This window comes from Triturus cristatus, chromosome 10 (genome assembly GCF_964204655.1).
Source record: "Triturus cristatus chromosome 10, aTriCri1.1, whole genome shotgun sequence".
Classification (NCBI taxonomy): Eukaryota; Metazoa; Chordata; class Amphibia; order Caudata; family Salamandridae; genus Triturus; species Triturus cristatus.
This window is the reverse complement of record NC_140593.1, coordinates 924,692,212-924,764,300: the sequence shown is the minus strand read 5'-3', so window position 1 is coordinate 924,764,300 and position 72,089 is coordinate 924,692,212.

Genomic DNA, 72,089 nt, shown 5'->3' with positions numbered 1-72,089 from the left:
ACTTAGTGCAAAAATAAAAGCAAAAACAAAAAGAAAATTGGGGACACCATGCATATGTATGGGGAAGGAAATGCTAAAAACAGAGGATATCACTGCAAGTTACCAGCTCAGGCAAAAGTGGGGAGGTTAAAAAACTATTTCATCATGAACTTCCAATGAATCTTCTGACTGGAGATGTCATGTAGCTCCTAAAAATACAGAGGATCTGCGTGTTTAGACATAAGGGATTGGTGTCTAGATTGAATCCAGACACCCCCAAAGGATATTTTAGCCTTTAGACCATAGCTTACAGTGCCATCTTAAATCCCCTTACCTTACCAAGAAGCGAACAGTTTCTGGCAACTATCGAACATGACAACCCTTGATCCGTCAGGGTTCATGGAACCAGTACAGAACTTTTCGTTTAGTTGATCATGCTCACTTAGGGGGTCATTAGGATGGCGGGTGGATTGCCACCGCTAGCTCGGCGGTGGTGATCCGCCCGCCATCCCAACTTGATTTACCCCCCGCCATATTATTATGGTGGGGGGTATCGCGGCGGACGCAAAGTACGTCCGCTGCTTTTCCACCAGTAGGCAATCGTTGTGATTGCCGTCCGGGCGGACTTGGCCACTAATATGGTAGCGGTGCCTACCAGGCACCACCATCCATATTAGGATGGGTGTGGTAACTGGCCTTTCCATGGCAGCGAAGTCCGCCCCCCATCCTAATGGGCCCCTCAGCAATATACACAGAATAAATGATCGGGATGCTTTCAAAGAGCATTTATTGAACCAGCGGCATTCTAGTATAAAACATGTTTGCTGTGACAATCATTGGACAGAAACAGATTAAAAGATTACAAGCACCAACAGAGTAAATACAAGGTAGAATTCTACCAGGGTGCTAAAACAGTGAAGATATGCAGGTATATAGACATGCCAGTAATCAAGCTACGATGCAAATCCTGCCTAAGTGTACCTAGCATGTATGTGGGTGCAGAGCCAAGAATCCCCTAGGAAAGAGCCAACCCCACTACCAGATGGGAGAGAACATACGTTATGGAAACAGTGCATGTACAGCTGATTTTTTAATAGGTAAGTTGTTAGCGTGTACTGTGCTCCAGGGTATTGCCCTCTTTGGGGATGCTACTAAGAGAACAAGGGACCCCATCTTGGTCTCAAGTTGGACACCCCGCACGGGATGTCAGACCACTGTGTGCTGGAGCTTCTGTATGCAGGGACCTCAGCGTCTTGTGTCAGCGTGCAAGCTTCTCCTCCCCTTATCTAGGGTAGGTATGGTTCTTTTATACCATAAAGATAGCCTCTAGGTTCCTCACATAATCGATAAGATGTGAGTACGATTATGCAAATGAGCCTAGAACAATACCTGCAATTATGCAAAGTAGTTCATTTGCCCTAGGATGAAGATGGCCCTGACTATTATACAGAGTATGTTCATGCTGTTATGTACGTCATGTGCAGGGACTTTTTTAAGAATCCTCATTCATATTAAATGAGGATAGTTTCAAGGAAACCGATTGACATTTATTCAGCACATAACTGGGTAAAAGGTCAGTGCTCTATAAGCCCATTAAAAAGTCAATATATGATCAGACTGAGTGAGCATGCCAAAAACTATGGTGGTCAGTGACGGCAGAAAAAAACGAACAATGTTTTCGCATTCCAATTTTGCTTGTTTTGAAAAAAGGGCTGAATTGCTCCCATCACACAGAGAGCCAAATGTTTATGTCTCCTCTGTGGGAGACACAACATCAATGTTGCTCGCATTCGCAGACGATAGTCCCTGTAACACGTCTTGTATCAGGTCAATGGAGCAAAGGCGATTCTCTTCAGTCCCCACAGCAGCCGCTGAGGAAAAACGTAATACCTGTGTGCTTGTTGTAGAGCCACTGTCCCTTCCAACAGGATCTGAAGCATCCCATGGAGGCTCTAAGAATGCTGAGATCAACAATGGAATACGCTGAGGACAATGTAACACATGGGCCTTTAAGGGGTCCAGTAGTATGTCTATGTCTGGCAGCGCAGCCGATGGAAGAGTCAGACACATGTCCAACATGCATTCTTATCCACAGAAGAGGCAGTGGAGCACAGGCAAGATGCAGTCAACCCAGACTGGTGTGAACAATCGGAACTAATGCTCGCTTAGCTCTCGAAGATGAGGTGTGCCCAGATGAAGCACCATGCGTTCACGACAAAGTCACACTAGCACTGCCTTTTCTATAACTCGAGGAACTGGGATGCCAATTGTGAAGCAGGAACATTAAAACCAGGATGCCCACTACGAGTAGTAGGGCCAGCGGAAGCCCTCCAAAAACACTTCCTAATACAGAGTGCATAAATGCTGGAATAACTCCAAAGATTGTCTGAAAGGTGCTCGATAGTCAAGAAACTATGCTCTTAAATAGGTGTAAGATCCGCCTCGTATCAGACATGTTAAAGATACAATGAACCATTTCCCCGAAATGGAGTGGGATGTAAGTTCAGACTAGTGCTTTTATCTCAGCGGAAGACCTTGGAACCTGAAGATCAAAAGTCTCTGGGCATAGGTTAAGGCCACATTCTTCTGTAAAAGCATAGTTTTGAGTCTGCTAAGAGAATCAAACTGTATAAAGAAAAAATTAAATTAAGGCCATAGCACAGCCTTCCTAACTGTGTGGGTCAGTGGGAAACAATACTTGCATACAACAAGTAACCTAGGAACTTACTGTGACTAGATATGCGATGCCTGGTACCCTCCCACAACAGCTTTGATCTTTCAACATCAAATAGCTCCCATTCCAGAGTAGTTCGACACTGGATGAATCAAGGCAGCTTGGGAACCCTTCAAGTGACAGGATAAGTTAGCAACCAAAACATTACAGTCTCTGTGAAGCGATACTTCTTAGAGACCCACTTAAGAACTTTCACAGCTTGAACCACTGAGAAAAACTTTGGTGTCCCCATTCCTGTATCTAAATCTGTACAGTAAATCAAAGTACTCATGTATGTATCTGTGCTCCCAACGCTTCAAATCTGCCTACCTGGTGATAGTGGAGACAGTATTGAAATTGGAAAGTCATGACTAGCAGTGTAATATGTCCATGGATTAACCATTCTGTGGAAGGTGTCTAAGCCAAGGTAATAAGTAATTGGTCCAATTTTACAATGTGCAACATGGTATGCTTTGCATCTCTTCGTGCCATTACCATCTATCTTTCCATTAGATTGTATGCAGAAAACAGTTGTGCTGTTGATGTAGCGCCAGGGCACGTGGCCAGAACGCAATGATTGCAACGTCCAGCTTAATAATAGAATGAATCGTAATTGCGATTGTCCATGTTGAAGAATAGACAAATACTGTTCCACTATATCTATAGTAGAAGACACAATGTTGCCTAGTGAATAAATTCTAGATGAAAGAGTGGTCATACCATTGTCGACCACTGCCAAAGCCTTTTCTAGGTTAACCATGTCAATCTCAACCAATCTCTCAGCAGCCTGCTGCTGGGAGACTTTTCATACCTTATTGTACATAGCATACAAAAAGCGCTTTTTACGTGGCTTCTGGGGACATAATAAAAAATCCTTAAGATCCTTGTCATCAAAGAGTAAGGACAAGTGTTGTTTCACCTGGGACAGTGTTGAGGTTTTTAGCCACTCTAGGCATAACTTTCCAACACTGTAAGATGTCACAACCCTGTGTGTTCTTATTGTACATAGAGCTGTTCAGGCTTGTGGAAATGAAACCTTTGAATGGTACCCCTGAATCTTGACTGACACCTATTTGTGTCAGTAGGCCAAACCAACCATCCCTTTCAATTGGGGTCTGAAGACTTGTACAAACCATTTCACAGTATGGTATCTAATGTATCCTCACAGTGTTTGTGTGCAATTTTGCCAACCCTAAAGGTGTGGGAGTCCGAGGTGTGTTCAAGCCCTTGATTTTGGCTAGCCCAAGACAGGAAGTCTGTTGCACTGTGTCATTCTGGAAAACTGTCTGATGTGGTATGAGGCATGCACTAAATAAGGCCTCAGTTCCCTGAACTTGCTATTCTTTAGTCCCCCAGACAAAGTTTGTGTCTATAGAGTCCCTCCAAAAGTCAAAACCCTGTAAAGACAGTTGAGAAATAAAGGGAGCAGAGGATATCAGCTCAGTATTAGTGAGCATACTTTTCTTTGCAGGTATAGGTACAACCTTAAAGTAGTAAGAGGGCGGGTCTCAAATGTTAATCCCAGAAAAATAAGAAAACTTTTGTGCAAATGTTGTTGAACTACCTTTCAGCAGTATTGGGCAATATTCACATTGGTGGCAAGTGAAAACACTACGTTGGATACTTGCTTTGAGCAAGAAATGATGACCATAGTGTTGGTAGCAAAACACGCTGTCAAAATTGGATGTATCATCAAACAATTCATCATTTGAAAATTCAGCGGATTGTTCTAAACCTGACAGCATAGTATTTACAGTTTCAAAGTCCCAATCATCATAGAAAGTACTGGAGGTGATAATATCACTTAAAGAAATTTTAAATAAGTATGGTATTTTTAAAAGTTCAGTAGGACCATATACATCATTGAAAACTCTGTCCCAAGCTATTCTTTCAGGAACCGGAACTGCTGTAATGTTCAGTAAGGACAGGTCTCTCTGTTCACGGTGTGATGATGCATGCAATTTCAGGACCAAGCTCACATGTTTTACTGCAGAGCGTTCTGGGAGGTAATGTCCATTTAGAAGCAAGAAAAAGACAGTCACTACACCTATCCAGAGGACTAGGGACAGTATACCAATTGCAATCCAGAGTTGTAGCCAGGGAAAAACAAGGTAGGTCTTTTTCAGCCAAAAGCAGAAATCATGAATCTTGTGTTTGTGGGAAACAGGCGGTGGCGGTAACTCAGGTTCACTTGGATCCAATGAGAAAGTATCAAAATCAAGGAAGTAGCCAGATGCAGTTTGATCTATCTTTGGAAGCTCAGCAGGTTTTGTAGAACTGGCAGATGTCTTCTGTCGAGACATATTCACATAGATGTCGGTTTTAGGCCAAATTGAAATCTGTGTTTCATTTGTACTTTGTTGCTGTTCAGTTTCAACAGGTACGAGTTCTATTCCATTGTTGGTAACTCCTTTATTTCGTAGAGTAGAATCCTCAAAGGTTAATAATAGTTTTATGTGAACTTTCTGTATGATAGCGAGAAGAGATCGGAGGCTGCCCAGGAGCCCACATGGTCTACTATTAAGCATCGGCCACATAGTGTGGCTTGATCAGATCAATTGAGACAAATCTCTTTTGTTTCTTGCCGGCAAGGGGCGGTAGAAGTACTTTTCTTGTTCCTTCGACAGGCAGGACAGGTACAGGTGCTCTGTAAAATGGCCCAAACTCTTTTTGGTCCACAATCTTTTCTCTTCAGGACCCAGGCAGATCTTTCTGTAACAGCTTTAACTTCCCAAGTGGTAGTGCATTTTACTTGGATGTTGGTTTGTAATGCCCGTAATTCATTGAGTTCCTGTAAAACAGCCAAACGATCATTGATGCCAAATGTGTTTTAATCCGCTACTGTGCTGCCACAGCCGAGGTCAGCTATCCACATTCTAATCCTGAACAGGACTTCTTGGCATGTTGTTAAGTGCCCTCTGGACTCCATAGAGGGGATTGACCCAACTGCCACCGAGCCTAGTACCACTGCTTTTAAGGATTGCTTTAAGTCCTGGTGTTTTCTCTCCACAATTGAATTTCCCTTGGGATGATACGGGGAGGAGAAATGCAAGACCACACCCAAACTCCCCATGGCTTCTTCCTAAGCCTGTGAGCTAAACGCAGGGCTACGGTCAAAATATAATGTGCCAATTGTGTATGTCCCTATGAAGACTTGCAAATCCTTTATAATAGTTTGGGTGTCAGCCGAGCATTGACGCCAAACCCACAGGAATCCAGAACATGAATCTTATGCCACCAGGATGTACCTGTAAGCCCCGTCTGATTCTAAGGGGCTGCAGTGGACCAAAAAGACACAAACAAGAGGTCTGCCTAATAACAGTAATGGTACTTGTGGTGGACATGCAATGGTGGAACCTTTCATCTGCTGACAGAAGTTGAACCTAAGGACATAACCCTTGGTCTGTTTAGTGAGACCTGCCCACCAATAACGCTGCTTTAGTAGTGAAACAGTCATAGCGATACCTGGTGTGCTGAACGCAGACCTTCGTGTGCAGCTGGAATTAATCCTAATCTGTGATCCATGTTTGGTATTACTCTATCCCCCCACTCCTGGAATTTGAGCATACAGAATGTTTTGTGCATCTAACTTGTAGGAGTACTTGAGTGAAAAACCTTTTGGCAAGGCTGAGTTGTTGTTGGTTGTAGCGATCACAGCTATTATCATCTGTCCCTCTAGCCTCAAGTGATTGCAGCAATGGCAGAAGTTTGCACCGTCGCCTTGGCGGCTTCATTAGCCAGTGAATTTCCTTCTATGTGCTCGCCAGCACGCTGATGACTCAATGTGTAAACTACATGAGCCGGTGGCAAGCCTTTTTTCAGCTCTGCCACTTGTTCCCAAAGCAGCTTGTGCTTTATTGTCCAACCTTTGGAATCCCTAAAACCTTCTAGCCCCAATAGTGAAGATATTCATTGTATGACTGGACACAGTCAAATAAATTGCACCCAATGAGTGTGGGGAATTCCTGATCTATATATTTTAGTGCCAGTATCAGGGCTTTTAGCTCTGCCAGCTGTGCCGTGCAATCTCCTAGAGACTTCATCTGTTAATTGCTAGGACTGAACTTGCCGTCCAGCATACGTCCGTTCACAATCGCACATGCTGCGCTGTATTGCTGGTTACTTCCGATAGCAGGTTGAGCAGATACTCCATACTTAAAAAAACTATTAAAAACAGCATTCATTAAAAAGTTCATAGCATTCACAGTTATTAAACGGGTGGTAAAAACCCAGGTGATAAAAACTAGAGTTAACAATTCATTCTTACGTATTGTGCAATCATATGATCTTCCATGTCTGAATTGAAAAGGATGCCACAGAAAAGCAGACCATGTTATGTTATGTTATATTAAAAGTATTTGTTAAGCGCTCGTACACCAACGGTTTCATGGCGCTGAGAAATAAGGGCGAGGAGGCATCGACAGGACAGTTAGCTTACTTGTATACCTGGGAGAAAAGCATGGTCTTGAGTTGTCTTCTGAACTGGGTATAGGAAGTCGCAGACCTCAGTCCTGCAGGAAGCGAGTTCCAGAATTGTGGGGCCAAGACTGAGAATCTGAGCCCTCCATGTTTTTTGTGTGTAAAAGCGGGAGTAGTAAGCAGGTTCAGGTGAGAAGAGCGCAATTCTCAAAGATGGATATAGCGCTGAATCCTTGAGGAGATGAAAGCTGGGCTGTTTCCGGCCAAGGCTTTAAGGATGGTACAACCCAGCTTGAAGGCACAGCGTTTGGCCACCAGGAGCCAGTGGAGACTCTTCATCAGAGGAATGACATGATGGTGTCTGGGTTGGCGAAAGATTAGCCTGGCCGCTTGGTTTTGTACCAACTGTAAGTGGTGAAGTTGATATGCAGGAATGCCGACAGATAGGGAGTTGGCATAATTAGTTCGGGAGATTACCAAAGCTAAGGTGACTAGAGTCAAGGCCTCAGTGGTCAAGAAAGATCAAGAAAGATCTACTGATCTTGCGGATTCTACATAGGTGTAAAAAACAAGTAGAGACCACTGAGCCGATTTGGGCTTTCATGGGCTGATCGTTGCTAATTATAACCCCTAAACCTTTTACAGAGCCTGCTGGGCGAGAAGGGTTGCCCAGCAGTGGAGGCCAGAAATGAGAGTTCCACGGATTGGCAGTTCCACCTGTGCAAATCAGCTCAGTTTTGTTGGGGTTTAATTTAAAATGATTGGCGTACATCCATTCACTGATAAAGCTCAAGGGAGATTGAAAGTTGGATATTGAAGAGGTGGAAGCGTCAATATCAAACACCAGCTGAAGGTCGTCAGCGTAATTGAAGATTTCGACCCTTCTTTTGCACAGAGACCGAATCAATGGTAGCAGATACAGGTTGAAAAGAAGGGGCGAGAGGGAAGAGCCCTGGGAAATTCCACAAGACAGTTTCATTTTCTTGGAAGTGAAATTGGCGAGGCGGACTGCTTGGAATCTGTTACATAGGAAAGAGGAGATCCACTTCAGCGCCAGACCCTGGATTCTGGCATTGCTGATTCGGTCGATCAGGATACCATGATCGACCGTGTCAAACGCAGCTGACAGGTCCAGGAGTACCAGGGCCTGGGTGAGGCCTTTGTCGGCCCCTCTCCTAAGCTCGTCCATGACTGCTAGGATAACTGACTCCATGGAGTGTGCTGGTCTAAATCCTGCCTGGTGGGGGTCAAGAAAGTGGGAATGTTCAATAAATGAGCTAAGACAGTTTGCTACGTGGGCCTCTAGAACTTTGCCTAAGTAGGGGAGTAAGGAGATGAGATGAAAGTTACTAAGGACCAAAGGGTCAGAGTTGCGTTTCTTCAAGATCGGGACAATTTCTGCGCTTCTGAAAGTGTTGGGAACAATGCCTAGTTTAAGAGAAATATTCAGAAGTGAAAGGGGCGGATCAGGACAGGTAATGAACGCTTCCTGTTGAAAATGAGGAGGTCAGCAGTCAGCGGAGGAACCAGATCCAACATTTTAAAGTAAGACAAGGAATTCTTCCCTTGAGATAAGGGAAATTTGTTCAATAGGAGTACGTTTTTAAATGTGATAGGAAGAGTTGGAGAAGTGGTGGGGGTAGGGATACTAGATATAATGGTGGCGATTTTCCTGATGAAGTAGGAGAATCGCATAGTGATTGTGAGGGGGCAGGTTTCGCCATCACTCTATCCGGTTCTGCAGGCTCATCGACTGTAGAAAAGATGTCCTCGGACTTATTAGCCAAGTTCATAATCTTTGAGGAGAAATAAGCAGCTTTGGTCTGAAGAATAGAGTTTTTATATTATTTTAGCTGGGATACATAGATGGACTTTTTTTCTAGAGAATAGTCCCGTTTCCAGCTACGTTCAGCTTGCCTTAAGGCAAGTTTCTTTAGTTTCAGGTCATCGGAGAACCAGCGTTGTGCTTCGTGGTGGCGCTTAAGCTTGATTTTTTTGAAGGGGGCGATGCAGTCGCTGGCAGATTCAAGCCACTGCTTGAGGCTAATTGCCTGGTTACAGAGGGGCTCCTGTTCTGCAGGCATTGTGGCTTTTAATACTGTACAGAATTTGGCAATGTTGGTCAGATTGCAGTTTCTAGCCAGGTGGTTTCCCCCCCTGGGAAGGTTTGGTTAGGGGAGCACAGGCCACGATAAATGTAATAAGGTGATGGTCTGACCATGTACATGGGGAAATTTGTAGTTTTGAGATATTCAGGTTGGATGTCCAGACCTGGTCCAAGATGCGCCTTTTTATATGGGTAGCAGCGTTCACATGCTGGATACAGTTAATTCCCGAGAGGAGATCTGTTAGTTCGATGGAACCAGCACTCTACTGTGTGTCATTCACCCAATAGTTAAAGTCTCCGATTATAATAATTCTGGCATGGTTGATGACTAGCTGGGAGATCATTTCACCTAGCAGTTGGGGAAATGAAGCCATGTGGTAGGGGGGTCAATAGAATAAGGCGCAAATAAAGGAGGACTGAGCGATTCAAATTTCAAAATGAGGCTGTCGACCGAAGGTATGTCTGTAATCCCAAGTGAAGCAAACTCGAGTTTTTGGTGGATGATGGCAGCAGCCCCTCCCCCAGCCCTGCTTGAGGGCCTTTTAGCCTGAAGGATATAGTAGTCATTGGGAACTGCTGCCAGAATATCAGAAACAGACTCTGCTGTAAGCCATGTTTCAGACAGAAGTAGGATATCGGGTTTGTCAGAGTCTATTAGCTGGAAAATCTCTAGCTGATGATTCACCATTAAACAGGTTTTTAGGTAGCTGATTGCGAGTCCCCCCACTTCATGTTGCTCGGAGGTGGTGGAGTCAGACAGGCCCTTTTCCACGGCAGGGGACTACCTGCAAGAAGGTTCATCAGAGAGTTCTGGATAGGAGTCCCTGTGATTAAGGATCCCTGCTTTATCAGCTATAGACCTGGTACCGACGTTAATAGGCCAATTACCTTGCAACTGTTTCATCTCTGATGCTGAGTAGGTTAAAAACGGGGCATAGTGTATGGACCCTAGCCCCGGCCGGCCTCGGACGGGTGCAGATTGGCTTGCCTTTGGCGCGCTGGCGGCGTATCCGCTGCCGAGGAGAAGGGCATGGTAGATATATAGGTTGAGGGCGTTAGAGCGGTAACATTCAGCTCGGCCCCTAAACAGCCTCCAGCTGCCTGACACTGGGACTCCAACATGCCGGCACCCTCCATCACCCCGTGGTGGACCGTGATGCAGGATTCAGGCCCAGAAGAGGAACAAAGTGCAAAGTGCAGGTAGAAGCAACGTTCTATGTTTCAGTTTTAAAAATACAATGCAAAGTACAAGAAATCAATTTTAAAAGTTTGACCATAGCATCAGGCAAAGATTGTAAAAAATACATTCCTACACAGCATTGTTTATAATGATATTTACACAGCAGTGGGAATATAAATCTTTTGCGCGTTTCCATGTAAGATATACAAAAGAAGAAAATTTGCAAATTTGATTGTACAGAAACGCCATCACAAGGACAGAATGGTAAATCATTTATGGAATAAATTCCCCCTGGGTGGGCCAGCATACATGGAATAAAGTTTAATCGAAATCTAATTAAAAGAAATCTATAACATGAATTTGTCAGATTAAATGAATATGAAGATATAGCTTCCAGTGCCATTGGTCCCGCTAAATATAATTTGACCGATATATTTGTAAGGCTTATTTTCAGTCTTTCATTGGCCCTTTGTTTAAGAAAGCGTGATTTAATCTCCTGTTTTAAAATGTTGGAACACATGTTAAGGGAGACAAATAGATGCTCTACACCAAGAGAGGAAATAATGGATTTTGATTTAAGTAATCCACTGAAACTTATGGTCATATTCCAGGGATAGGCAATCTTCAATTAACTTTTGGGTGACATGGATAGATTCCCTTCTCCAAATTGAATGCCACAGGAATTTTGGAGCCAAACTAATTGTATCGGTCAGGTATGGGAAATCTAGTTCTGTGTGGGAAATAAAATGAGAGCAGCTTAGGGGGAGGCCTACAAGTTTTTTCCAAAAGATGTTCTGTATGGTCTGGAGGGCTGAAAAATGTGTATAGCCCTATATGCCTGCCCATAGGTGGCTAGCGAAACCAATTTGGCTGCATAAACTTTTTTGACCATATTAATGGGTTTAGCACCCAATTTTTGATAAATGAATTAAGGGCAATAATACTTTTTTCGAATAATAAGCCCCTTGTGGTAATCATATTAAACTATGTTAGTTTCCTATCAAAAGTTACACCTAGGTAGGAAAAGGTGTCAGTATGGGCTATTTTCCGACCAGATATGTGGAAGCTTGGAACCTCCCTATCTTTTTAACCGGTAATTAAAATAAAGGATTTGGCCTAGTTAGCTTTAAGATCAATTAACACTGCATCATCAGCATATAGGAGAATTGGGGTGTGCATACTATTGATTTTCGGAACACAAAGCAGCAAGGGTAGAGGAGCACAGTTTCTATACTTTAGACCAATATTTATCATAAGCCTTATATCTCATGTGGCATAATACATATTCAGAAAGACAAAATAGAAATTTATTTTATACAAAACACAACACGACAACTATCTTCTTTTGAAAAGTTTTTTTTAGTTTTATTCATGATTCTTCGTAACAGTACATATTAAATGACAAGGTACAGCCTACGCATTTCATCCCAACCTCACAGGACTTCTTCAGGGCTGTTAAAAAACTATAAACATAAGACATAACTTTAGAGAGACAAACACAAACAATACATTAATAATTACTAGAAGTCAAAAGAAATTACATAGCACAAACACAGAAAATACATTAAAAATTCACAAAAAAACAGAAAATCATTACTTCTTTCAAAAGGTTCCTAAACAGGGCATAGACAACAGTACATGTTAAATCAAAACAGGTGTAATTGCTAAACACTTGGGGGCAGATTTACAAGAAAGTGACGCATCTGTACAGATGCGTCACTTTCCCTGCTTCACCCTTAGAAACCCTTGCGCCACCATAGATGTACCATATTTACAATACAGCGCACTATGGCGCAAGGATTGACAGATGCGTCAGAAATTCTGCCGCATCTGTTGGTGGAAAAGTCATGCATTGCTGGAGTCGTGTCGCAAGCACGACACAACTCCAGCAATGCGTGTTGAGGCCTATTTCCACTACACTGTGTCACTACTTACGCCTGCTTGAAGCAGGCGTAAGGTTTTGGCGCAATGGCATCCTAAAAGTGGCTCAGTGAAATCTTGTAGATTTCACTGAGTCACTTTTACGAGGCCTTCCTGCGTGGGAACGCCCACCCTACATACATTGGGGCAGATTTATGAGCCCCTTGCGCCACTTTTGCGTCACTTTTAACATGGAAAAGTGACGCAAAAGTGGCGCAAGGGGCTCATAAATCTGCCCCATTATACCTGACGCAGGTATAATGTGACACAGGACTTCACAACGTGACGCATCTTCCTAGATGCGTCACGTTGTAAATAGGCCGCATTGTTTGCGCTGCTGTTGCGTCAAAAAAGTGACTCAACTGCAGCGCAAAAGTCACGCAAGGGGCTTGTAAATCTGCCCCTTAATTCATTGTAATCAATATTGCACTGGCTCTGATTTATTGTCAAACCTTTCCCATATTCCTGTGTATGTTAACATTTCTGATATGCTAACTTTCGTCTTTTTGTTTTATCCCAGTTTACTTGTCTATAAATATGATGACTATTTTCTGTCATATTTCCATTCCCAATTTCTCAAATAAACGTAACCCCAAAGTTTTAATGTTGCCTCCAATTTTATGAAAGTACACAACAAAAAGATCGCCAGAAAGAAACACATGAGTGCAAACTAGAATGTCATCAGCCATGTGCACTTTAAATGTGCCTCTCTCTAATAGCCTCTTAATTACAGTTTACAGAGAAATTCACCAAGATCTAAAGTGAACAAAACTCCAATGTCTTCAAGATGATGATACATAAACCCTTCAAGTCTGTTTAACTCTATGCGCTTGACATTGAGAGAAAATAAAAAAAGGCAAAAAAAAATACGTTTTATCTTAATTTTGCCACAAGACCCATTATTGATCAAAAAAGACTAGATGTAATCAGACCACCCAAGCGCCCTTGCCTATAATTATTTAGTTCATATTCAACCGACCGCGTCAACAGGAACTGTGTACTCCACAGTGGTTTTGTTTTGTTTTCAGGTTTTAATTCGCAGTAATACTCTATTTTCACATTCCAATTAAATTGCCGCCTCCACAACCTGTGAATCACAGAAGTATGTGGATAGGTGCTTTTTAATGTCCCTTCCAATACATGGAAGAGAATCCCCATATAACATCCGGTTTTATAAACGCCCATTCACAAAGCGCTCCCCCTTTAAAGCCGGTTTTATCCGAGCATGATTACAACATCCATTTTTAAGAGTCGGAAACGTCTGGAGTTGAGTCCGACAGGGGCGCTTTTACCCCATTGGTATAGATGGAAAAAAGAAATGGGATGAGCACACGGCACTGTCAGACACCCCTATTGATTGGGAACGCCCTGGTGCACTCCCCCTGTCCCCAGTAGCTGACATTGGCTGTGGCCGATGAATAAAGCTGCCTAATGAAAAGTATGATATCCTCATCTTTGCCCATTTCTTTCATTATCTTCCATAGGTGTCGGTGTGCAACCCAGTCAAATGCTGCTGACAAATCCATAAACGCCAAGTACAACTTGCCAGGCTTGGCTTGTGTATTCTAGGCGATTAGGAGGCTTAAGATAAGGCACTGATCCTGCGTACTCATTCCCTTTTTGAAGGCATATTCGACGGGGATCAGAACCTTGTTGCCAGCTGCCCGTTCCTCGAGTCTGTTCAGTAAATTCCTACCCATAAGTTTTGCTGTGCTATCCAGCAATGAGATTAGTTTATAGTTTTTGGCCTCAGATTTGTCTCTCTTTTTATGGATTGGGATTAAAATTGAATTCTTCAATGAGTCTGGTGGGCCCACCTTGGTGACTGCATAAAAAATGTTTGTCAGCACGGATCCCCATAAGTCCGGCTGATCAATAAAAAATCTATAAGAGTACCATCCGGACCGGGCGCTTTGTTACTTGAACACTGAAAGAGAGCTTCTCTAATCTCATGATGACAAAAGATCAGGAGGGGTTTAGTGGGAGTAGATATATATACATTCTGTGGTATCACCCCCCCAGCATTTGGATCAAATATTCGGGAGAAATATGTAACCCAATATTCCTCATCCACTCCACATGACAATCCAATGTTGGTACTGTTGTTGGTTTGAGGAAAGGGATATTGATAGTACTCCAAATGTCCATAGAGTTTTTTTAAATTGCTGCTAGATGTAGTTGTTCCCAAGCTTCTTCCTTCAAAGATTTTGTTCTAATCTTCCTGGCCTTTTTATATTGGAGACGAAGGAGCTTAACTAGAACTGTATCTCTAGGGATCATTCTAAGAGCCTGGTGCAAAGCTGCTTGGGACTCGGCACATAATCGATCAAACCATTTGGGACCTGAGGTTTTTGTGGTGAACTTTTTTCTAGTTAAATGATTCCGGAGCTCTGATAATATTGACTCAAATGCCGTTGTTACCTGAAATGGATTAAGGTCTGTATCTAGGCACGTTAAAAGATCACTTTGGCTCTTTGTAACCACGTTCAAAACAAGGGCTGTCTTATCTATTATTACCCATTTTAAAGTTATCCCATTAGTCCTTGTTATCACAGGCTTTACATGCCTTGGCTGCTCTAGATGGATTCATACCCAATCCAGCTTGCCACTTTTGGCAGCATGGTCACTATAATTGAAATACTTAATCTCAATATTAGAGATGGTTTTCTTCAGAGGTGCTGCTATAATTATAAATTTGATTGTGGTTCCCTGAGTGGGTGTGCCAAAAGTATTTTGCAGCTTACCTGAGGAGATATTGATAGGGTTACAGATCTCTAGATAATTGATCACAAGGAGTCTGTTCAAAGCTACTCCATACTGATTATGGTTTAAATGAAGTAAGAGCTAGCATGCGTCATCAATTATGCCACATGCTACAAAATTTGAGAGATGACAGCAGTGTGCATTGAAGTCTCCCATCCATAAGATCTTCAGAACATATTTTAAGGAACTAAGAAGATTATCAATGTATTACTCTAGCTGATCCAAAACCTTTTTTATGTCTCCTGTGAAATTATTATTATAAAAGTTAACTAAGAGGATTTTGTAACCACCTGGGTCTTTTAAAAGTGATAAGTGATAAAAAGATGTAAAGTTATTATGATATGACACAACTTCCAGTCTTAGCGCATTTTTCAACAGAGTTGAAATCCTTCCCCTGGCTCTACCTGATTTGGATGGAAGGGCAGCAGTATAAAAAGAGCGATAACCATCTAAATTAATCGGCCCAGTTTCCCAAGTTTCCTGAAGGCAAATAAAATCATACATGGTAACAATTTTAATCCAATCAGGTTCAGAGATTTTACTACTCAAGCCAGCAATGTCCCAAGGCATAAATGTGGTTGATTCAATACGCTCAGGTATTATGTTTAGGGGCATGTGGGTTTCAGATTCTAAGAGACCTTTCACTTTTCTGGGTATGTCCCCCTCCTTTTGGAGTGTAATTCAGTATAAACGATTTTGGACACTTACCTCTATATCAGGTGTTTCCACCGTAATCTGTTCATTCAATGCTGCTTCACCAGAAATTCCATCAGGTTCTGGATAGCTATTGTTTTTTTGCTGCGCTGTCTGGCGTCGTCAGAGCCCATTCCCCATTCAGAAGTAGAGTCCTCAGTAGCCTGGGCATTTCCTATTTCAAGGCCAGCTACCTTCTTCTTTTTAAATTGAGGTTTACTTTTTGTTTATCATCTTGTTTGATGAAGTAGTCTTAAGTGCGATGTGTGTCTCTTGGCTTGGCTTGCTCTTCTGATCCGTGTTCTGACCGTTCTTCCCTCTTTGAGTTTTTGGATAAACCCTGAAAGGAATGAGAGGAAAGTGTATCACTATCCTGATACCTGTCAGGTTTTTTAATATTGTCACGGTTCATAAGGTTGTATTTTCTATCAGAGGGCTCCTGTTGAGGGGACCCACCCTGGGATCGTGATGAATTCTGCTTATTATTTTTTGATTGTTTGTTATTCCATTTCATTTTAGAAGAATCGGGTGCTTGCTTTGAGTTATCTTTTTAGGATTATCCATTAATTTTGGTTTCACCATTCCAACTCCCAAGTTATTTCTACCCAGCAAAGCTTGGGTTTCTTTGATAATCTTAGGTAGTTCTCGCTCCTGTTGTGAGTGACTTCCCTCAGGAGTTGGCGTATACCCACCACTGCTGTCTCCTCTTTTATGTTAGCTATTATCATTGTTGATACCTAGACAAAATTGCCTATCAATTTGATCCCCAAATCCAGGCCACCTTCTGTCCCACACTCATTCTGTATTTGCTTTAATACTTCTGGTAGCACTGCTATTGAGGGGGTACCATCAGTTCTGGTATGAATGGCAGTGAAAACTGTACCCGAAGTGGTACAATCATCTATTGGGGGTACTATTTCCATTGGCAAGCAAACTGTCAGTATTCTGCGTTTTTCTTACAGGCCCGTATGGAGAAATATAGCTTCAAGCTTGTCTATTTTCTGTGCTATCTAGAACTGCATTCATTCACGTTTAGTGGGCATTCCTCCCATAATCGCTTTCATCGTTTGTGGGCTTGTGGTTGACCAGCTTGAGAAATCCATGAAGGTTGAATTGTAAGTGCTTACATTATAAACTGTGGAAGGTTTCTACACAGTTTTACTATCTCTTTGTCAAGTGTACGTAATTGTGTTGCTGGCAATGTATCATTCTCTGGATGCAGTGTGTAAGCAGCTAAGACCGGCCAAGTCGCACTGTCTCTGCTGATCAGACCGAGTCTTACATTTTCTGTGGTGTGGGAGAGGGCACCTTTAAACCAATTAGTATGTTCTTGGTAGGTTAACGGGACTTCGATGTCCTTGTATGGAGAGTATTCTTCAGGAGTCTCACCTGGACTGTATGCAACTAGTGTGTGTGTGTGCATCCACAGTTGAGAATTTTATCCAAGAATTGAACACCTGTGTCCTTAATGCCTCATGTGCCTGAATTACGAAGGTAACCGTCCCACCTATTGATGATAGGCCTTAATCTACTAATTTCATATTAAGTGCGTGTTTGCAATTTTCTGAAATGTTAAGAGCACTTTCCTGCTCGACTTCCTCTGTACTAGCACCACTCGTACCATTGTTAGACATTATGGGAGGAAGTATTAAGAAAAAGAGATAACGTTTTGCACAATCTAGGAAGTATTAAGAAAAAGAGATAACATTTTGCACAATGTGGGGAACTATAATCCTCCAAGCTTGAACAAACTTACAGTAATACATAGGATATGCCTACTCAGCTGTGGCAGATTTTTCCTTCCCACTCCAGACATCTCAGGTTAAATGTGAGTAGGGATCTCTGAGAAAGCACTACTGACCTACTCATATTTTACCGTTAAATAAGAACCAAGTCAATGTTGGTAGCACCCTGTCATCTAGTTCCTAAAAATACATCGTTTGTGCGCATTTAGACAACATAAACTAAGGGATTGTTGTCCAGACTGATTCCAGACACCCCCAAAAGATATGTTAGCCTTTAGACCAGCTAGATCACAGTGCCACCATAAGCCCCCTAACCTTACCAAGGAGCGAATAGTTTCTGGCAACAATAGACCATGACCACCCTTGATCCTTCAAGGATTATGAAAACAGAACAGTACTTTTCACTCAGTTGATCATGCTCACTTAGTCTCAGAGATGGAGACTTTTTCAATAAGCATTTATTGAACCAGCATCATTCTAGTATAAAACATGTTTGCTGCGACAATCATTAGACATAAACAGATGTGTAATATTACAAGCACCAAAAGAGTAATTTAAAGGTAGAATTCTACCATGGTGCTAAAACAGTGAATATCTGCAGGCATATAGACATGACAGTAATAAAGCGTACTCCTATGAATCAAACCCTACCTAAGTGTACCTAAATGTACCTAACATATATGTAGGTGATAAGCCAAGAATCACCTAGGAAAGAGCCAACCCATTACCTGATAGGAGAGAACGAAGGACCCCGTCTTGGTCTCACGTTGGACACCCCACAAGGAATGTCAGATCATTGTGTGCTGGAGCTTCTGCGTGCAGGGACCTCTGTCTCCTGTGCCAGCGTGGAAGCTTCTCCTCCCCCTATGTATGGTAGGTATGGTTCTTTTACACCATAAAGATAGCCTCGGTTTTCCTTACACAAACGATATGTTGTAAGTACGATTATGCAAATGAGCCTAGAACAATACCTGCAATTATGCAAAGTTGTTCTTCCGTGTTCTAGAATTTAGATGACCATGACTTTTATACAGAGTATGTTTATGCTGGTATGTACATCATGTGCAGGGACTTTTCTAAGAATCCTCATGCATAATAAATTAGGCTAGTTTCAAGGAATCCGATCAACATTTATTCAGCACATAACTGGGTAAAAGGTCAGTCCTGGAACCCTTATGCAGAGCAAGGTAGGACAAACGTAGGTAAAAGGTTGTGTAGCTACCTGGACCTATGTTGGGGTACATAGCAGAGTAACTGTGAAAGGAGATAAATATTCCCAGCCAGAAAACAATAAGGTCAGTAAAACATGGATAATTAGGAAGAACCAGGATCAGAGAGTCAAATATCACATCATAGACTTGTACTCATCCAATATGCACAAACAGTTTTTCATCCTCATTCAAACTCAGTGGAGATTTGCTGTCAAGGAGAATTATATCCTCAGGCTCAAGTATTCTCAACTTCTCCCTGTCACCCCATCTTGGGCTCAGGGCAATCCTGTCAATTCCAAAGAAAGTCAAAGTGTACGGATCTTTTTTATGAACACTAAAACAATGCCTGATGGCCCTCAGATGTTCCAGACAAGAATTCTCTTTTTCACAAGAACAATGGTACTACCCACATATCAGGGACCACAGGCACAAGTTAGAACACACACACACACACAGAAACTGCTGATACATGTAATGACATTCTTGATGTTACCATTTTTATCCATGGGTAATTGGTATATTTTCCTGTTCTTGGTTGTCCTACATGCTTTGCATCACCCAGCTTTGTAGAAGTATTGATGTTCCTGTAACAACCCTCCCTGTTTCTGTTTTCCCATGTAGCTTTTCACAAGCATGTACCTCAAAGATCTTGATTTTCAATGTCACCAAAGGATGAGGGGCCTACTACCAACACATTATCCACATATATCCCATAACCTAAACTTAAATTTTAATACACGACTGAAAAGGTTAATATACAATTAAACATATAATATCAATCAAAATATATAAAATATTCAAAATTGTTATTTACTTAACATTAATCAATAAATTATGAATGCAAGCAAATTCCACATACCCTATGCCCTAATAAAACCAACAGCCTGAAATGAATGTGTAATACATAATTAAGCAAATATTAAATTTTTAAACAAATGAGTAACTGTTTCAACACAGGGGATCATCGAGTGAATCCACTGCCCATTCATTTTGCCTGCTTTACCTGGTGCAACAGCATAGAGACATCAGCCCACTAGTCCTGTGGGGGATGAGCACTTCACCAGGCTGACTCATGGATCATCCATGGAGATTTTTTTGCTCACCATGTATGGATCAGTACTACTCTTTGAGTCACTTGGCATGTGCTCTTGCCCACATCTGCTTACATTGTTTGTCATTAAGGTGGCAAAGTCTGTCATGCGGCAGCTGGGACAGAACAAATGTGACACCACAGCACTTTGAAACCTGAAGTTAAAAGTGTTAGAGATTTTATCGAAGATCCTTGTAGAGCTTAATGTGCAAGAAATAAAGAAAATATTATGAGCTATCAAAACAAAAATCCTACAGACTGAAAAGAAATTAAGAAAACATATGCAAAACATGTTTGTACATGCTAAAAGTCTTCAATAGAGATTTTTAATTTAATTGTGATTAGCTGATCTGATTTAGAACACCAATCAAATCATAAAAAAGATGTCATACTTCAGATTTCATCTGACATAGCTCACACTTGAATTTGTTGAAAATTACTATGTTGGAAGACTCCATTGAATTAATTTAACCCATGATAATTACTGTGCACCCTGTTTGAATCCGTCATTTGCTTGCTCCTGGAGCTGCCACAGACAGGAACTCGTTCATCCAGTCATAGCATTTTTTTCGTGAGCATGAATGTTCTCCTTGATCACTTTGTACTTTTATATCTTTATTTAGACGAACAAACTGACACAGGAGATTTCCCCAGAACGCTATACAATACGTTCCGCTTTCTTAAAACCATCTCATTACTATACAATGCACATATTCCTTATCCAGGTATTTGATTTAAGATAACCCGCATTTCGGATTATCTTTCTATACTCTTCCACAGTATTTACAAACATAGACCTAGATTACTAACGCTTGGCTCTCTGAGCCGACAGCACTAGGGGTGGGTGGAATTTGCGGAATTAACCTTCGCAAATTATCGCGAGAATGTTTAAAATTATCGCAAACAAGCAGAAATATCGCGAAGATGCGGAAGTTTTTTTCCGGCATGTTCGCGCGATTTTCTGCATGGTTGCGGGTCGCCAACTTACCCATGTGGCTGCTTGCGGGCGCGGCCATCTTGTTTTGAGTTGTTCTCGCGGTGCATGATCGCGAGAAGAAAGACGTGATCGCGCGACGCATGACGTCACTGCGGGCGCGAACTGTCGCGAGACAGCGCAAATGGCTAAAAACAATACAACATCTCATGGAGAACGCGACCGGATCAAGAAAACTTGTCGGCGAACGCAGGGAATCAGGTAAGGCGATCGCGCGCGCGCGAGAATGTATCATTTTACAGCGCGAGCAAGAAACAAATTATCGCCAAGCTGCGGAAACCGGAATTTTTGACATCTTCGCGCTCTCCGCGGAACGCAAAAATGTCAAATTATCGCAATTTCCGCGAACGGAACGAAATTTTTGCCCAGGCCTAGACAGCACCCCAGTCCTTTTTTAGTGTTTACTAAACACGTCGTTACGTATAAAATTTTCTCCCAAAAAAAACCAGGAAGTGCATTCTGGATCGAGAGCGCTCGTGGACACACACGCCACCAACTTGAACTTTCGGCTCGGTAAGTTTACCGCACTTCATCTAAACTCTCGTACTCACTGGCACCAGTAGTACCCTGCATCTGAGGTAATTGGTCGTACTATTTCATTTCCAGACTCCTAACGGGCTTCGGTCACAATCAACTCTGTTACCAGTCTTCAAAATGTTACTTGGCTTCGCTCCAATACGTACTACTTAATATAGGTGAGCCACGTCCTTCGGTCATGCGTTCACCAGTTACCGTTTATTATCCTTCATTCAAAACAAATTAGTTAACACTCAGTTTTTATCAGTTTTATAGATTTCGATCTTCAACGTGAAACGAATGCACAGTAGCACATACACAAATCAGGTATGAAGTAGGGTTTCAATGGTTTTAAATAGAACCATGAATAACACGAGGGATCAGTTTTCTTCATCTCATTTTACACTGTTTCTTTAGAGACTGAATACGTGAACCCCAGAAACTTGTACAAATCTCTAAAGGTATCATATACCACAACTGGTCACATCAGTCACTTTGGTGTGGGGAGCACTTTCCACCATAAGCTCTACTGTAATTTAGTAATCTCGCAACACGCAGATTTTGAAATTCTCCTTTTCTTTCCTACAGCTTACCCCTGACGAAGGGACTAAGACGTCCCGAAATGCATTGGGTGCTTTAAAAAGCTTTTTTGTTCTTAATTCTTGTTTAATAAGTGTGTATATCTGAATATATACTCATTGATGATGTTTATTGTATAAAATACGGAAATGCATATTGAAAGAATGTATATGATTTTTAAGAATTGTATATGGAAATTGTATTAAATGATTGAAAGCATTTCACAGCAGTGCACATTGCAGTCCTAGTAATTTCTATACTAGGCCATATTTCTACAGACAGGAACTAACCACATGCAGGCCATTCTTAGCTCCACTGTGACTGCAGCAGTCCGATCCGAACTGCAAATTCTCTACTTACATCTTTGCCTCTGATACTGCACAGTGTTCCACAACATTTTGGCAAGGTTCACAGTGTATAAAATCCACATTGATGTCTGCATACATATAAACTCTAGGCCATGTCTTCTGTGTACTGGAGCACAAGTATCCAGAGACAAGCCACAGCACTGTCGGACATCTTACATGGGGTTCAAATTGAGTCCTGTCACAAAGAGACATATAGGGGCAGATTTACAAGCCCCTTGCGCCACTTTTGCGTCACTTTTCCCATGTTAAAAGTGACGCAAAAGTGGCGCAAGGGGCTTGTAAATCTGCCCCATAGTATGCACGTCTGTAAATACCCATATACTTAGATGGATTCATGGAGAAAAATGAAAGGTTATTTATGAAAGGTTTCAATTAATCTTTGAACCCTGATAACTGCTCTTGGCCTTGCTCTGGCACATTGTTTTACATACAAGGACCAACCAACCACAGGCAGATATATCTTGGCCCAATGACAAAACGGAGAGTAAACTGTGAACTGCATGCCATGTCCCTCTTTACAGCAAGGCAAGCATCCATTTCCCCCATAGAGACTCATCAGTCAGGTGCACCTTCAGTTCTATAGTATAGAATGCTGCAAAAGCCGGATTTGGACACATCCGTTTAACTCACTGAAAATTTTGAAAAGTGAAGGACAGAATAATATGTTCAATCTCAGTCAAAGATAATTACCCTGGGTCACATTCAAATCGTCCTATTTTTAGTGCAGAGTGCCATGAGAGGTAGGGATCAACAATGTACCAACCAGCACTGACCCCTCTACGAAAGAACATTCCAGCTTGAACTTCTACAGCATGTTCCTTGTATATGTGAATACAAGCAATTCCATTATGTTGGGTCTCATCATTGAAGTGCAGCTTGAGTCCTACAGACCAAATGTTTATGTTCTCATGTCCTACAAATCACCCTGAGGGTGACTCACTTAGAGAAGCAAAACGTGAGAGATGGAATGCTTAAATTAATCCAAGCCTCATAATTAATCAATACTGAATTCCAGTTCATTGTTTGTTCACTGTGCCACTACTGAAAGGGAACAACCATATGCAAGTGATTTCATATATAATCTCTTGAACATGTCATGAGTGATATAATATGTGAGATCATAAGAAATGAATTGCAAGGCACAAGTTGTAGTTAGCTCAGCAAACTTTAACTTGTAAATTTCAGTATTTTATTATTTTAAAATGATATTTGTTTTATATTATAACATGGCCTAACTACAACGTCCTTGAACATTTGTTTTTTCTCTGAATTGTGTGTGTGTGTGTATATATATATATATATATATATATATATATATATATATATTATATATATATGTATTATCTACTGGCGGTCGCCAGTAGATAGTTATAGTTAGGACCGTGTTTCCATAGGAAATCCGCAACATTCTATTTGGAATAACTGTGGCGCCGATTGATGAATCCTCGCGAAATTTTCAAAATAGGTGGGGCGCTCCGCTCCGCTCCTACCCTGAAAGTCTCGGGGGGATTCGTCAAGCGGGGGCTGAGAAAAAACGGGGGGCCCAAAACGCGTTTTTCCCATGCAATTTTCCATACGGACCTTTAGTCCTAGGTACAGCCCAAACCGCTGAACAGAATTACTTTAAATTTGGCAAAGAGGTAGTCCTCAGGTCAGGGATGTGCCTTTTGCATATCTGGAGTCAATCTGTTCATTAGTTCCTGAGAAAATTGAAGTTAAAAGTACATACATATCTATAGCCTCGCACCGTGCGCGCACGGTGCGCGCACGGTGATGTGCGCGAGCGCAATTCTGATTGGTTGTTAGATGTCAGTAAACATTCGAATCGGTCGAAATCAGGAAGTGCCGGCCGCCATTTTGCCTCTCGCAGTCTGAGGCAGTGAAAAACAAAGGTGGAGAACGTGAAAAGGGGGCAGGTTGGACAGTTCCTGATCCCCTAGCCTTTGTCAGGGGGTCACTGAAGGACCCCCAAGGGTGAAAATATATTTTTTTTTTTCAAAAAAGCGTGGGGTGCGCGCACCGTGCGCGCACGGCACGCACAACGCATCGTGGGTGCTCATTGCGCGAAGCGCACTGTGCGCGCACGGTGAAAAACCTGAAAAAAAAAAATATTAATAAATACATAACTTAGCATTTAAAAAACCGTACAAATTCACTTAAAAAACCATAGGTTTCACACATGTTATAGTTAGGAATTAGCATTTAAAAAACCTTGCAAATTCACTTAAAAAACCATAGGTTTCACACATGTTATAGTTAGCTGGACATTTCCCTCGTAAAAAACCAATGAAATTCCCATGTTATAGTTAGTGCAGGCAACTATAACTCACGAGACCGCAATCCTCTGCTGATGACGTCAGATATTACATCACTGATTACATATGTGTCTTTCTGAAAAATAAATATTTGTAATATATGTATAGCTAAAGATTAATGGAAGAAGACATGGTTAAATAGGTGTCTAAATACAGTGATGTAATATCTGACGTCATCAGCAGAAGATTGCGGTCGCGTGAGTTATAGTTGCCTGCACTAACTATAACGGGGGAATTTCATTGTTTTTTTACGAGGGAAATGTCCAGCTAACTATAACATGTGTGAAACCTATGGTTTTTTAAGTGAATATATATATATATATATATTATCTATCTACTGGTGGTCGCCAGTAGATAGTTATAGTTAGGACCGTTTTTCCATAGGAAATCTGAAAATTCTGTTTTGAATAACTTTGGCGCCGGTTGACGAATCCTCGCGAAATTTTCAAAACTAATGGGGCGCTCCGCTGAGCTCCTACCCTGAAAGTCTTGGGGTGATTCATCAAGCGGGGGCCGAGAAAAAAGGGGGGTCCCAAAACACGTTTTCCCCATGCATTTTTCCATAGGACGTTTAGTCGAAGGTACAACCCGAACGGCTGAACAGAATTACTTGAAATTTGGCAGAGAGGTAGTCCTCAGGTCAGGGAAGTGCCTTTTGCAGGTCTGGTGTAAATCTGTTCAGTATTTTTTGAGAAAATAGCATTTAAAAGCATATCAATATCTATACGCGCGCACCGTGCGAGCACCGTGCTTGCATCGTGCGCTCACGGTTACGTGAGCGAGCGAAATTCTGATTGGTTGTTAGATGACAGTAAACATTCGAATCGGTCGAAATCAGGAAGTGTCGGCCGCCATTTTGTCTCTCGCAGTCTGAGGCAGTGAAAAACAAAGGTGGAGAACGTGAAAAGGGGGCAGGGTGGACAGTTCCTAACCCCCTAGCCTTTGTCAGGGGGTCACAGAAGGACCCCCAAGGGTGAAAAAACATTTTATTTTTTTTTCAAAAAATCGCGGGGTGCGCGCACCGTGCGCGCACGGTAAAAAACCTTTAAAAAAAAAAAACATAAGAATGTGAAAAGGGGGCAGGGTAGAGAGTTTCTGACCCCCTAGCCTTTGTCAGGGGGTCCCTGAAGGACCCCGAAGGGTAAGAAAAAATCTGAAAGGTGCATGCACAGTGCATGCATGTTGCGCGCAAGCCTTAAATTCCATAAAAAAAAAAGATTAAAAAATTTGCATTTAAAAAACCTTTGAAATTCACTGAAAAAACCATAGGTTTCACACACGTTATAGTTAGGAATTAGCATTTAAAAAACCTTGCAAATTCACTTAAAAAACCATAGGTTTCACAAATGTTATAGTTAGCTGGACATTTCACTCGAAAAAAACCAATGAAATTCCCCCGTTATAGTTAGTTCAGGCAACTATAACTCACGCGACCGCAATCCACTGCTGATGACGTCAGATATTACATCACTGATGACATATGTGTCTTTCTGTAAAATAAATATTTGTAATATATGTATAGCTAAAGGTAAATGGAAGAATAAATGGGTAAATAAGTGTCTAAATACAGTGATGTAATATCTGACGTCATCAGCAGTGGATTGCGGTCGCGTGAGTTATAGTTGCCTGAACTAACTATAACGGGGGAATTTCATTGGTTTTTTTCTAGTGAAATGTCCAGCTAACTATAACATTTGTGAAACCTATGGTTTTTTAAGTGAATTTGCAAGGTTTTTTAAATGCTAATTCCTAACTATAACGTGTGTGAAACCTATGGTTTTTTCAGTGAATATATATATATATAAAAACACCAATGCTCACTCGTCACTACAAATGAGCCCGATATATGCTGAGGTTCTCAACAGGATTTATTCCAAGCATAACTGCACAGGTCATGCATTCAGTCTGGAAACGCTAGGCATACACGTTTTAGCGGTAATGCTTTCTTCAGTGCCGGTTTCCAAGCCGGATCTCTCACCTGGCGGTCGTTTATAAGTCTTGTGACACTCTTGTGGCCACATCCAATGGAATGCTGGTACCCCACCTCGACTTGCAGTCTGCATTCCCCTTGTGCTCCACCGGGGCCAATTGCATGCTGGTCATTGGAGTTTGCGGCGGAGACCCATGCATTGAAGGGCCTCTCAAACACCAAGTGATGTCCCAACAATGTGGCTCACCGAGCTTCGCAAACCTGCAGCCTCTGGTGCCAATGGAAAATTGATGTAAATACTGGAACGTGGTGTGACCCCTGCAGCGAATGCTGCATCCTCACTCCCGATGTGGTCACAGTCAGTGCTAATGATCCTCAAGGGGGGGCAACGTGTTGTACTGAAAATACAAAGTCCAAGGTTTGCTGAATTGCATGTCGCACCTGAACGTGAGGGCATGCCGGTAGCCAGTGTCAGCAATACTGGCATAACATAAACACCAATGCTCACTCGTCACTACAAATGAGCCCGACATATGCTGAGGTTCTCAACGGGATTTATTGAAAGCATAACTGCAAGGGTCATGCATTCAGTCTGGAAACGCTAGGCAGATGCGTTTCAGTGGTAGTGTTTCTTCAGTGCCGGTTTCCAAGCCGGATCTCTCACCTGACGGTTGTTTATAAGTCTTGTGACGCTCTCGTGGCCACATCCAATGGAATGCTGGTACTCCACCTCGACTTGTAGTCTGCATTCCCCTCGTGCTCCACCGGGGCCAATTGCATGCTGGTCATTTGAGTTTTCGGCGGAGAACCATGCAGTGAAGGGCCTCTCAAACACCAAGTGGTGTCCCAACAATGTGGCTCACCGAGCTTCGCAAACCTGCACCCTCTGGTCCCAATGGAAAATTGATGCAAGTACTGGAACCTGGTGTGACCCCTGCAGCGAATGCTGCATCCTCACTCCCGATGTGGTCACAGTCAGTGCTAATGATCCTCAAGGGGGGGCAACGCATTGTACTGAAAATACAAAGTCCAAGGTTTGCTGAATTGCGCATCGCACCTGAACGTGAGGGCATGCCGGTAGCCAGTGTCAGCAATACTGGCATAACATAAACACCAATGCTCACTCATCACTACAAATGAGCCCGACATATGCTGAGGTTCTTAACAGGATTTATTCCAAGCATAACTGCACGGGTCATGCATTCAGTCTGGAAAAGCTAGGCAGACGTGTTTCAGCAGTAGTGCTTTCTTCAGTGCCGGTTTCCAAGCCAGATCTCTCACCTGATGGTTGTTTATAAGTCTTGTGACGCTCTCGTGGCCACATCCAATGAAATGCTGGTACTCCACCTCGACTTATAGTCTGCATTCCCCTCGTGCTCCACCGGGGCCAATTGCATGCTGGTCATTTGAGTTTTCGGCGGAGACCCATGCAGTGAAGGGCCTCTCAAACACCAAGTGGTGTCCCAACAATGTGGCTCACCGAGCTTCGCAAACCTGCACCCTCTGGTCCCAATGGAAAATTGATGCAAGTACTGGAACCTGGTGTGACCCCTGCAGCGAATGCTGCATCCTCACTCCCGATGTGGTCACAGTCAGTGCTAATGATCCTCAAGGGGGGGCAATGCATTGTACTGAAAATACAAAGTCCAAGGTTTGCTGAATTGTGCATCGCACCTGAACGTGAGGGCATGCCGGTAGCCAGTGTCAGCAATACTGGCATAACATAAACACCAATGCTCACTCATCACTACAAATGAGCCCGACATATGCTGAGGTTCTTAACAGGATTTATTCCAAGCATAACTGCACGGGTCATGCATTCAGTCTGGAAAAGCTAGGCAGACGTGTTTCAGCAGTAGTGCTTTCTTCAGTGCCGGTTTCCAAGCCGGAACTCTCACCTGGCGGTCGTTTATAAGTCTTGTGACGCTCTCGTGGCCACATCCAATGGAATGCTGGTACCCCGCCTCGACTTGCAGTCTGCATTCCCCTCGTGCTCCACCGAGGTCAATTGCATGCTGGTCATTAGAGTTCGTGGCAGAGACCGATGCAGTAAAGGGCCTCTCAAACACCAAGTGGTGTCCCAACAATGTGGCTCACCGAAAAAAGTTTGGTACATATGCATCTCATTCTAATCCATGAGGTATAGGTTATAAAGATGTTTTTTTCTCAAATTGTTCATAAAATTTAAGGTAACAGTATACTCCGCGGTGAAAGGAAAAAGATGCGTGTCCTCCGACTCGCCCCCTCCCCTTTCTCCCCGCTTCTTTTTCCTTTCACCGAAGAGTATACTGTGGTTTACGAGCATCTCCCGTTTGTCAGAATTGCAACCTCACAACGTGAGGGATAAGTGTATAGTGCTTTCCCAAGAAATAAGGACATAAATATCGTTAGTATAAACATCTGACGCCCCCTAAGACCGCGATCAAGAAAAATAATATTTGCCGTTGTTTGACCATTATTTTTTGAGATGTGCCGTTTCTTTGGACTGTTACCTTAAATTTTATGAACAATTTGAGAAAATAACATCTTTATAACCTATACATCATGGATTAGAATGAGATACATATGTACCAAACTTTTTTGAGAGTCTGAGCAGACATTATCCCCCTCCTTTTAGTGGGGATTTCCACAACCAATTTTATGAGAACGTGCTATAATACATTTAAAAGGCATGCACAGAGCTTAAACTGTAGCAGGAATCTTTTCTATATTGTAAGAGGAAAGACTGTGGCTATTTCTTTCACCCTTATTTTGGTTCAACACAATTTGTCACTTTTTCACAGAAACATTGACGTTTTTTCTTTTTATTTAAAATATAATAGACGACAAAATGGACGAAGAAACAGAGAGAAGAAATGCTGCGCAAAGTTTGTTTGCAAGAGCCCCAAATAAAACCATAAGTACTAATAAAGAAATAAATACAAAGGACATTTCATTACAAGATAAATTGAAAAGATTTGAAAAATTGAAGAAGTCTGAAACTTCCAAATGGTGGGAGGCCATATCATTGGAGGATTATGTAGAGAAAGACATGATACCGAGAGGTCTTCGAATATATATCACGCCAAGTTATGAATCTCTGAACCCTCTAATGCTCCAAGAATGGGCGGAGAATTCAGCACAAAGTTCAAAACCTATGCTTATGATTCTAATCAAGAATGCCTGGGAAGATAGAGAGGCAATAATGAATGAACTGAAAGATAAAGAACAGGAAGTTATAAGTAAATTTATGATGGATTTAAAAGGGAGATTAAAATGATATGAAGATGATATAAAAGCAAGAAAACAACGGAAGCTGCATCGTGACTGTTGTGACTATGAAAGTGGTAGAATTTTAACTTATAGTCACAGATATGATCACTTATACGAGAAGCTTGCACAAGGGGCAACAATAGAAGATGTATCTGGGATCCCAAGTACCACCGAATCAATAACTAGCAGTGATACGGAAGGTGACATACAGGAAATAAGCACAAATACAAGTGAATCAATAACTGGAATAAGACCACGGACTAATTTTTTAGAGGAATATCGCCTCATGCGAACAGGGAGGCAGATTCCGAGAACAGTGCAACCACCCAAAACAAGAGGGAGAGATCGAGGACAACAGAAAAGAGGGAGAGGAAAAAACACGAAAGAAACTGGCAAAGAAGACAAGAAGACAGCGGATCAGACAAAGGATCAAGAAGAGGACGAGGACGTGGATGCAGACCAATGGGAAACAAGAAGAGTGGTCCAAAACAACAAAAGTAATGGAAGATGAAACGGTAAATAAAACAATTGCAAATTTATCATATAGACCACTGAGCTTGGAGGAAAAAAGAACACTGTGCTTAGGACTTTCTTTTTGTCCCACGGCCACGGGTAGTTTCAATTATCCAGAAACGAGAATTGATATATTTAAATTTGTACGCGTATTAAAGCTAAAAAAAATGGCATAGCAACAAATGGTCAAGACCACCAGATGGAACTGACAATAATAATATAGGAAATGAGATAAGGGAAGACACACCATATACCAGCATAGGTGATTTCAATGCAATAACAACTCTTGTAGATTTATATGATGATCCTCAATGTATGACTAATACAGACACAAAGGAAATTGTTACTGATTGTCCAGCACGAACTGGATTCAAACCCAAATCTATATTCTATCCAGCGACATCTCATAATAATATAGATGCTTTTCACGAGACTGTAATGAAAGATCTTATAAACTTTCGAATGAAGATCAACAAACCTTCATACAAACAACCTGGAAAAAACTTTTCAAAAAAACAATTGGAATTGGTGAAATCATTAGCAGAAGACAAAAATTTGGTGATTCGTCCTGCAGACAAGGGAGGAAATATTGTCCTTTGGGACCGTAAGATGTATGTTGAGGAAGCCATGAAGCAACTCAGGGATACTAAATAATATGTAGAAACCAATATGGAAGAATATAAAAAACAAAAAAGTATTGAAGATACGAAAACAGGAGAAAGGATAATTAAATGGTTGAGATATATTGACGACCTTTTCATTGTATGGAAAGGGGATGAGAAATCAGCTATAATGTTCATTGAAAAATTGAATACCAACAGCTATAATTTGATATTAACATATAACATTAGTAAGGTAGCCATTGAATTCTTAGACGTGGTGGTAGAAATTCGCCAAAATAAAATATGTACAAAACTACACAGAAAAGAAACAGCTGGGAACAGTCTTAATGAAACCCTCAAATGGAGCATACCCTTTGGTGAGCTACTTAGTGCAAGGAAAAACTGTAGTACCATGGAAGATTTTCACATTGAACAAAAAATCATGTTGGAGAGATTCGGAGAAAGAGGATATCCCAAATGGGTACTAGAGAGAGCTGTAGAAAAAGTGAAAATTATTCCGAGGGAAAAAACCCTTGTAGAAAAATCTAAGGGGGAGGAAGAAGGGGAAAATCAACCTAGACTTATCCTCACGTTCAATGCAGAATCGAACAACATTGTCAAAATCTTGAACAAAAATTGGAACACACTAAAATGTGAACCTACTTTGACGAATGATTTACCCAATCGCCCCTTAATAACGTATGGAAAAAGCAAAAATCTGAAGGACATTCTTATGAAAGGAGATATATCTAAAACCCAAATTAACATGCGTCTTAATTTAAAGGTTTTTTTCCATGTGGACACTGTAGGGCGTGTCGTCACAGCCACATGCGAAAAAAATACCTTACTCCTGTAGCAGAAAAGAACATTGAACAATTTCTGACATGTGGAACCACATATGTCATCTATATTCTTGAATATCCATGCCATCTAAGATACGTGGGGAGCACTACTGTAGCAGTCAAAAAAAGAGTGATGGAACATATGCGGGCAATCATCCGAGAGGTTTAAATCAGGATGAGGAATTAAGTGTCCATTTACGAGAATAATGAGATTTATGATTGGAATTAGTTGTTTGAACATATTCTGATGAAATTAGATGAAACGTACATTGTAATGTGAAACTGTTATTTAGAGTGTTTTTACCTTTACTATTAGATACTAATAGTTCTTTATTGTATTTTGTTTTAATTATAGGATGAAAGGAAGGGCCCGACTCCGGAAGGGAATTGAGATTCACCCCTACCCTTTTCTTCCAGAGCATCATATCAACATATATGAAATCGAATTATATACAGATAAGAGAACATTCATGTTCCTAATAAAATGTCTATGATCTATTCTGTATGTTTATATTTAGTAAGGGAAATAGGTAGCATTAGTAATGAATGGATTTAATTTGTCTTTAGGGTGTTGATCTTTATATTTAATTTTGTGGGAATAAATTGTTACGTACAAGAAAATATGAGAATATGATGAATAAGACTTAACGAGCTTTGACACTAAGTCAGGAATGAAAGAGTGTTGTGATTGACAATTAATGCAACCAATGTCAATGCACATTGGTCTTGATAATGGAAGAATATATTAGATACTGTGTCAATTGAGTAACAAACAAATTATGCAAAGATAGAATTGAACCTATTTATATTTAATTCTAAGAATTATCATTGTTTTAAGGCACTATGCCAAAGAAATATTAATGATCTTTCAAAAGAGCCCAACTTATAAGGTGATGCATAAGGTTTGCATTTGACTAGCCTAAGATGGCCGCTAACAAAACATTAGATTAGTATATGGACATGGTGAATGTAGTCCTTTTTCTGTTTTTATGTTTGAATTCTCAACATTATATACGTAACTCTAACCCACACTTTAGTGTGTGAGCAAGCCTGCTGCGACAGGCGAAACGCGTTACTAAAATTAAAGAAGATCTGGTGGATGAATAGCCCATTGTGTGGTCGTCATATTTACTTATTTGGAGATATATGTATATATATATATGTAGAGATATATTACCTACTGTCAGTCGCCAGTAGGTAGTTATAGTTAGGACCTATTTTCCATAGGAAATTCGCAACATTCTATTCCCAATAACTTTGGCTCCGGTTGACGAATCTTCGCGAAAGTTTCAAAACTCGTGGGGTGCTCCGGTCCGCTCCTATCTTGAAAGTTTCGTGCTGATTCCTGAAGCAGCGTACGAGAAAAAAGGGGGGTCCCAAAACGTGTTTTCCCCATGCGAATTCCCATAGGAAACTTTAGACACGCCTACAGCCCGAACTTCTGAACGTAATTACACTAAATTTTGCAAAATGGTAGCCTTTGGTTCAGAAAGATCCCTTTTTATTAAATGGTGTAAATCCGTTCAGTAGTTGCTGAGTAAATCAAAATAAAAAAAGTTTCGATATCTATGTCCGCGCAGGATCCGCCCACCCTCCCGATCACGAGCTGAATGCTAATTGGCTGTCAACACTCCAAAGCAGGAAGTGTTGGCAGCCATCTTGTGCCTTGGTAGGACCGAGGCACAAGAAATAAGTCAAACAAACGCGAAAAAAGAGGAAACGGGGCAGGGTAGAAACACCCTGACCCCCTAGGCCTGCTTATCGGCAAAATGCGCGACGGATTCGTAGATCCGGCCATAAAAAAAATGAAGCGCGGGCTCCCGCGCTTCATTACTATTTAGCCCCCGGGTGGGCCAAGTCCCATGGGCAATATTTTTATTGTAATGGGGGCCCCAGAGGTGTCCCACAGCACCAGGACCGTCACACCCCATGGCTTTTAATAAATATGTGTGGGGGGCTCACAGCCCCCCAGCCCTGGGAACCACCACCCCCGGGGCTTATACAAAACATGGGTGGGGGGGCTCAAAGCCCCCCCAAGCCCCAGGGACTTCCACCCCCCCGGGCTTTAAGAAAATATTTGCGGGGGCTCACGGCCCCCCCGCAGCCCCGGGGACCACCACCCCCCAGGGCTTGTGTTTTAAAATAAATAAATAAATACCTGTGTGGGAGGGCTCGAGCTTTCCCACAAGCCCCGGGGACCGCCACTTCCCCGGGGCTTTCTTAATGTTGGGAGGGGAGCTGTGCGTCCCCCCTCCTGGAGCCCTGTCATGGCCCTGGGAACCGCCACCCCCCAGGGCCAGCTCCTGCAGTGTCCTAGCTCCCGCCCTGCCATAGCAAACTCTGCTTTGGTATTTGGAAGAGAGAGCAGGAAACCTGCTCTCTCTTCCAAATACCAAAGCAGATTGATTTTCCACATGGGGACCTGCATCTTAGCAGCTCCCCATGTGGAAAAGCAATGCCGGCTCCCGCAGGACATGGGGAGCCGGCGGGACCGTGGGGGGATGGGGTCCCCAGGGCCATAAGTGGCCCGGGAGGGAGGCCTCGTGGCCCCCCTCCCCAATTATAAAATAAAAAAAAATAAAGGAAAGGCCAGCCCCAGGGACGGGGTCCCCGGGGCCATAAGTGGCCTAAGGAGGGGGGCTAGGCAGCCCCCTCCAAAAATTAAAGAGAAAAAAATGGCCAGGCCCCGGGGATGGGGTCCCCGGGGCCAATTATGGCATCGGGAGGGGGGCCATGCGGCCCCTTTCCAAAGTTATATAAAAAAAATAAAAAAGGGGTCAGGCCCTGGGGGATGGGGTCCTCAGTGCCAAAATATTAGGAAAAGAAGAGGGACCACACAGCCCCCCTTCTTAAAGTGTTTTTTTTTTTAAAGGACCAACATCGCACCGGAGGCCCCGCCCCCTCCCTGCAGCACTCTGCAAACACACCCCATGGCGCATTTGCAGATGGGGAACTAATTCCCTTTGAATTCTGGGGGTCCCTGGGGGCCAAGTAGCCCACCAGGAACCTCCAGTATGCACCAGGGAGCTGCATTGCAGAGAGGTGTTCTGAGGCCACGCCCCTTTTTACACCTCTCTGCAACGCAGCTCCCTGGTGCATACTGGAGGTTCCTGGTGGGCTAGTTGCACCCCAGGGACCCTCAGGATTCCAGGGGAGTTAATCCCCCAACTTAAAACTTGCCACGGGTGCGTTTGCACAGTGGTGAAGGGAGGGGGCTAGGCCTGAGGTGACATATGTGCAAACACACTCTGTGGCGCATTTTAAGTTGAGGAATGAATTCCTCTTCAATCCTGAGGGTCCCTGGGGGCTAACTAGCCCACCAGGTGCTTTAAGTAAATGCCACTGTGCTGCGTTGCAGAGAGGTGATACATGTCGTGCCCCTTTTACACCTCTCTGCAATGCAGCTCTGTGGAGCTTACTGGAGGTACCTAGTGGGCTAGTTGGACCCTAGGGACCCTCAGGATTCAAGGGGACTTAATCTCCCAACTTAAAATGGCCACAGGGCGCGTTTCCACAGTGGTGAAGGGAGGGGGCGGGCCTGAGGTGACATGCGCAAACACGCCCTGTGGCACGTATTATGTTGGGGAAATATTTCCTCTTCAATCCTGAGGGCCCCTGGGGGCCAACTAGCTCACCAGGTGCTTCCAGTAAGCGCCACTGCGCTGCGTTGCCGAGTGTTGGTCAAGGACGTGCCCCTTTTTACAGCTCTCTGCAATGGCGCTTACTGTTGGTATCTGGTGGGCTAGATGGACCCAAGGGACACTCAGGATTCAAGGGGACCTTATTGACCCAATTAAAACGGCCACATGGCGTGTTTGCACACGTCAGCTCAGCCCCCCTCCCTTCACCTGTGTGCAAACGCACCCTGTGGTGCATTTTAAGAGGTAGTTTTAATCTCCTGCCCTATTATGTACTAGGGTCTTACAGAGGAGGCATTGGTAATCACAGGGTTACCCCAACGCATAGTGTTCCCTAGTGTATGTAGGGGTTTTAACTGTATTCTAAGTGTCTTTTAGCATAGCACTGGCTCTAGGACTGATTAGTCAGAGTCAGTTACCACCAGTACCCATCAGAAAAAGTTGAGGGTACAGGATGATTTTTCAACAAGGCCTCTTTCTGCTCCTCTGTTTGTGCTTTCTGCACGTCTTCCTTCTTCCTTCACTTTTCTTCGTCTTTGAGGACTTATGTTGCTTCTTTCTGCATTTCTTTTTCTTCTTTCTCACAGACAGGGAACTGCTAAACATTCAGCTTCCTGTCTGTCAAGCAATTGTTTCATCTGTTTCACTTTCCCCTTGACAGCAGGCAGGTTAACAGACAAACCCTCCACTTCCAGCAAGCAAGAGCATTTTGTCAGCGCCTGCTTGCTGGAAGCGGGTGTTTGCTCTGACTTTGCAGTAGCTGTCAAAGGTACCGTCAAGTGACAGCAGACAGCTTTGTCCCTGTGGTGGCCACCACAGGACATAACAAGAGCTAGCCTTGGGGGATGGTGGTCCTCAGGGACATTATTGGCCCCATGAGCGAGGCCATGAGGCTCCCCTCTCTTCACTTTCACGGGCCTGCCTGGGGAGGTGGTGGTCCATGGGACACCAGGGTTTCAAGAGGCCCACGCTCCATATTTAAGTTATTCCCAAGGAGGTGTTGCATCAAGGGCTTGGGGGGTCTGCGCACCCCCAAACATTTTACTTTAAGCCCCAGGAAAGAAGTGGTCAGTGGGACTCGAGGGCCTATGAGGCCCCCCAAGCATTAATATGTAGGCCCAGGGAGGTGGTGGCCCCTGGGGCCCAAGGGTCCACCTGTCCCCATCACATTTTAATATAATTAGCCCCACTTTTTTGATTATTTTAATTTATGGCAATATTTACAAACATTTGTCAAAAATAGCTTTCATAATTTTTTTTAAGTGCTTTTATGCCATGGTGGGGTTTTAGGGGAACCCCAAGACCAAGACTTGTGGGTCAGGGTATTCCTACTCTGCCCCCTTTTCTTTTTAATCCTCTTTGTTTGTGGGACTTGACTGAAGCTGAGTCCCAAGAAGTTTGCCAAAACTTCCTGGTTGAAGTGCTGGCAGCCGATCAGTCCTCTCCATTTCCCTGCACAAGCTTGGTATTTTTCGCAAATAACCTGCGAGTGTAGATAAACAAATTTGGATTTCCTTAAGTTTCTTAAAAACTACTGAACAGATTTAGACCGGATAACTGAAAGCATGATCTGCGAGTAAAACTCTAACTTCCTACCAAATTTAGTGTAACTCCGTCTGGTTGTTCGAGTTGTAGTCTTCTTCAAAGCTCCCATGGAAATTAACATAGGAAACACACTTTTTTTACCCCGCCCTCCTTTTCCTCGGCCCCTGCTAGGCATATTGCCTCGAAACTTTCCTTGCACAGCAAGAATCAGTGGCACACTTTTTCTGTAACATTTAGTCAAGGTGTGTCAAACAGCAGCAAGATATAAGTAAGTCAAACAATATTTTTCCTATGGAAACATGGACCTAACTATACCTACCTATTGGTGACAGCCAGTAGGTAATATGTGTATATATATGTACACATATCTATCTATCTATCTATCTATCTATCTATCTATCTATCTATCTATCTATCTATCTATCTATCTATCTATCTATCTATCTATCTATCTATCTATCTATCTATCTATCTATCTATCTATCTATCTATCTATCTATGCAAAAAAGCACCAGAGAACTCTGGATAGTGCCCAAGTTTAGGTGGAGAATAGCTTCATAGCTTCTGTATAGAGCACTTTACAACACCAGCAACATTCTGAAGCTGCTCACCTCAAATTTCTGTATTTCTTGCAAAGTTTTTAAGCTTAGTATTATCTCAGTGCAATCAACACCTAGCTAGAACGAGACAAAGTATTTTGCCATTTCTCCCGAAAAGTCTTTTAGCATAGGATTAGCTCAGTGCCATTCACGGTGAGCTGCAAAATGAAAAAACCTTTTACCACTTCAGGCACAGTATTAACGACTTTTGATTGGTATAAATACCATCCAAGCCAACCTGGAATGAATAAAAGCAACCCCTTACGTGTTTTGCTATCATTAGAGCTCTTCAGAGAGGTTTAGCTTTGTTCAGACACAAAGGAGCACCCAGTAGAAGTCAAAACAATCCCTTCTAGGAATAGAGTGCCACATTAATTATGCAAAAAAGAAGTAGAGAACTCTGGGTAGTTCCTAAGTTTAGGTGGAGAGCAGCTCATGTATAGAGCACCCTACAACACCAAAGACACTTTAAATCTGATCACTTCCAATGTCCATTTTTTGAGAAAGGTTTTTAAGTGTAGGATTAGCACAGTGCAATCCACACCGAGCTAGAAAGAGACCGGGGGCCTCATGTAGGAAGCCCAATACCGGTCGGTAACGGCCGATTTTCGGTAAATATACCGTTACCGACCGGTATTTGGGCTTTTGAGATGTAGGGGGCTCATTTCATGATTCGGTATTTACCGAATCGGTAAAATTACCGAATCGGTAAAATTACCGATTCGGTAATTTTACCGATTCGGTAAATACCGAATCATGAAATGAGATGTAGGGGGAGTATGTCGTGGGTGTGGGGATTCGTTATTTACCACCAACTAAAGGTTGGTGGTAAATGACGAATAGGTGAAAAAAAGCATTTTTTTGCATGTTTAAGTGTGCAATGTGGCAGACATACATGCCCTCAGGGCATGTATGTGTGCCACATGTGCACACATGCAGGAATCAGGGGTGCAACAAGGTGTCAATGTGACACCCTGCCACCCTTGAATGTGCTCCCCCCATTACCGAATCGGTATTTACCGATTCGGTAATGAGGCATACCATCCCATTGAGAAATCAATGGGAAGGTATGCCTCATTACCGAATCGGTAAATACCGATTCGGTAATTACCGAATTTTTCCGAATCGGTAATATTTACCGACTTTTTACCTACATTGCATTTACCACTTCATAAATACCGATTCGGTATGATTCGGTATTTATGAAGTGGTAAATGTAATTTACCTACATGAGGCCCAAAGTCTTTTGCCATTTCTAAAGCACAGTATTGTAGCATGGAATTAGAACAGTAACACCTACGCTGAGCTGTAAAATGACAAAAGCCTTTTTACCACTCCAGGCACAGTATTACAGCTTTGGATTGGTATAAATACCATCCATGCCAACCTGAAATGAATAAAAACAATCCGTGGCATGTGTTTCACTATCATTATAGCTCTTTAGAGAGGTTTAGCTTTGTTCAAACACAAGGGTGTCTTACTGCTTTGGATTGGTAAAATACCATCTAAGTCAACCTGGAAGGAATAAAATCATCCACTGACAGTACTAGCTGATCGTATGTAGGATAGAAAACAAAACTGTGAAATAAACAAATATATGTGCTGATGAGTTACAGGAGTGAAAATAACTTGTATATAAATAGAATTGCACTTCCATTTTCAAAATTGAAGATACTTCTATATTAAAGCTATAAGAAATGTTGTATATACATTTAAAAAATCAAGTATCCTTATCAAAATTAAATGACTACAGATCATGGGTCTCTGCCAAGGTGGACCGTTACTAACCTACAAGGACTTTCCATTCTTTAGGTTGCCATAAAAATCACACGTGACTCACGTTCCATCGCATAAAAATGCTCTCCACACATCATTTATTTACACGAAAACTTATCAGCACATTTTACTTTGTCAATGCATCATTCTTGCAAGTACAACACAATATTTCTCTACTTCACTAAAATCCAACACATGTGAACAGTATTACACAGTACCTCAAATGTAAATACTTACTACCTCACAACAACAACTGTAAAGGTGTTATTTTCACTAAGAAAGCCATGAATGAACTTGAACAATTACAAAATTGGCATTTTTCAATTTCAAGAAATCATTTAGGAAATACCAAATCAAATTTGCCTTTACTGCCAGAGAACCCATTACAAAAAGCAAATGAAAATTATAGACCTCCTGGACAAAACTGAGGATTGAAACAGGATGGAAACAGAATTGCCTGGAGAAATGTTTGCGTTTATCTCATTGTGGAAGAATGATACGATGTTTGTGACGATCAGCTAATATGCAATTGCTGCCTGGCAAAATAAGATCATAACTTTATGCCTTCCTGGGCTATTCACAACAATTTGTAGATGTATCCAATAGAGTCTGAGCTACTGCAACTGAATGTATATGAATGTGTTATAATACAAAGTGCACTTCCTTACAAACCATTGTTAGGATGCAACCACAATCAAGAAAATTCCTCCTACATGAATTAGCAGGCGCACTGAAAAAGGAATTAGTTTTACTACTCGTTGAATACAATACAAATTAAAGTACCTACAAAGGACAAATCAAACGGCACAAATCAATAAGTATTGACAAGTGTTAGAATTTGGAATTTTGGATATACCTGAAATCACTGGATTATGCCATCGCCCCCTTGAAATTAGACACCAAGTCTCTGTGTATGTGGTCCTTTTCTTCAGTACTAGACATAGTACTTTTGATGCTACAATCTGTGGTGGACCCAGCCGTCCTCGCTTCCAAGTCCAGCTCTCGCAAGCTCAGTTCATGAGCTAAAATCATTTCCTTCTCCTCCATATCCATATCCAATTTCTTTTTCTCCATCTCCATTTTAGGTTTGCCAACTCCAACTTCATCTTCCTGGCTTACCACCTGTCCTTCAACTCTGCTGAAGACAGGCTCTAGAGAATACACTTCTGCCAGCTCTGGAGGGACCTCGTCCACAATTTAGGCTGGCCCTCCATCCCACAGGCGAAGATGGCTCCTCCAACCATCCCAGGTGCAGACTTTGTTCCTCCTCATCCACAACATCATTCTCATCTTCTGGGAGCACAGCAGCATCCCTGGCTGCTAACCAGGTCCTCAGCGCCTTTTGCAGGGCATTCTTCTTAGAGAGGCTTTTAACAGAACATTTAAGCTCCCTGCAGAAACCTTTGAGCTGGTCCACCATGTAGGTTTCCAACTTCTCCTGCTCAAACTCCAGTACTGCAAGTACAGCTGTTGGCTTTCCAGATTGAGACATGGTTGCCAAAGAGAAAAAAGAAAAATAGTTTAATGGCATGTAATGGTCCAAGATAGGGAAGTAGTGTACACCAATCACTGTATGTAATGCACAAATACAAGTCCAAACCTCACCTCTAAACATCAATGTTAGAAATTAGGTTTCTGGTTGGTAGAGGTATGCACTCTGTCCAAGTAGGAACCACAATTCTAGTCAGGGTAAGTGTAGTACACATTGGTAGTTTACCGGTGCTCACCCTCTGGCAGCTTGGCACAGAGCAGTCAGGCTAAACTGAAGAGCCAATGTGTAAGGTATTTGTACACACACACAGTAATAAAGTAAAAACACCACAAAAGTACTCCACACCAATTTATAGAAATAGGTCCTATGTATCTGAGTAAAACAAGACCAAAATAACAAAAATCCAAAATACACAAGTCAAGTTATGAATTGTGCAAGATTAAATCGCAGTGCTTATAGGTCAATTTCTCCAACTGGGGCTATCTGGTCGTTCTGGACTGGTCTTAAAGTTGAGTTCAACCACAGTGGAGCATGGGCCTGTCACAGGAGTCATGCAGACCCACTGACAGTACCTTGAAAGCGTTGATGCTCAGGGACAATGCATTGAAATCTGGAGGGGATGCGTCGCTGTTGCAGGCGATGCATCAGTTCTAAAGTCAGGCAAAGTCATTGATGTGTCGATGTCAAGAGCACTGTGTTTTGGTTCCAAGATTTCAATGTCAAATAGCTAGGCCACAGGCAATGCATCAGTTAGAAGCCACACTGGGCCGGAATTGTGTCAGAGTTGGGACGGGGCATGGAAGAAGTTGGCAATGTGTTGTTCAATACTCACGCAGCAGTGGTAATTCTGAGGCACTGAGTTGGTTGCACTGCGAAGTCAAGGTCGTTGCATTGCCCACTCGGCAAGCGGTGTCCATGGCTTCGGCTGCAGGCAGCAGCAATGCTTCAGTTTCACAGAGAATGCACTGGTTCTGGAGGTGATGAGTCGGTTTCTTAGTTTTTGCTACCAAACGATTACTTCCTAAGACCCAGGACTGCCAAGGACCACCACTTGGCAGATCAGGATTCACAGCAGAGGAGCCCAGGTGCTAGTGGAAAGATGTAGGTGAAGTCTTTGATATCACAAAAAATTCAGAAACAGGTGGCAAAACCAAACAAGCCATTGGAGAACCTTTAGATGCAGGATGTAGAGAGTAAAGTCCAGTCCTCTCACTCCCAAACAAGAAGTAACAGGCAGTAGGTCAACACAGCAAAGCAAGCAGCAAAGTGGCAGTCCCTCCTAACAGCACAACAGCTCTTCTTCCAGTGTTCAGAGTATAGGGTGTCAGAGGTCCTATACTTATACCCATGTTAGCCTTTGAAGTAGGGAGACTTCAAGGAAAGGTCTTTGCAGTACTCAAGACCCTGCCATTTCTGGCCCTGGCTTCAGACACACTACATGAGTATGCAGCTCAGATTGTGGGGACAGGCACAGCCCTATTAAGGAGCAAGTGTTAGGTCCTCCCTCTCAATCTAGCTCAGAAAGCTGGTGATGGATCATCAGGATATGCAGGGCACACCTCAGCTCCCTTTGTATGTGACTGTCTAGGGGAAATCACAAAGCCCAGCTGTCATCCAACCCAGGTGTATATTCTAGGGACAGCAGCACTGTATGGTTAATGTAGGAAAATTACAACTTTCTTAAAGAGGCATTTTCATACCTGCAATTTAAAAAACAACTTCACTAAAATATGTGTTTTGAAATTGTGAGGCCAGAGACACCAAATTCCAATTTCTATCTGCTCCCAATTGGAAGTTACACTTATAAAGTATTACAAGGCAGCTCCAATGCTAACCTATGGGAAAGATAGGCCTTGATGTAGTGAAAAATGAATTTAGCAGTTTTTCACCACCAGGACATGTAAAACTCAACAGCAAATATCCTACCTCTTCAATACACTGTCCCCTGCCTATTTGGCTACCTAGGCCTTACATAGGGGTGCCTTACATGTAATAAAAGGGAAGGTAGGGGCCTAGCAAGTACTTGAACCTAACAGCTGAACATGGCAGTTTAAAGCTGCATACACAGGATCTGCAGTGGCAGGCCTGAGACAGGTTGGAAGGGCTACCCATGTGAGTGGCACGATCAGTCCTGCAGGTACACTAGTAGCATTTGATTTTCAATCCCTGAGCACATGGAGTGCACTGTACTAGGGACTTAATAGTAAATCACATATGGCAACCATCGGGAAACCTAATGCAATTACATTTTAGACACAAGTACAAGCACTTTAGCAGTAAAGAAAAGCCCAGAGTCGGAAAACCAGCAAAACGAAGTCAGGAAGAGAAGAGGAAGAAGGCAAAAAGTTTGGGGGTAACACTGCAAAAAAGCAATTTCCAACAACAGGGTTCAAACAACTGTATTTGATGTTAATTTTATCCAGTGCAACAATTACCAGAGGGAATCATGGCTCTGTAGCTGACTGTCCAGAACTAGATCCTGTCAATAAACCCACCATAAAATAGGAACATGCTGCCTATAACTTGTAGAACCAGGTTTTAAGTGGCTTTCTAAAGGCAGCATCTCTGAAATTGCTGTCATGGATTGTGGAAGAGAGTTCCAAAGTCTGCCTGTGGCAATCGAAAAGAGTCTATCTTCCCATCTCTTCTTCCAGGTTCTAGGCACAGTGAGCCAGTTACAGTGTGTCAATGGAAGGAAGTCAAACATATCTATAATCAATGCTGGGCTTGGGAAGCAAAGGGCCTTATGTACCATACACATGGCTTTAAACATAATACACTTTCTGATGAGAGACGGTGTAGATCACCCAGGCCCACAGCAGCTGATTGGCACCTGGGAAGATAAAGAATCAGTCTGGCAAGCACATTCTGTACTACTTGTTATTTGTGCTGAGTGCTGAGACTGGAGTCAAGATAGAGGGAGTTACAATAGTTGAGTCTGGACAAGATCAGGACCAGGGCAACCTGCTTTCACACTGGCAAGGGGATAAAAGGAAACATTTTCCTAACAATCTCTATGAGCCAGAAGCAGGTCGCCACAGTGCAATGAGCCTGGTCATTGAGTGTAAGTTCAGTATCTAAGATTAGCTTGAGATTTATAGCCTTCTTAACTGGGACGGGACAGGTACCTAAAATGCCCAGCCAACAATTGCTCTTCCATCTCAAGGAATGCGACCCAAAGAGTAGCACCTCAGTTCTATCACCATTTAGTTTCAGGAAATTCCATCCCATCCAGTTGGCAACTGCCAACATGCATTTAGAGAAATTATCTGCAGTGGTGGCAGAGTTATTGGAGTCAACACTATGCTCTGTGTGTAGTCAGCATAAGATATCACATACATTCCATAGGCCTGTATGATGGCAGCAAGTGGAGAAACAGGAAGGTTTGAAAGTGTGAGTCCTAATGATGAGCCCTGTGTCACTCCATACAGCAAAGAGAAGACCTGCAAATAGAACTACTGTAGCAGCATCCTCTATGAATGATCCCTATGGAAAGAAGACAGCAGGGCCAGGGCCTGTTGTGTGATGCCCATCTCTTGAATGTGATCAATCAGCATCAAGGGGAGGATGGTATCAAATGCTGTGGATAGGTCTAGGAGTACCAATGCTGTGTCTTGCCCCTCACCCAAGCGCCTAATACAATCCGTGACTGAGATTAAGGCAGTTTCAATTCCAAGATGTTTCCTGAAACCGAACTATGAGTTGTACACCCATTCCTGCTGTCCTGCAAATTCCATCAGACGGCCATTCAGAAGATTCCCGAGGATTTTAGCTGGACGTGGGGGCAGCGAAAACTAACAGTAATCCTTGCTAACCAGATTTGTTTTTTTTTAGGAGGGGCTGATCACTGCCCCAGAAAGAACAGCTTTGTTCATCGAATTCATGAGAGGGCAAGCCACAGTGCCAGCTACCAAATGTAGGATTGCTGGCGAACAAGATTCCAGAGGTGACCTGGATTTAGTGTTGAGGAGATGTTATTCCACCATCTCAGAGGTAAGGTATGAAAATACTGAGAGTACATTTGACTTTTTGTCCTTAATCCCTGATGTCTTGACTAAGGGTGGGCGTAGTTCACGAAGTAGCACTTCGCGAAGCTACGCAAAGTGAAGTTCGCACTACGCGAGCTACGCGTAGCACTTCGCGAACTGCGTAGTAACATGTTCGCACTGTGCAAGATGTTGTTTTCAATGATTGCAGTGTGGACAAGCAACCGGCACTGTGCAATCATTGAAAATGGCATTTTGCACAGTGCGAGCTGTAGTTTTCTGCTGCTCGAGTAGATTTTTACTCGAGCGGCTGCTTTCTCAACACGAACTGGTAGTTTCTCATCGCGAGCGGTCGCGAGCATACGTGACCCTTCGCAATGACAAACCTGACCTCCTCGCGTTGGGAATCTCGCCGGGAGGTTTATTTTCCATGCTCGCGATCGCCAACTTGATGTTGCTGATCGCGAACAAGAAAAAAGTCTCGCAGGGATGTCATTTTGCTTGCTCGCGGTCGCCAACTTGACGTTGAGGACCGCGAGCAAGCAAAAAATGACCGCAGCACTACGCAACACTACGCTACGCGTGTTCGCACTGTGCTACGTGCAGTTCGTGTAGTGCGAAGTAGCGCAAACTTCGCAAACTACGCGAGCGTAGCGTAGTGCTTCGCCCAGGCTTAGTCTTGACCTCTACCTGGGGTTTGCAAGAAGTGAGTTTTTTTTATTTTAGATACTTCTAGCCCATCATAGATATCCACAATTTTGTGATGAAAGAAGTTAACTAGCTGGTTACAAAATGTTGGTGAACCTTTGAGTTTCCCAACTGACCTGGGTGGAGATCTGTTGTACCACCCTGATGAGGTCTTTGGCAGAGGTAGCAGTTTCAATTATTTGGGTACAATATGCAGACTTCTCCTCAACCAGGGCTAATGTGTATTCCCTAATTCGGTTCTTGTAGATGACTTTGTCTTGCTCCTTTGAATTTGTTATTATATCGGGGGGCCAAGGGGGAAAGCATCTTTTGCTTAATTTTACTAAGGGGAGCTACCCTATTGGCAGCCATAGCCAGCTATTCTGCTATACCTTACATGAGAAAATAATATCTACTGTCAAGATTTGGTCAAACAAAACTTGATCTCAACCTCTTACTTATCTTTTGGGACAGAAAATGGTACTAGACAATTTCAAAAGATCATTCAGAATCATGCTAAAGAAGTCTATGAACATTACAGTATACACCAACTGTACTCAAGAGATATGATGGGTGATGATTTTGAACTCTATCAGATGAGGGAAGCTAAAGGAGAGCCAATTAGTGTTTGGAAAAAGCTTGGAAGGAAGATGTTATTTACATTTATTCCCCACTGGGAAAGGTGGACGATACGATGATTGTCTAGTACAAAGTTCTGTTTCAGAGTGTCAAGCTACAATATTATATTTAGAAGATCCAGGATTTCGCCAAGACATTCCTCATATTTTCACATTCTTGTAGAAAAGTAAACTTTCTGTCACTTTTTATGCTGTTGCACGTCATGTGGACTGGAACTGGCTTCAAGAATATAACATGGCATGATGTTCTCCAAAAAGTGCAGGACAAAGATGAGTACCTAGAATATAACTTGATCAACATGTTCTCATGTCAGCGAAGGATTAATAAATATTTCTCTTGAAGACATGGAGAATGTAAATGTATGCCTAGAAATATAGGACCACCAACTTAATTTATTACTTTAAGCTATGCTGAATATGTATGGGGCAACTGATGTCAATTTCCACTTAAAGCACATGCTAATATTGCATACATTAACATCAAAACAAGACCTGACTTATGTTCTGTGGATCTTGATAAAGTTTGCAGCTATTTCAACCACAAATTTCAAACATGCTTGAATACTAACCAACAACAAGAAAATGGCCCTTGGAGAAGTAGTTGATTTATTTTGGAGAAAAAAATATCAAGCATGAAAAGCACAACACATTTGTTTACTTTTGTGGATTCATGATGAATCTAAGTTTGGATTAGACTCTGATGAATCTGTTCTAGACTTTATAGAGTGTTATGTCACTTGCAACATCCCTAATAAAGAACAAAACAAGAAACCTTTTGACCAAGTTGTATGTTCTCAATTAGATACATTGTGGCAAATACTGCTTAAGAAAATATTGGAACAAATCCAAATATTACCCAAAATGTTTCTTTGAATTTCCATGGCCAACCTTACAGTAAGTAAGATTCAACAATTTCATGTCATCTGTAAGACATGCAGTTCCTGGCAACCCCCCAAAATACTTACAATCTTCGCAATCATCAGAATAGATGAATGACTACAGCTTTTTAATACCATATATGTCAGATGCTAACATGGATATAAACATTTTTGCAGATAACTCTACAGCGGTTGCACGTTATGTTACTTCCTACATTAACAAGGCACAAAACTGATATGAGGAAGTATGGTAAGAAATATCTGCAGAAAAATCTTTAAGTAACAGTTATACAAATTTTGCCTTCAAGTACTATCTCACCGAGAAGTCAGTAGCTATGAGACATGTGAACATTTGAGTTCTTCAAGCTTATATGCAAAATCCAGTGCAATAATGTGACTTAGCCTAGGATTGTCATCCTCACGCTGAAGAGATCTCAAAAGCCTACATGATATTTAATACGTTGCACATTTTGATCTGAGTAACAAAGACATTTTGAAGACAAATATGTTGGACACATATTACCTGCACAGAAGTCCTTTGTTAGAAAACGACTCTACGAGGTTGGTGAGTTCTACACATATCGCAATAATGCTGTAAAAAGTATAATTGCTGAAAAATTATAAGTTGACGGTACCAATGAATGTTTAATGCATCATTTCAAATACTACTCTCATTAATCATAGAAAATTGAGTTGTGACACCAGAGGAAAAACTAATTTGACTATTTAGCACTTCTACAACTAATGAAACCATGGCACAAAGAAGAAGAGAGTAAAAGACCATTTTAATCACATGAAAATGCATTTCATGTATATATGAACAACATTGCAGTACCTCAATTTCAGACATACGTAGAAATGTTGGAACAATAAATAGCTGAGGAGAATAACATTAATGGAGAAATACAATGCAATACTGCAACAACTACTAACACTTCCACTTCTAAAACATCATACCCACTTGGACAACTAATAATTGAAAATGAACCATGGTTGCTGTTGACAAGGTTCAACATGCAATGGACAGAGTTAAAAAAGTTGTGAAGATGTCGAATTACTTAGTATCACAGATAAGTTTTGAACAAATAAAAATCTACAACAACATTAAGAACTTAGTTGATCATGGACTTCAATATGGGATATGTCAATTTAACATTTATGAACCTACATTACAATATGTAAGCTGCCAAGCAGGAAACAGAAAAAGCTGTTTTAACCAATGTAATTGCTGCGTGTGTGCATGAAGCTACAAATTCAAATGTATCTGTATAGTTACTGTACCTAATGGATTAGAAGCACATAACATAAATGGAATTGCATTACATCACCTACTGTAACTGCCTGTGGAGCATAATGACAAATTTGGAATACTTGAAATTAAATACTGATTCATGTCAAGAACTTGGGAGACTTTTGAAAAAGTTAAACATTTGAATCATAGGTGAAGTCAGCAGGATTTCAAACTTAGGGGCCGATTAGGACTAAAGTCCGCCCACCACCCTAGCAGTGCTGGGACTGACCGCCAGTGGTGTGGCGGTCCCGCACCTGCAATTAGGATGCCACCGACACCGTGGCAGTGGCATCCTCCATTCCCAGCATTGTGGCGGGTGGTGCTCATGGCAGGGCGGGCGGTGGCAATCCGCCCTACATCCTAATCGACCCCTTAATGTTGTTTTTTGCTCTTTTGCTGATAAAAGATATAGGGCCTCATGTAGGTAGGCAAATACCGTTCGGTAACGGCCGAAATTCGGTAAATATCCTGTTACCGACCGGTATTGAGGCACTTGAGATGTAGGTGGCTGATTTTCTGGATTCGGTATTTACCGAATCGGAATTTTAAGAAATCGGTAAAATACCAATTCGGTAAATACCGAATCCAGAAATGCTATGTAGGGGGCACTCAAGTGAGTGCATTATTGGTGTCTGGATTCGTTATTTACCACCAACTACAAGTTGATGGTAAATGACGAATTCCTTTCAAAAAGCATTTTTGTGCTATTTGAAAAGTGCCATGTGGCAGACATACATGCCCTTAGGGCACGTATGTACGCCACATGTGCACACATGCACGAATCAGGGGTGCAACAGGGTGTCAATGTGACACCCTGCCACCCATGATAATGCCTCCCCTATTACCGATTCGGTATTTACCGAATCGGTAATAGTAACTGGCTTCCCATTCATTCCTATGGGCCTCCAGGCCCTTAGGAATGAATGGGAAGGGATGCATTATTACCGATTCGGTAAATACCGATTCATAAATACCGATATTTACCGAATCAGTAATAATTCCCGAATGTTTACCTACATACTATTTACCGATTCATAAATACCGATTCGGTAAAATTCGGTATTTATGAATCGGTAAATAGTATGTTACCTACATGAGGCCCAAAATTAGGAAATCATATGAAATCCTGTTTGGATGGAACCAGTTACTTTTTGGAGACTTATTACAACTTAAAAAGGTAAACCAATTTTCAAAAAGCTTTGAAAGAGTAATAGTTGATTACTGAGAGTATCTGGACTTGGTAAATTATTCCAGGGTGCCCATCCTGGCAAAGCTTGTTTTGATTAATCATTTCCAGGTATATCTAGGTAGTGATCCAGAGTCATGTATTCTGTCAGCACAGCTCTGCAAAAATGTGCTTCTGGTTTATTCCAAATTCTTATCCAAAGCAACGAAGGCTTCAATTTTATATAATCATCTTATAGACTTAATCAAACTTCCTCATGTCAAAAGATACAGAAGTAGTTTGAGGCACTGCAAGCAGTCTCCTTATAAATTTCTTTTATTTTACTTGCAGTGAGTTACAGTTGATATATCCTCAGACACCAGCCTCAAAAGAGACAACTGATAGGCATTTACTTTTAGAACCATAGACTAATTCTTTGATTGGCTTGTGTCCTAATCTTTAGCATATCTAAAAACAGCAAAAAGTGGTCTTGTTTGAGCTATTTTTGGACCCCATTTCATTATAAACGATTAAGGGTCTCATTACGATGTCAGGCAGAGTTGACTCCATCTGACATCGCATTGGTCAAGGGACCAATCGACACTTGGTCGGCGGTCCTGACTGACTAATTAGGATGCGATTGAACAATGTTCGGATGCAGGCCTATACTTTACAATGAGAGCATGTATTCCCATGGCAGGCAGCTCAAGGTGCCTGCCACGGGGTGCAGGGATCAACAGAGGGGCACCATAGGTGCCCTATCGGCTTCTAACCGTAGGCCATGCACCCATTGCGGTCCTGCTGGGGGCACCCAAAGTTGAGTTCCAACAGCCATTCTGTGTCGGAAAGGCTGGGACAAAAAGGCAGCCGAAATCTGACATTGTAATCACTTGGGCAGAAAGAGCCACCCTTGGGATTACTGACAGGATTCCGACTGGCCAACTGGCTCTCCAAGCCCATCGGAAGCCAGTCGGAATGACCGGTTGGGTTCCTTTCCGACTGCATCTATTGTAATCAGGAGCGTGGAAAGGAATCCGACTGGCACATTACGATGCTGTCGGAAAGGCTCCGACTGATGGTCTGGGCCTTTTCCGACAGCATCATAATGGGTCCCTTAGTGTGATTAGTCTTAAATCCTAAATTATTCATAAATACAAAAGGCTTTTGGCTGTTCTCGCTGTAAGAACAGCATCATTTCTGTATAATAACACAGAGATTTGACATGAGTTGGCCCTCAAGCTGTTCTTCCCCATTTTACACAGATGTTCCCGAGCCCATTAATATAAAGTAAAAAGAGAAGTAAAAAGAGGAATGGTGCCAGGACACACCCTTGTTTAACCCCAACTTGAAAGGGGTATTCTTCTGTGAGGTCCCTGTCCCTGCTATAACTGACGCGTGCTGATGTGTGCTTGTGAAGCCTGCTGAGCAGTATGATGATTGCTCCTTCAATCCCTAACTGTGCCATGAATCTCCATTTATTGGGGCATTGCACTTTATCAAGGGCACATGCTAAGTCCATAAAGGCTAGATGGATACAGTCTTTTTGTACTTAGTGTATATTTGGACTATAAGGGAGAGATTCAGGGACTGCTTCACCATTCAAAGGCCTGGTAGGAACCCAAATTGGAAGTCCAAGGGTGCTTGGGTCTCAGACGCTCAAAGTTCTAATCATAGCAAAATGCCCTTGCCCAGGATTTTTTCAGTGCTTTCGAGCAGGAAAATAGTGCGGTAACAATGAGATTGGCTCTTATTCCATTTTTAAAAAACAGGACAGTAATGGCTTCCTGCCAGGTCTCAACTAAGGATTCCCGCTCTTATCACATTAGTTATCAGCGGAGCCCAAAATTGTGGCAGGTATTTATACAAGTCTAGTAGAATTCCATCAGGTCCCAGAGCTTTCTCTGAGGTTCAGTTCTCTATAGCTAGAATTACATCTGCTACCTCAATTCAATTACTCAGGGCCTGGGATGCATTCATGTCAAAAATGACTTTAGAGTCCAACACCAGGTTAGGGATCTGGGGGTTATGGCAAAATATTTTTGGAAAATGGTTAGCCCAATCTTTGGCTGGTAAAATAGTCTCTACTATAGGTATTACCTCCCCCAACAAAGTTGTGGAATTCACAACCTGTCGAAAGGCTCGAGAATCTTTCAATGTACATGCAGGTTTTAGGTCTTTCTAAGCCTTCTCCCTCAAGTCCATTTACTTTGTTCTAATTGTTTCTGGCCTTTGCTACTCCCTCCTTCTTCCTCTGGTTTTTGCTTAGAGCATGCTTTAAAGCTCCATGTGCCTCTGAGCAAACAGTGTTAAACCATTTAGGGGTATCTGATTTTTTTCTAGCACTTGGATTAGAATTGTATTGTAAGGCTGCCTCAATTTGTACCTGATTGTTAACTAAAAGGTCTCTTAGAAAGCCCTCCTAATCAATTTCATCCTACTTGATATTTACACTGTTCTTACTATATTGTACCCTATGCTGTACCTTTTTACCAGGCTTTCTTCCTGAAATTAGATTTAGGGTCATAATTAGGGGGTTATGGTCCCTTATCCAGCTAATCAGTACTTTACACCCTTTTAAAAACTGACCTAATTCTTTAGCAATTAATATGTGGTCGATGATTGAGTTGGAGTTTGCCCCCAAGTATGTTGTAATCTGCGTGGAATTGGAGGTATTGCATTCTTGAACGAATATCAAATGCTTGGTAAACGCAACTCTATTCAATGAATCCCCATAAGGGGTGTGCTGGAAGTGTGTGAGGGGCTGAGCCACCTCATCACAGATGCCACATGAGGACAGAACTCTAGGGTCACACACTTGTAAATTAAGATCTCCTGCCAAAATAATCAGAAGCTCCTTTGCATGATCATGTTGAGCTTTACATATTGCATCCTCCAGCCCATCTATAACCTTAGTCACAGTTGGGTCAAATATGTTGTATTAGAACATTTGAATGTGGAGCACTCCATTGAAGACAATGGGGTGCTCCGTGCTTCTACGGGATGGATAAGGCCCGCAAAGCAACATTCCAATGTTTTCACAAAAGTCTCTTGGAGCTCGAGGGGATTTAAATCCCCTCGGGCTTCGAGGATCCTTTGTTTTATTTGTTAGAATATTCTGCTCTCTAGTGGCAGAATGTTCTTATAGCCTTATAGCCCTTCATAGTTGGGCTATACCGGCTATTAAAGTCCCGCTCCCTTGTTAAAGGCCCTTGCCTTCGGCTCGGGACTTTAACCTGGAGTAGGCCTTTAATAACCAGTATAGGCCGCTACGGTGGGCTATAAGGCTATAATAAAAGTTAACTAACAACAAATCAAAGGGCTTCTGTAGGGTAATGAAAAGCAAATGGTAATGCAGTGTTATAGCGAGTTCTATGACACTGTCACCAGTGTCACTGACATAAAGGTGGCCAAGTCTCCTTTTGCCCAGCCTGACTTTGAGGGCATAGCTGGAAGAGAAAAGGTGGCATGTCCGTCTATATGGGCTAAGTCTAAAAGCTAGATCTCTTGATAGCAGATTAGTGTGTGTTGTTATACCAGGATAATCCAGTTCGGATTAGATTGCATTTAAGGTCTCTTCCTGGATGAGTCCAGCATTAATCGAACATTGGATGAGTGCAGATTTTGAGGGAATTATTTTAAATAAGGTTGTACTTTCTGCTATCTATGGCTGTCAGTCTAAGTGTTCCAGAGATGACAGAACTTCAAATTCATTAGACATGGGCAGATTATTTTGTTGTTGAAAGGGTACAGCTTTGTCGTTCATGAGGCCTTGCTGCAGAGGCTTATTTCGAGTGGCTAATGGCTTAGCAGTTCTTGGCTGATAAAATTAGCCTAAAGGTTGGCAGTATTTGCTGCCTAAAGATCCCTATTGTCAGCGTCCCGTAGTTCTTGAGCTATCTGCATCTACTGATGTGCAGTGGGCTGCACGATAGGTAGAGAAGACTTTTCAAGATGAGGGACATGCAAATGCAAAGCTTTTTCCCTATGTCGGATGGATTGTGCTGGTTTTATTGTACCCACTTTTACACTCCTATCACCTTGAATTTTCCCTTGTTTTTCCAAAGAGGCCATTCAATGCATATGCTTCTCCTGAACTAGAGATATACTATCCTTCCCTTCAGAAGAGCTAATTTTGCAATTGCCTTAGTGCATAATGAGCTATAGTCCTAAATTGGTTCCCCACATGATCCAATCTAGCCTGTTAATTTGTGCTTCTTTTATTTGTGTCACAGTCACCTGTGGAGATCTTCTTGATTTGCTTTTCCCCCAGATTATTCTAGGGTCCTTGGGCCTTATTTTTCGCAGGGGTGTGGATTAGATTCAGATTAAGTCAAAGTATGAGGTACAACTCTGATTGCCTCTTTTCTACTTTTTGTCCAAGGGGGACTGTCCTACTGAGATATAACTTCAAGCATCTACAGGGTTTGTTAGTCTTTGACAATGCATAGGTTGAAAGAGGGGGATGAGGTACAGCCAATGTTCTTAGAGGGGAGGGGTGAATCAGCGCTATATAAATCCTCATGGGGAATCTGACTGGTAAGCTGTTTCTGTGTAGATTCAGGTAAGTCAACAGTATTGGTCTTAGGACCAGAGAAGGCAGCTTTTTTCATAGCGGAGTCCATCCTTGCCTCATCAATCTTTTTTTTTAAGGCATCTATGACAGATGACAGGTAACATTTACTGGATTGAGCCACTCTGTTTTTACTGCTAGGGGTTTGATAATTCCCCTTTCGTTACCACATCCTTAAGGTCCACAATACAAATACATGTAGGCTACCTGAACGTTACTTTAGAAGAGCTGAATAAAGCATTTCTTTTTGTACTTTTTCCAAATTCAATGTCGGACCACTGATGGTTATGGAGCCGTAGCCAAGAGATCTAGTCCCACCCCAGCCTTTTCTGCCCTCTGACAGGTGCAAACAGGCCCATGCTACGGTGGAAATAAGTGTTTTTCAAGCGATGCAGGCCCCTCCCCCTCTAAGTCAGGATGGTGTAGCAGGGCCTGCTGGGGGATGTAGTTCCACTTCAGCAGGTCGTGAAGTGTCCAGTGGCCATGCTAGTGCATCCTGTGCTGTAGTAATGAGAAGCGCTGCAAGTCCCCTCCTCCTGTGTCTGGATGGTTCAGCCGGGCCTACTAGGTGACGTATTCCCACCCCAGCAGGTCATGGAGCTTGTCCAATGGCAATGGCAGCAAGCACTGCGGTGGTGAGAAGCACTTTTCAAGTGCTGCAAGGCCCCTTCAACTCTGTGTCAGGATGGTGCAGCAAGGCCTGCTGTGTGATGTAGTCAGCAGGTTGTGGGACAGTGTCCAGTGTCAGCAGTAGTGATGTCAATATCACAAACAAATATTACTTCTGTTACTAACTTTACTGCTTACCAAATTTCTATTTCAGGATGCACTTTTAATTGTACTGCTATCATTTTTCATCACGGAGAGACTGCAGCATCAGGGCATTATACCATCTACTTACAAAACAGCACAGGCTGGGCAGAATGTGAAAATAATAATATAGTTACTTTTCTGCATAGGCTGCCCAATAATTTAAAAGACTGTACCCTGTTAATTTTGCTTCGTAAATACTGAGGTATACCATTATCATTTTAACAAAGCTACAAATAAATGTTAGAGTAGACGTTATATAATTCAGTAGATATGTCAACATGTGGCCGGGCATTGTTGATGACATTTGAAGAAGTCTACTGTATGCTTTCATCTGCATTTTTTCTCTCCTATATACAAGATTAATTTGATAGTTATGGAAGCAGTTGGACATGCATAGCAGCTATGGGGTTTTTCACAATTCAATAGATTTGTATCTCTCCAGTATTTCATGATGACTCCAAAAATAAGATCATCTTCACCTGTTACGACATACTTGTGTAACAATAATGTTACTTCAGTCTGATAAACACATACAAAACAGAAGCAAATGTGGTTATACATATACTTGTGATTATAAAATGAATTCTTAGATATGGATTCTATACTACTCCTGGTCAGGGTAACCGCTCTTCCCTCGCATAGCTCTGTCCCAAAGGAACTGCCCCCAGCACCTTCTAGTCTCCAGGTGGGTGTTCAAGGCCCTCCTCTGCCTGCAGGCTCCTGCCTGGTCCTCATCCGTGGCGGTCTAGTGGAGGAGCCTTGCTCTTCTGCTGGTCTGCTCTGCCAGCCTTTCTGCTGTTTATTTCTGCCTATTGTTTTCCTTTTTGTCTGTCTGTGCCTTTTTGTCTGTTTGTCATTTTGTATCTGTGTGCCTTTTTGTCTGTCTGTGCCATTTTTCTGTCTTTTGTTTTCATTGTTTTGTTTTTGTTTTCTCTGTTGCCTTTTTTCGCTCCCTTTCCCAACACTGCTGCCCCTGCAGCCCCTCCCCCTCTGTGTGTTCCTGCTCCCTCCTCACAGCTTCTCTCCCTCCCCCTGCCCGTACTTAATGGCAGCTGCTGTGCGGCTTCACAGTCGACGCATGCAGTGGGCATGCCGCTGGTACGTCAAAGGCAAGCCCGTCTGTGTCCGACCGAGTCCCTGGTCCTCCAATCCCCCGCCGCTACAGCTCAGGAACCCTCCACGCACTCAACCCTGAATGCAACTACAACTGCCAGATCTAGATGCCGAGCATCACCCAAGGCCTGCTCTCCTGCTGACACTGCCGCCGCACCTTCACCCACCTCCGGATCCCGACAGCTGCCACCAGCCCACCAGACGCCGCAACACCCAAACCGCTGAGCTTTATCCTCCTCACGGTACGCTCCCTGCACAGACACGCAGTCGAAATCTGGGACCTCCTTAACACCCTCTCGCCCGATGTCACCTTCCTCGCAGAGACCTGGACCAATGCCAGCTCTGCGCCAAAGGAAAGACCCCCCCAACCACCCTGGAGGAGGCCTCGCCATCGCCCACAAAAGCTCCCTCCAACTGATAGCCTCCATCTCTAATGACTGCTCGCCCCTATAAACACATCTACTTCCAGAACCAGGCCAACCCCAGAGCGACATGGAACTCTCACCTACATTCCAGACCCCGCACCCTGTTCACTAACACCATCACAGACCACATCACGCCCCACGCCCTCGCCTCCACAGACTATACACTGCTCAGAGACCTGAATTTCCACCTTGAAAACCTCAGCGACCCCAACTCCACCGCCCTCCTAGAGAACCTCACCAACATTGGACCGATGCAACTTATCACCACCCCCACCCACAAGGTGGGACACACCCTCAACCCCATCCTTGTCAGAGAAACAACACCCACTTCAGTCACACCACACAACCCCTCCGGACAGACCACCACTGCGTCCATTTCTCCTTCTCGAAACTCACCCCACACAAACCAACGCCACATCCACCACGCAGAAACTGGAGCAAGATCACTGAAGAGCACCTCACCTATGTCCTCAGCCTCATTCCTCCCCCCACCATGACTGATGCCAACTCTGCAGCCTACAAACAAACTCCAAAAATAGATTGCCGACTGCACCAACATGCTCGCACCCCTCAAAAACTCCAACAGACAACACACAACAAAAGGCACCTGGTTCACCACAGACCACTGAGATTACAAGCACTTGTGTCGATGACTTGCAAAAGCATGGAGGAACAGTAAAACCCTGGAAGCACGCACCGCCTAGAGGACCACCACTATGGCACACCACCAACTCATAAGATCTACAAAGAGGAACTTCATTCAGGACAGAATCCTCTCCAACTCTCGTAACTCCAAGGAACTCTTCGACATCATACAAGAATTCACCAGACCCCTCAGCGAAAACCTCAACTTCCCAACCTCCCAGGACCTCTGCAACAAACCCAGCTCCTTCTTCCACCACAAGATAAGGATATTCTATGACAACTTCGATGAACATGATCAAGGTACTAACCCTACATCTTCCACCAGCAACACCACTCAGCCAACCATCCTCGCCTGGACCTCGGTCACCACAGAAGACACCACAAAGACCATGAGGAGCATACACTCTGGAGCACCCACTGGCCTCTGCCCACCACACATCTTCCACGGGGCTGCCTCCACCATCGCATCAGAACTATGAGGGACAATCAATTGCATCCCCAAAACAGCCGCATTCCCAGATGACTGGATATGCGCAGAAGTCAAACCCTCCTCCAGAAGCCCTCTGCAGACCCGACAGACCTCAAGAACTACAGGCCTATCTCTCTCCTCCCCTTCACCACCAAAGTCACTGAGAAGATCATCAACATCCAGCTAACAAACTTCATAGAATCCAGCGACTTCCTCAACACATCTCAATCCGGTTTCCGCAGCAACCACAGGACTGCAATTGCCCTCCTAGCCTCCACTGATGACATCTGCACACTCCTCGATCAAGGTCACACTGCAGCCTTCATCCTACTAGACCTCTCAGCAGGCTTCAACATGGCCTCCCACTGCACACTAGCCACCATACTCCACGACGCCGGCATACAGGGAACTGCCCTAGACTGGTTCTGCTCCTTCCTTGCAGACTGAACACAAAGGATAAGACTCCCACTCTTCCTCTCAAACCCACAGAGATCAGATGCAGAGTACCCCAAGGATCCTCCCTCAGCTCCATGCTCTTCAACATCTACATTGCCCCCTCTCAGCCATCGTCATAAAACACAGACTCAGCATAGTATCATACACCTACGACACCTAACTCATCCTCTTCCTCACCAAGGAACCCAACATCACTAGACACAATTTCCAGGAAGAAAGGAAGGACGTTGCATCCTGGATGAGCAACAACTGCCTGAAGCTCAACTCGGAGAAAACAGAAGTCCTCATCCTCGGATCCACCCCTCCGCGTGAGACGCCACCTGGTGGCCCCCACCCCCAGAAACCCTCCCACACCCACGGACCACGCCTGCAACCTCCTTCCTCACCATGAAAAGACGAATCAATGCCATACCCTCCAGATGCATTAACACCCTGCACATACTTCGCAAGACCTTCAAATGGATCCCCTCAAATCCACGAAGACTGTCACCCACACACTCATCACCAGCAGGCTGGACTACGGGAACGTTCTCTAGGCCAGAACAACAAATCCCTACTTCACAAACTTCAGACCCTCCGGAACGCTGCAGCCCATGAGAAGACCACATTACCCAGCACCTACGAGACCTCCACTTTCTCCCCAAGGAAAAAAGAGCAACCTTCAAGCTGCTCACACACACCTACTTAGCCTCCAGAATACCAGATCGCAATACCTCAACAAAAGAATCTCCTTCTACGCCCCAAGAGAAACCTCCACTTTGCTGACCAGGCCTTGGCTGAAATCCCCTGCATCCACACAGCCAGAGGGGGAGGCAGATCCTTCTCCTACATCTCATCCAAGCCTGGAACAAACTCTCCCTCAACATCAGATGAAGCTCCACACTGCAATCATTCAGGAAGAGCCTCAAGACCTGGCTCTTCAGATGGCCAGAACTCCCCATAACCCCCCTCCCCCCAGCGCCTTGAGACCCTAACGGGTGAATAGTGCACTCTACAAATTTCTCATTGATTGATTGACTGACCATGTTATATACGTAAAACATTTTTCTATTACAAATCTCTATTTGTTCAGACTTGTGTCGAAAAACCAGGACGTCACATTCACATTAATCACTGTACTCTAACAGTCATGACTTATTGTATATTAGTTATTAACATTATAATAAAAGTTACTCAAGTACATAACACTCTATTGACAATGCAAAGTGAAACATCATGAACAAGAAGATCAAATCTCAATATACCAGTGTAGAGTACCTTACGCTCCACAATATAACTTAAACACATATGTAAAACTGACCTTGCACTTACATTTGTTTGATATATACTCTGTTATCTTATAAAGAATTTACCTATGATAAATATGGTCATTATGGGCACAAACATTTTATTAACGAAAATAATTTATGAGTTCTAAAAAGAGGCATTTTTTTTAAGTTTCTTTTTGTTTTAAGCATTCTTTTCTCCAAAAATGTCAGCAGAACCAACAAAATAAAATAAGATGGAAAGGATACAGGAGGTAGTGGAAGGAAGGGTGGCAAAAAAACCTAGGGATGCTTGGGAGGGAATTGGCAAGCGATAATAAGCTGCTGAGCAGTATTACCGTCCCTTTCACTGGCCACTATGACTCTATGTCACAGCAGGCAGTAATTAGCTGTAACCACAGTTTCCCACTATGCCCACCTCAACATGTGTACAGGAATGGCAGTACCAGCAGGAGGTACAGTTATGCCAATCAAAGTACTGGCTGGTAGTGCAGCTGCAGTGGAGGCTGCAGAGGTGTAATGGTCATCCAGAGTCCGGTTGTCTTCGTGCTGATGAACTTCCTGCAGCCACCTCCTCAAGCTCCTCAACCTTCTGGTCCCGCCTCTGTTGCATACAGGGCCATCTTGTGGACTACTGGACATCTGTGTTTTTCCATGCCATTTGTCTCAAAAGAATATTTCTGCCTTGTGCCATGGGTGATCTCTTTCTGGCACTGGCCAGATGCTACCAAGGAAGCATTAAAATATATTGTCCCCTAGTGGCAACGTGAACAACTGCAGAGCATCCCTCACCATGAAAAGACGAATCAACGCCATACCCTCCAGATGCATTAACACCCTGCACATACTTCGCAAGACCTTCAAATGGATCCCCTCAAATCCACGAAGACTGTCACCAACACACTCATCACCAGCAGGCTGGACTACGGGAACGTTCTCTATGCCAGAATCAACAAATCCCTACTTCACAAACTTCAGACCCTCCAGAACGCTGCAGCCCATGAGAAGACCACATTACCCAGCACCTACGAGACCTCCACTTTCTCCCCAAGGAAAAAAGAGTAACCTTCAAGCTGCTCACACACACCTACTTAGCCTCCAGAATACCAGATCGCAATACCTCAACAAAAGAATCTCCTTCTACGCCCCAAGAGAAACCTCCACTCTGCTGACCAAGCCTTGGCTGAAATCCCCTGCATCCACACAGCCAGAGGGGGAGGCAGATCCTTCTCCTACATCTCATCCAAGCCTGGAACGAACTCTCCCTCAACATCAGATGAAGCCCCACACTGCAATCATTCAGGAAGAGCCTCAAGACCTGGCTCTTAAGATGGCCTGAACTCCCCATAACCCCCCTCCCCCCAGCGCCTTGAGACCCTAACGAATGAATAGTGCACTCTACAAATTTCTGATTGATTGATTGACTGACCATGTTATATACGTAAAACATTTTTCTATTACAAATCTCTATTTGTTCAGACTTGTGTCGAAAAACCAGGACGTCACATTCACATTAATCACTGTACTCTAACAGTCATGACTTATTGTATATTAGTTATTAACATTATAATAAAAGTTACTCAAGTACATAACACTCTATTGACAATGCAAAGTGAAACATCATGAACAAGAAGATCAAATCTCAATATACCAGTGTAGAGTACCTTAAGCTCCACAATACAACTTAAACACATATGTAAAACTGACCTTGCACTTACATTTGTTTGATATATACTCTGTTATCTTATAACGAATTTACCTATGATAAATATGGTCATTATGGGCACAAACATTTTATTAATGAAAATAATTTACGAGTTCTAAAAAGAGGCATTTTTTTTTAAGTTTCTTTTTGTTTTAAGCATTCTTTTCTCCAAAAATGTCAGCAGAACCAACAAAATAAAATACGATGGAAAGGATACAGGAGGTAGTGGAAGGAAGGGTGGCAAAAAAACCTAGGGATGCTTGGGAGGGAATTGGCAAGCGATAATAAGCTGCTGAGCAGTATTACCGTCCCTTTCACCGGCCACTATGACTCTATGTCACAGCAGGCAGTAATTAGCTGTAACCACACTTTCCCACTATGCCCACCTCAACATGTGTACAGGAATGGCAGTACCAGCAGGAGGGACAGTTATGCCAATCAAAGTACTGGCTGGTAGTGCAGCTGCAGTGGAGGCTGCATTGGTGTAATGGTCATCCAGAGTCCGGTTGTCTTCGTGCTGATGAACTTCCTGCAGCCACCTCCTCAACCTTCTGGTCCCACCTCTGTTGCATACAGGGCCATCTTGTGGACTACTGGACATATGTGTTTTTCCATGCCATTTGTCTCCAAAGAATATTTCTGCCTTGTGCCATGGGTGATCACTTTCTGGCACTGGCCAGATGCTACCAAGGAAGCATTAAAATATATTGTCCCCTAGTGGCAACGTGAACAACTGCAGAGCATCCCTCTCCTGTTCTACTCTTGCTCCTCTTGTGCCAACACATCCTCCTATTCCTCTCCCTCCTCCTGTTCTTGATGGTGAGCAGGATCATGTTGTTCTGCCATTTTACATAAAAAGCTCAAAAAATGCAAGTTTGTAGCACAAGTGAAAACAACCATACAGCATATTTTTCTGTACAAATTTGATTTTTCTACCTTATCATCGTCACACTACAACCTTATGTTACAGCAGAAATATGGTGGAAACTGCACAAAAAAAAGTAGACTACACGAACAATGGAAATGTATATATTATAGTTCTATTTCTCAATTACACTTGACAATTCTCACTACCATTACTATAAGTATTGCAAAACAACAATCACTGCCTTTTGCACAGTAACCACACAACTATGGGGTCTATTCCGATGGAGGCACCGTAACGGAATGCGGGACCGTCTGCCAGGGGTCCGGTGGCCCCGGACCTGCAATTAGGATGCCACTGCCACAGTAGCGGTGGCATCCCCCATTCCCATCATTGTGGCGGGCAGAGCTCACAGCACCGCCCGGCACAATGCTGGGAATGCATGGTGTGCATTGACATGCACAAGGTGACAGGCTCCGGTAGGTGCCTGCCACATTGTCCATGCCAATGCAGGGGGGTACCATGGGTACCCCCCATGTGCACCCTCCACCCCCTAACATACCGGGGACCCGCTACGGGCCCCCAACAGCGAAGACCGCATGCCTTTCGTAGCCACCATGGAAGGGCTGCTTTCCGCTATCATCATATTATGGATAGCGGTGTCTTGCAGACACCGCCACCATGTTATGCATGTTTTCCACCCAGTCGACGAGTCGACTGGCGGAAAAGCGGCGGAACGGTCTTTCCATCCGCCACAGACCCCCCAGCCATCCTAATATGGCGGGGGTCTCTTAGGTGTGGATGGCAGGCAGATCGACCCGCCCGGCCAGCGGTGGCTACAGCCGGCCTGGCGGGGACGCTCCGCCCGCCATCCTAATGGGCCCCTTTATCTGTAACTTGCTACTGTAGTACACAGTAAATCAAACTTCGGCATGAAAAAGATTTGTGACTCACCTACCTATGTGGAAGAAAAGTTGAAACACTTAATAGCAGGCTTTAGATGTTTATGAAGCCATCATTTTATTTTACTTTTTGCTTTAGTGAAGCTGATATGATACTGTAGAGTACACTCCATAAAAAAGAACAATTAATTTCCACAATCCTGACACAAATCGAGCAATTTTATATCAGTTTGTTAGGTTTTCATGACCTTAAAGCAAGGAGCCATGAAAGGAAACCCACTCAAAAGTTCATAAACCTCTAACGCGTAACATATTCAACAAATAATTTTGTGCTAAAACAAAGTTTACTAGCGTTCAGATGTTAATTGGTGAGGAGAGTATGGGCAGCAGTTAAAAGAACAAAAAGCAGATAGTGAGAGTTGCTTGATTGGGAAAAAGAATCATAATTGCAGGGAAATGACAAATGAGCAATCAATGGAATTAGTTAAAACCATCTAGTGAAATGTAAATGTTTAATGTGAACTTACTTTCAAAGGCATTAAAATACAGCGTCCCATCTGCTTAAATGACAAACATATCCTAATGCTAATTTCACCATTTGTATTCCTTCAGCTTATTTGTTAACAATTACATTAGGGTCTATTTTAATGTCTTAAAATTACATTAGCAACTTGGTTTCCTGAATTACATAAGGCATAATTTAGATGCATCTGTTCTTAAAACAAAATCATTTACCAGGTCAAACAAAAACCTCAGAATGCGATGATGACTACGATATGGATCTGTGGGGGTGTCATAGAGTGATGATCCTATAAATCCATCACATGTCTTTATTTTACAAATTGTGCGCTGTTGGTCATTATGTATACATGTGAACAAAATAGTTTGTAAGGTTAAATGTAGCTACAGGCTAATGTACAATTAGGGTACACAAAAAGATGGTCTCATTGGAAATTATTCACATTGTATCAATAACCAACGTATGGTGAATGAAAGAAAAAGAGAATATGACAACACCAAAAAATATCATACAATAAAGGTTTCAGATTTAAGCAATTTGAAAGACATTTGTCAAAAGATCAAGAATTCACAAAAACTGTATTTTACATTCCGTCAAATACAGTTTTTGTGAATTCTTGATCTATTGGCAAATGTCTTTCAAATTGATTAAATCTGAAACCTTTATTGTATGGTATTTTTTGGTTTTGTCATATTCTCTTTTTCTTTCATTCACCATACGTTGGTTATTGATACAATGTGAATAATTTCCGCTGTGACCATCTTTTTGTGTACCACTATTTGCCCGAGTCCAGTGGTCTATTGGGTTACCCCATTGATACATAACCCTCTAATGTACAATTAGGGGCATATGTATCAAAGGATACATTTGCGATTCTCAAATAGCGATTTTTAGAGAATCGCTATTTGAGAATCGCAAAACGCTATGTATGTAGGATTTGCAAATAATTTTGCGAATCCTACATATTCCTTAATTGCGAATCACAAATTGCGATTCGCAATTAAGGAATACCTCACCATTCACTCCTAGAGGCCCATAGGAATGAATGGGAAGACATTCTCATTTTGCGATTCTCAATTAGAGAATCGCAAATTGAGAATGCAATTTCAAGGGTGCCTGGGTGTCAAAAGGACACCCTGTTGCACCCTGAAATGTGCATGTGTGCACATGTGGCACACATACATGCCCTAAGGGTGTATGTGCGCCACATGGCACTTTGAAAAATGAAAAAAAGTTCATTTTTCAAAGAAATCTAATTTACGATTTCTTAAGGAGAAATCGCACAACTTGGGTGCTTTTTACATCGCATTAAAGGAATCGCAATTTGCGAAAAAGGCTTTTTCCCGTTCGCAAACAGTCCAATTCTGAGAATTGTCCCGTTTGTAAACGGGAAATGGGCTTCATACATATGCCCCCTACTGCTTAATTTGCAAAAAAAGTAAGTGGCAAGGCACTCGCCAGAAAGCCACTGCAGCGCGCACTATCCATTGCTCATACCAACGCTGCCAATGACAGTTCCAACAGAATTACTAACTATCATCCTACAGGTGTGACAATTCAGACTATTCCTGGCACCCAAAGCCAAAAGAATGGCTTGGACATCTAGGGTTAGTCATTTTAATGTATATTTCATTAATGAACAAATGTTGTTGTGCTCACCTAAATTAGACAACCAGCGCCACCATGTGATAGACTGTCATAACTGCTGATGTGAAAATTAAGTGCCAGTGCCAAACACCAGAAACCGCAGGTTCAAATTAAGCATTGGAATCAACATTATCATTTACAACTAAATCCCATATCAGATACAAATCGTTCATATGTGAAGTTGTCGTTTAGTAAACTAAGATAATGCAGAAGAGAAAGATGAAATAGTATGATCATTGAAGGGAATGCCAGAGGACATAGTGCAGGTGATGTCATGAGAGGCAAAAGAAGCCCACGAAGGACAGCTACGTGATCTAGGTACAATTGATTCCGGCAACATCAAGCGTGGCTGTTGGAATCCGACTTTGGGGGCCCCCAGCAGGGCCCCCATGGGTGCATGGCTTGATGGCTGCCCTGTTGATCCCTGTACCCGGTGAACTGCACCTCAGCTCCTTGCAATGAGAGGTGGGAATGCATGCTGCCACTGTAAAAAATAGGAAGGCGACCGAACAGTGTTCGGTCGCATCCTAATCGCTGTGTGGGGACCTACGACAGGAATTCGTTTGGTCCTAGTTCCCACACGTAATCAGGCCCTTAGTGCAGTGGAGTAAGGGCTGGAAAGGTATACTGTTCCTTTGGAATAGTGAGGGATGTTGAGGATAGGGAGGAGTGTAGAATGTTAGTGTGGTGCCATATTGAGATCCACAATTGTTAGAAAGAGGTAATATGATAATGGAATGTGGTAATGGGCTGTTACTTTTCACTAATTGAAAAATGCAGTATCTCATGTGACAGCATGTCATGTCCTTCTTAGTACAGGCAAGGCAACCTGTTCCTTAACAGTCTAAAGTTTTTTTCACCCATATTTCGTGTCTTTATGTGTGCAGTATTGTTCCTCATCTTTTTTTCATATAGGTGATAAATTGATAATATCGGGTGAATGTTTAAGTACAATGGGAACATCTACTGTCTTCCTCTGAAATTGTCAGCCCCTTTCTTCTTTGTCAATGTTTTTCGTCTTCCTACTCCTGTTAACTGGCATGTAGGAAAAGGCATAGCTACTTTTCTGAATCCTTAGGAATAGGTTGATTGAACAGCATCATGAAAAAATTACAATATCATTATTTTTTAAATGATTTAAGGCCCAATAAATCCCTGCCATTTTTTAAAATTTGAAAAGGGATAGAGTTTAATAACTTTTTTAATCTTCGTGAATCAGAAGTAGTCCCAAAAATGTCTTCAGACATGATGTAGTGGCAGCATTTTGTAGGGTGTACTCTGCTAAGGTGGTATACTCCGGCACTGAAGTGCTGTTCTGCAGATGAGGGGCAGACACTTGAGTGAGTGCATCCCTACATTCTGCTTTAAAAAAACACCCCTACACGTTGCTGTCTGTAAACCAGTCTATCTGCTAGCAAAATACAGAGAGAGGAGGAGGAAAGTGTGCAAAGTGGTCCTTTGTCTTTGCAAGCTACATTTGCAATGTAAAACAACAAATTACTCATTGGCTAATGTGAGGACGCTGCATCCGCTCCCTTAATTGTAAATGCATGGGACTATTAATTATGATTGCATTGCCAAAAGTAGCAGTAGGATAGTGCAATACTCTAAAATTTAAAATAAGCATTGCCAGTAGGTATCAGCTCTAACAGGCAAAGCTATTGGCTTTGCTAATGTGTTTTATGGCCCACATGGGAATGCATGCGCCATGATGCTGAAAATTTTGCATTGTTTTTCTATTAAGGAATTCCATTCCACATGCATTGTGGTGCTTACACAATTTTGTGTTGCGTGAGCATGTATAGTGACCTATGACATCCATTTTTCATCAAATCCTATCCAATATAGCAGGTGGGCATGCTAGAGCAGTATAAAGGTGTGTGCATCTTGGCCAAAACTAAACAGTGGCTGCCATACCATTGCAGCACCCAGGCCACAATAAAAAAAAAAAATTAAATATAATTTTTTGAAATCAGGAGAAAGAGGAGGGCAGTAGTGGGGCATTGAGTCAGGGCACAAACAAAGAATTGAAAGTGCTTGCAATCAGGTAGTATTTAGCAGCTTCTGGGTTATGATAAAAAAAAAAAATACTGCAAAATGAAAACCAAAATAGGGAGTGAGGGAGGTGGTAAAAAAAAAGTGCGCTGGTGGAGCTCAGAAACAAGCAGGGAGAAAGCAAGGAGACACAACTACTCCCATGGAGCGTCAAAAGCAAGCAAAAAAAGAGTCCCATCAAGTAAGCATTTCAAGGATGAAACTCAGAACACTGCAAGACTGAAATAGTCCTGGGTGGAACAAACACAAGAATTGGGAGGAAAGAATAAGCAGACATCTAAGATAGACAACAGAGCCAGCAAATCAAGAGCAAGGTCCTGACCTGAAGCCCATTCTAAGTTTATATCATATAATGGAAACAATAGATCAATCCAATAGACAGATAAAATGTGTTGAGACCTAAAAAGCATTTGGGGGCATATTATCAAGGACGGCGTTAAAAATTATCGCCGGTTTAGTGGCAGAAAACTGCCTCTAAAGCGGCGATAATGGGCTTGATAATATGCCGCAGAGAATTCCCTTAGAAGCCCATGTTCTGGTGTCAACCTGGGCTTCTATTGGAATTCTCCAGGGCATATTATCAAGCCCATTATCGCCGGTTTAGCGGCAGTTTTCTGCTGCTAAAGCGGCGATAATTTTAACGCCATTCTTCATAATATGCCCCTTGATCTGTAAAAAAAAATTACTTACTGGAGTTGCGCAGACGGACATTGACATGCTGACTCCATGTCCACTTCCGTTACCGCCCATGAGCTTCAGCTCCTGCATATTCACCCTCGCATATTTGCCAAATCGGTCCACCTTCACGTGTGCCCGTTGATTGTTTTCCTTGCTGCTGGTGTGTACACTGATGGTTCACATGCCACTGCATGCAAGTGTTCAGTATATACAACAACAAGACCAGCATGCAACTGTAAACTTACCTCACGCAGTAGGTGGGTTGAAACGACAACATATATTTTTAAGCCTGGATTGAATGTTCAGATCCATATGGAAGGTGTGCATTGATTCGTCAGCCACCTATCTCTAGCGATGGATATATGTAGAGAAACAGAAAGTGTTTTCAAACTGGCTGATCACACTGACCTGTCTGAGCTGCTGTGACTATTGTGTTTCTCTGCATTTTTGATATTCATGACTCCTTTCTCTTTCATGTCACTTCACACATGAGCACTTTTTCATGCACTCTATGGAGCAACCACAATAATAAGTAAATGAGTGCATGCGTCAATTTACTTAAATATAAATTGAATTTATTTTGCAATCCCTATGCATGCTTGGTTTGTTTGTTCTCTAGCTCTCACCAGGAGCAGTTTAGATTGATCAAAATAAGTAAATCACTGTAGTATGTTTCCTTTTTGAGTTCTGCCATTGGGACCAAATTGTTGCATGTACTGAGCTACACCCAGTTCCTTTAGCCATTGGGTTACCCCATTAATTTGTAATGGCCTGCAGGTGTTTGGCAGCTAATTGGGGGTGGTTGAAGCGGGAGCCAGCCATTGTTCCCTTATTGCCGCTGTGTTTTGCTCCTTCTTGCTTTTCTGCTCCTTGACTCCCAAATATGCCCCAAGAATCCAGTCACCCTTCAGGTGGTGTGGTAGTGAGGCTCCAGTGGTGGCAGACAGAGGGCAGGACAAGGCGTAATTTAATTACAGAAGCAGCGGTAAGGAAGCCAGAAACAGCAGCTTCAACAGGGGCTAACTGGCCTGGGGATGCTGCACCAGGTTGAGCCCTAGGCTTGCAGAAGTGGCCTGACAAGGTTTGGGTGTGTCTTGCAGCCCAGGTACTCTCCCACCCCACCCCACATTGTGCCTGTCCTTGTGTCCAGTATTTTTCTCCTCTCGTTTCCTAGGCTTTTGCGCCCGTCCCTTCTGTCTCCTCAACTGGCTTCCTAGACTAAGCTCAAGAAGGCCCTGTACTCCAAGCCGAGCAAGTAGTGACAAGATAAGTTCTAGCAGGATAAGGAGAGCATTACCAATGGCCCTGGAGCACAGAAAGAGCAAGGAAGCCTGCTAGGGGAACCTGGATCTGACAAGGGAGGCTATGACCCCTTCTCCGTGCCTAGCCCTCATGCCTTGAACTTAACTCCTGCACCTGACCATTCCATAGCCTGCCCCAGAGGAAGGGCAGTCCAATTGGGTTCATGCACAGCCACCCTTAGTGATATTTTCAAGAAGCCTTTGACTGCTGTTGGCACATACACCCTCAAAGCAGAAGGGGAGTCCATAGCTCGTGATCATCAGGCATCGACCGAGACTTTGCCAGCCAAGCCTTGCTGTTCAAGCTACAGTCCATACAGCTCCGCAGTCATCATATAAGATTGATAACAGCGGTAATGCTGCTGAAAGCTTGAAAGCCCGACCCACAAATGTATCTGCCTCATCAGTCCCACTAGCTTCAAGCCATACACAGTGTTCATTGCCTCCCCCCCATTTCCACTGCAGTCAATACCCCTGGCTGGTCTTCACAGGTCTTCCCTGCTGGTCATCTTTCATCTGAGGATAGCTCTAGGCACCAGCACCCAGGAGGAATGCGAAAGCACAACATCCATTCCATCTGTAAAGGCGAACTACTCAGATGCCAAGGGCCCCCAAACAGACACCCTTGCACATCTAGCAGCTCAATCTTGGCTGAAAACTACCTCAGAATTAAACATAGGCTGCCCCTTCAGTCCACAAGCTGTCCAGTGGATTACTTTCGCTGATGGAATCACTTACACCCGATGCTTTCGGCAATGCCCAGCCCAGAACTGCTTGCACAGAACTGAACTATCAATTGCTTCTGGAGCTGTCACTTTTCTTTGTAGAGGTGCCTTTCAGCCCTGGTTCATCTGGTAATGACAGCCAAGGCCTTCACTTGGCCACTCCACGCCCCATCTGTCCCCAACTCTTGCAAACCCTCCAGTCTACAGTTTCCGCCTCTAATTATCACTACACAAGCTGGACCTTCATGCCGACCTTTTGAACTCCCTTTCTATTTTTGCTGCTGCTCCCCTATTACTGACAACCTGTCATCACTTCCAGCCTTCCTTAACACTGTCTTAACAGATATAAAAGGGTTCAAAGCTAGCTCTAGGCAATGCTCAACTCTGGCTGAGGCATCATGCCCCCAACCACTGAAGCTTTCAAAATGCAACCTTTTGAAGCGCTCATCCTGCCAATTGACTCCAGACAGAGCGTGCACCCCCACGCCTCTGAACAGACCTCCAGCCATTGCTACTACAGCGCCTCAGTTTTCCCCTAGAACCCCAGGGTCATACGCAATTCAACCTCTAAGCAAGAGGGAAAGAAAAACTACCAGAAGCACTTGAACAAAAACTGTATTACTTTCTCTTTAAATACACACAACCTGTTTCCGTTGTCTGCAAAGAAGAGCACAAGTGGCTTAGTGCCCATCATCAGATCAAAGAGCTGGCTCAGAGACCACCAGCCCAAACCTTCCAAGTCCAAATGCCGGTGAGACAAGACCAACCAAGGGTCAAACCAGCCCGAACACTGAAGAATACATTACAAGGGTATCCCAGCTGGATGGGGGGGGGTGGGGGGTGCTGGCTCAATGGGGACCAGGGGCGGTGCCAAACCTAGGCTGCCTTGTTGACTTCCTGGGAACTCATTCCCAGGCTAATAGAGAAAACATCCGAGTCACAATCTTAATGGTCCAGGGGGTCTCAAACCCATCAACTGGAAAAGGCCAAAAGATGGTGGACTTGCCGTTCAGCCAATTGGCTGAAGAAAATCAGGGAGGTTTAAGTGCTTTACACCCTGATCAGGGCTCTCCAGGATCTATCAGAAGACAAGGATCCACTAACGAAGCAGCCTTGCAACTCGCCAGTGCTAAATTGTTCATCCTGGAATATCACATGCAAGCCCCCCATGATATCCTAAATAGGGGAAGCATTCTAAAGCTCTCTGGACTCACAAGACATTGACTCAATCAAGTTTCTGGCTCCACGGCGCACTCTAATCTCCAAACCAATGCTGGTGACCTTTGCATCTATGACCCTCATTAAAATGATCCTATCTAGAGTAGATGCATTCAACTCCTGAGGCATTAGGCTCAGAGTCTTCGAGGCAATTGGCTATCCTGCGGTCCATGCAGAACATCAGGCAGGCCCAAAAGTGCCCATGCAAGGGACCTACTCGGTTTTAAAAAAGTGCATTGGGCCACACCATACATTTATTTATTTTTATTTATTTATTTAAAGAGTTTTATATAGCGCTGTCAAGACCAGAGGGTATCAGAGTGCTTTACAAACATTGTCAAAGGCAGGGTTGGATAATATAAGTTACACTATAAGGTCTTGTTAGAGTCAAATCAGACCATTTCCGGGGGGAACAAACAATAATGTACATTTCAGGGAGGAGGTTCCAGTTAAGATTTAAGTTGTGTGCTAAGCGTTAGAGCCCGAGGTGCTGATTGTGGAGAAGATCTTTGAATTGTCTTTTGATGCACACGAAGGAGGGGTTCGTACTGATATGCACTTGGAGGAATCTCCAAATTTTGGGGGCATTGCCTGAGAAAGAGCATGTTATTGCTTTTTGTTCATGTTTTTTGGAGGGTATGAGGAGCAGCATTTTGGAGCTCCTTAAATTTCTTGTCTGTCCAGTCTTAGTGAGTTTGGATGCAAGGTTGGCTGGTTTTCCTATGTGAAGAGCTTTGTGAGTGAGACAGACAGTTTTGAAGCAGAAACAGGCTAAGGTTGAAAGCAACATTAGATTTAGTTTTACAGAAGCGGGATGTGATCATAATATTTGATTCCTGTGACCATTCTTGCTGCTGCATTTAGTGTGGAAGTTACGGGAGCTAGATGTGACTTTCCTGTGCCAGTGAAGGTGGCGGTTCTTTAGTTGAGTCTTGATAGAACCTTAGCTTGTGTGCTGGCTATTTGATGATATGGGGGAAGAAAGGGATTGATTTTATGGAGGAGGGTGCACAGACATAATATCGAGTTGTTTTTATCGACCTACAGAAATGTTGAGTTTGAAATATCGAAGGGGCAGAATATCGACATCAAGAATATCGGTCACCAGAATATCGACCAGAAGGTAAGGAATATTGTTTTTGTTATTATCGAAGTTAGTAATATCGTTAGCAAAAATATTGTTGTTAATAATATCAATGTTTATGTTAGTGTTATGTATTTTAGTATGTATTTTATATGTATGTTTTCCAAATTTTTTGTTATGTTTTGTATTGTTCTAAATATATGTATT